General features: G+C 47.9%; 1 protein-coding gene across 1 annotated transcript; it reads right to left on the reverse strand.

The window, feature by feature from the left end:
- Positions 1-26,656: 26,656 nt before the first annotated feature.
- LOC129148260 (cyclin-Y-like protein 1) lies at positions 26,657-55,418 on the reverse strand. Its single transcript, XM_054712877.1, has 10 exons — positions 55,118-55,418; positions 49,249-49,311; positions 48,474-48,508; positions 42,704-42,801; positions 39,757-39,792; positions 37,183-37,234; positions 34,590-34,709; positions 31,426-31,592; positions 28,258-28,420; positions 26,657-26,907 (listed from the first exon to the last, which is right to left on the reverse strand). The coding sequence occupies exons 1-10, from the start codon at positions 55,416-55,418 to the stop codon at positions 26,797-26,799; spliced, it is 1,146 nt and encodes a 381-aa protein (XP_054568852.1). The 3' UTR covers positions 26,657-26,796.
- Positions 55,419-71,564: the final 16,146 nt, after the last annotated feature.

Here is a 71,564-nt window from a genome sequence, read left to right on the forward strand (position 1 = left end):
GAGCTTCCCCAAAAGGTTTTCAGACTTGGGCAGAAGCAGGGCATGTGATCGTTCACAGAGAGCAGGGGTCCACTCCTGAGATTGATCGCAGGGAACTGGGGGTCCACTCCTGCCCAAGGCCGAAACTTTCCCCAGAAACTTTAGGCCTTGGGCAGGAGCAGAGGCTGCAATCGATAGCAGGGAGCTGGGATCTGTTCCTGCGATGAATCGCATGGAGCTGGGGGTGATCCCCTGTAATCGATCGCAGGGAGCTGGCGGTCTGCTCCTGCCCAAAGCTGAAACTTCCTTGGAGGCTTTGGTCCTTTGGCAAGAGGGGAGCCTGTGATCGATAACAGATAGTGGGGTTCTGCTCTGGAGATCGATCGCAGGGAGCTGGGGGTCTGCTTCTGCCCATGGCCGAATGCTTCCCCCAGAGGCTTTTGGCCTTGTGTAGGAGCGGAGTCTGCGATCTATCACAGGGAGCTCGGGGTCCACTCTTGCGATGGATAGCAGGGAGGTGGGGGTCCGCTCCTGCCCAAGGCTGAATGCTTCCCCCAGATGATTTCGACCTTGGGGAGGAGCGGATCATGTTATCGATCGCAGAGAGCTGGAGTACACTCCTGCCCAAGTCTAAGAGCCTTCGACAAAGGCAGGTCCAGAGCCTATGATCTATTGGAGGGAGCGGGAGTCCTCTCCTGCCCAAGGCCAAAAGCTTCCCCAAAAGGCTTTCGGCCTTGGGCAGGAGCTAAGCCTGTGATCGAGCGCAGAGAGCGGGGGTCTGCTCCTGCGATTGATGGCAGGGAGCTGGGGGTCCACTCTGGCGATCGATCGCAGGGAGATGGAGGTCAGCTCTTGCGATCAATTGCAGGGAGCTGGTAGTATGCTCCTGCCCAAGGCTGAAAGCTTCCACCGGGGGCTTTTGGCCTTGGGCAGGAGCAAAGCCTGCGATTGATCGCAGGGAGCTGGGGGTCCACTCTTGCCCAAGGCCTAAACTTGCCCCGTCAGCTTTCAACCTTTGGTAGGAGCAAAGCCTATGAATGATCGCAGAGAGTGGGGGTCCGCCTCCTGTGATTGATCGCAAGGAGTTGATGGTCCGATCTTGACCATGGTCAAATGTTTACCCAGGAGGCATTTGGCCTTGGGCAGGAGCGGACCCCCAGCTCTGTGCGATCAATTGTAGGAGCGGACCCTCAGCTACCTGCGATCAATCACAGGAGCAGACCCCCAGCTCTCTGTGTTTGATCTTTGCAGTGGACTCCTGCTCCCTGCAATCGATGGCAGTCTCTGTTGCTGCCCAAGGCTGAATGCCTCTGGCGGAGGTTTTTGGCCTTGGGCAGAAACGGATCCCCAGCTCCTTGCGATCAATCCCAAGTTTCGCTCCTACCCCAGGCTGGAAGCCTCGAAAGGGGCGGAACGCTAGCTCCCTCTGATCGATAGCAGGAGTGGACCCCTGATCCCTGGGATCGATCACAGGAGTGGACACCCAGATCCCTGTGATCCATCGCAGGTGTCTTTCGGCCTTGGGCAGGAGCAGACCCCCAGCTCCCTGGGATCGAATGCAGTAGGCTTTCAGCCTTGGGCAGGAGCGGACCCCCAGTTCCCTGGGTTCGATCACAGGGGCGGAACCCCAGATCTCTATGATAGATCTCAGGCTCCCCTCCTGCCTCCATTGGAGGCTTTCGGCCTTGGGCAGGAGCAGACCCCCAGCTCCCTTGGATTGATCACAGGAGCAGACCTGCAGCTCCCTGCAATCAATCACTGGTGGCTTTTCATCTTGTGCAGGAGCTGACACCCACCTCCCTGTGATCAATCACAGGAATGGTTCCCCTCTCCCTGCAATCAATCACAGGATCCACTCCTGCCCAAAGCCAAAAGCCTCTGAGGGAGGCTTTCAGCCTTGGGCAGGAGCGGACCCCCAGCTCCCTGGGATCTATCACATGAACAGAACCCCAGCTCCCTGCAATCAATTGCAGGAGCGGATTCCCAGCTCCCTGCGATCGATCACAGGAGAGGACACCCGCTTTCTGCGATCATTCCCAGGAGCGGAGCCTGTTATCGATCGCAAGGAGCACAGGTCCATTCCTGTGATTAATCACAGGGAGTTGGGGGTCTGCTCCAGGTGACGGCTGAAAGCCTCCGGCGAACACTTTAGGCCTTGGGTAGGAGCGGAGCCCGCCTTAGATTGCAAGGAGTGGGGGTCCGCTCCTGCGATCGATCACAGGGAGCTGGGGGTCCTCTCCTGCAACCAATTGCAGGGAACTGGGAGTCTGCTGCTGCCCAAGGCCAAAAGCCTCCGCCAGAGGAAGGAGCGAAGCCTGCAATCGATCGCAGGGAGCAGGTGTCTGCTCCTGCTATTGATCACAGGGAGCTTGGGGACCACTCCTGCCCAAGGCTGAAAGCCGCCTGTGATTGATGGCAGGGAGGTGGGGATCCGCTCCTGAGGTCTATTGCATGGAGCTGTAGGTCCGCTCCTGCCCAAGGTGGAAATCCTTCGCCAGAGGCTTTTGGTGTTGTGCAGAAGCGGAGATCTCAATTGCAGGCAGCAGGGGTCCGCTCCTGCGATCAATCTCAGCGAGCTAGGGGTCTGCTCCTGCGGTTGATCACAGGGAGCTGGTAGTCCGCTCCTGCCTAAGGCTGAAAGTCTCCGCCAGAGGCTTTCAGCCTTTGGCAGGAGCAGAGCCTGTGATCGATCGCAGAGAGCTGTGGTACGATCCTGCCCAAGGACAAATGCCTCCGATGGAGACAGGAGCAGAGCCTATGATCAATTTCAGGGAGCAAGTCTGCTCCTGCCCAAGGCCGAAAGCTTCCCCAAAAGGATTTCAGCCTTGGGCAGGAGCAGAGCCTGCGATCGATATCACAGAGCGGGGGTCCGCTCCTGCGATTGATCGCAAGGAGCTAGGGGTCCGCTCCTACAATCGATTGCAAGGAGTTGGGATTCCCTCCTGCCCAAGGCCAAAAGCTTCCCCCAGAGGCTTTCGGCCTTGGGCAGGAATGAAGCCTGTGATTCATCACAGGGAGCTGTGGGTCAACTCTTGCCCTAGGCCAAAACTTCCCCTGTAGGCTTCCCGCCTTTGGCAGGAGCAGAGCCTGTGATCGAACGCAGAGAGCGAAGGTCTGCTTCTATGATTGATCACAGGAAGTTGGGGGTCTGATCTTGTCCATGGCCAAATGTTAACCCAGAAGGCTTTTGGCCTTGGGCAGGAGTGGACCCCCAGCTCCCTGCGATCAATCACAGGAGCAGACACCCAGCTCTCTGCGTTCGATCTTAGGAGGGGACTCCCGCTCCCTGCAATCCATGGCAGGCTCCAATCCTGCCCAAGGTCGAATGCCTCTGGTTTAGGATTTTGGCCTTGGGCAGAAGCGGACCCCTAGCTCCTTTCGATCAATTCCAATCTCCGCACCTGCCCAGGCTCAAATCCTCTGGCAGAGGCTTTTGGCCTTGGGCAGGAGCGGAATCCCGCTCTCTGAGATCTATCACAGGTTTTGCTCCTGCCAAAGGCCGTAAGCCTTCGGGGGAAGTTTCAGCCTTAACCTCCCTGTGATCAATCACAGGAATGGACAACCTCTCCCTGCCATTGATCACAGGCTCCGCTCCGGCCCAAGGCCCAAAGCCTCTGGGGGAAGCTTTTGGCCTTGGGCAGGAACAGATCCCCAGCTCCCTGCAATCGATCATAGAAGTGGACCCCCAGCTACTTGCAATCTATCCCAGGCAGCTTTTGGCCTTGGGCAGGAACGGACCCCAGTTCCCTGGGATTGATCAGAGGAGCGCACCCCCAGATCTCTGCGATTGATCGAAGGCTCCACTCCTGCCTCCATCAGAGGCTTTCAGCCTTGGGCAGGAGTGGACCTCCAGGTAACTGGGATTGATCACAGGATCTGACCCTAGCTCCCAGCGATCAATCACAGGAATGGACCCCCGCTCCTTGCAATCAATCACAGGCTCCGCTCCTGCAAAAAGCCGAAAGCCTCCCCCAGAGGGAGGATTTCGGCCTTGGGCAGGAGCGGACCGCCAACGCCCTGCAATCGATTGCAGGAGCTGACCCCCAGCTCCCTGCGATCGTGTCCAGGTGGCTTTCAGCCTTGGGTAGGAGCGGACCCCAATCTCCTTGCGATCGATCACAGGAGAGGACACCCACTATATGCGATCAATCGCAGGAGCAGAGCCTGTGATTGATCACAGGGAGCGCAGGTCCATTCCTGTGATTGATCACAGACAGTTGGGTGTCCGCTCCTGCCTATGGCTGAAAGCCTCCGGTGAACGCTTTAGGTCTTGGGTAGGAATGGAGCCTGCCTTTGATTTCAGGGTGTGGGGGTCCGCTCTTGCAATTGTTCGCAGGGAGCTGGGGTTCCGCTCGTACTATCGATTGCAGGGAGCTGAGGGTCGACTCTTGCCCAAGGCTGAAAGCTTCCCCCTGGAGCTTTCAGCCTTGGGCAGGAGAGAAGCCTGCAACTGATTGCAGGGAGCTGGGGTTCCGCTCGTACTATCAATTGCAGGGAGCTGAGGGTCGCTTGCCCAAGGCCAAAACTTCCCCTGTGTGCTTTCCGTGTTTGGCAGGAGCAGAGCCTGTGATCGATCCTAGAGAGCGGGTGTCCACTCCTATGATTGATCACAGGGAGTTGGGGGTCCGCATTTGCCTATGGCCAAATGTTTTCCCAGGAGACTTTTGGCCTTTGGCAGGAGCGGACCCCAGCTCCCTGCGATCGATCACAGGAGCAGACCCCCAGCTCTCTGCATTCGATTTTAGTAGCGGTCTTCCGCTCCCTGCAATCAATATTAGGCTCTGCTCCTGCCCAATGCTGAATGCCTCTGGTGGAGGCTTTTGGCCTTGGGCAGAAGCGGACCCAGGCTCCTTGCAATCAATCCCAAGCTCTGCAGCTGCCCCAGGGTGAAAGCCTCTGGCAGAGGATTTCGGCCTTGGGCAGGAGCAGAACCCTAGCTCCCTGTGATCAATCTCAGGAGTGGAACCCTGCTCCCTGAGATTGATTGCAGGCTCTGCTCCTGCCTCCAGCTGAGGCTTTCGGCCTTGGGCATGAGTGGAACCCCACTCTCTGAGATCAATCACAGGCTCCACCCCTGCCAAAGGCCGAAAGCCTTCGGGGGAAGTTTTGGCCTTGGGCCAGAGTGGACCCCCACCTCCCTGTGATCAATCACAGGAATTGACCCCAGCTCCCTGCAATCGTTCACAGCCTCCACTCCTGCCCAAGGCCCAAAGCCTCTGGGGGAAGCTTTTGCCCTTGGGCAGGAGCAGATCCCCAGCTCCCTGCAATCGATTACAGGAGTGGACCCCCAGCTCCCTGGGATTGATCACAGGAGGGCACCCCCAGATCTCTGTGATCGATTGCAGGCTCCACTCCTGCCTCCGTTGGAGGTTTTCAGCCTTGCGCAGGAACGGACTCCCAATTCACTGGGATCGATCACAGGAGCAGACCCTCAGCTCCCTGAGATCGATTGCAGGCGGCCTTTGGCCTTGGGCAGGAACTGACTCCCAGCTCCCTGAGATCAATCACAGGAATGGATCCCCACTCCCTGCAATCAATCACAGGCTCTGCTCCTGCCCAAAGCTGAAAGCCTCTGGGGGAAGCTTTCTTCCTTGGGCAGGAGCGGACCCCAGCTCCCTACAATTGATTGCAGGAGGGGACTCCCAGCTCCCTGCGATCTTGTCCTGGTTGCCTTCGGCGTTGGGTAGGAGTGGACCCCAATCTCCCTGCGATCGATCGCAGGAGAGGACACCCGCTCTCTGTGATCAATCACAGGAGCGGAGCCTGGGATCGATCGCAGGGAACGCAGGGCCATTCCTGTGATTGATCACAGGAAATTGGGGGTCCGCTCTTGCCCATGGCTGAAAGCCTCCGGCGAATGCTTTAGGCCTTGGGTAGGAGCGGAGCCTGCCTTAGATTGCAGTGAGTGGGAGTCCGCTCCCGCCATCAATCACAGAGCACTGGGTTCCTCCCTGCGATGGAGCATAGGGAACTGGGAGTCCAATTCTGCTCAAGGCCAAAAGCCTCCACAGGCGGTAGGGGCAGAGCCTGCAATCGATCGCAGGGAGTGGGTGTCCCCTCCTGCTATTGATCACAGGAGTTTGGGGTCCACTCCTGCCCAAGGCTGAAAGCGACCTGTGGTTGATGGCAGGGAGGTGCGGATCCGATCCTGTGATGGACTGCATGGAGCTGGAGGTTCACTCCTGCCCAAGGTCGAAAGCCTTCGCCCGAGGGTTTTGGCATTGGGCAAAAGCGGAGCCTTCATTCAATTTCAGCCAGCGGGGGTCCACTCCTGCGATCGTTTTAAGGGAGCTTGGAGTCTGCTCCTATAATTGATCACAGGGAGCTGGTTGTCCGCTGCTACCCAAGGCTGAATGTCTCCGCCAGAGGCTTTTGGCCTTTGGCAGGAATGGAGCCTGCGATTAATGGAAGTTTGGGGTCCGCTCCTGCCCGTGGCCGAAAAATCCCCCAAAAGGTTTCAGCCTTTGGCAAGAGCGGAGCCTGTGATCCATTGCAGAGAGCTGTGGTCTGATCCTGCCCAAGGACAAAAGCCTCCGATAGAGGCAGGAGTGGAGCCTATGATCAATTGCAGGGAGCGAGAGTCTGCTCCTGCCCAAGGCCGAAAGCTTCCCCAAAAGGTTTTCAGCCTTGGGTAGGAGTGAAGCCTGTGATTGATCACAGAGAGTGGGGGTCCGCTCCTATGATTGATCGCAGGGAGTTGGGGGTCCAATCTTGCCCATGGCCAAATGTTTACCCATGAGGCTTTTTGCCTTGGGCAGGGGGGAACCCCAGCTCCCTGCAATCAATTGCAGGAGTGGACTCTCAGCTCCCTGCGATTTTGTCCAGGTGGCCCTCGGCCTTAGGTAGGAGCGAACCCCAATCTCACTGCGATCGATCACAGGAGAGGACACCCGCTCTCTCCGATCAATCTCAGGAGCAGAGCCTGTGATCGATGTCAGGGAGCATAGGTCTATTCCTGTGATTGATCACAGGGAGTTGGGGGTCCGCTCCTGCCCACGGCTGAAAGCCTCCGGCGAACACTTTAGGCCTTGGGTAGGAGCGGAGCCTGCCTTCGATTGCACGGAGTGGGAGTCTACTCCTGCGATCGATCACAGAGCGCTGGGGGTCCTCTCCTGCAATCGATCATAGGGAACTGGGAGTCTGCTCCTGCCCAAGGCCGAAAGCCTCCACCTGAGGCAGGAGCGGAGCCTGCAATCGATCACAGGGAGTGTGTGTCCGCTCCTGCTATTGATCACTGGTAACTTGGGGTCCATTCTAGCCCAAGGCTGAAAGCCGCCTGTGATCGATGGCAGGGAGGTTGGGATCCGCTCCTGCGATCGATTCCATGGAGCTTGAGGTCTGCTAGTGCCTAAGGTCAAAAGCCTTCGTCAGAGGCTTTTGTCGTTGGGCAGAAGCGGAGCCTTTGATCAATTGCAGGCAGTGAGGGTCCGCTCCTGCGATAGATCTCTGGGAGCTGTGGGTCTGCTCCTACTGATGGCCGAATGCTTCCCCTGGAGGCTTTTGGCCTTTTGTAGGAGCAGAGCTTGCGATCCATTGCAGGGAGCTCGGGGTCCACTCCTGGGATCAATCGCAGGGAACTGGGGGCCTGCTTCTGCCCAAGGACGAAAGCTTCCCGCAGAGGATTTGGACCTGGGGGAGGAGCTGATCCTGTTATCCATTGAGAGAGCTGGACTACGCTCCTGCCAAGGCTAAGAGCCTCTGACGAAGGCAGGTGCGGAGCCTGAGATTGATGGCAGGGAGTTTGGGGTCTGCACCTGCCCATGGCCGAAAATTACCCCGGAATCTTTTGGCCTTTGGCAAGAGCGGATCCTGTGAGGGAGCAGGGGGTCCTCTACTGCGATCGATCGCAGGGAGCTGGGGTTCCGCTCCTGCCCCAAACCAAAAGCTTCCCCTGGGGTCTTTCGTCCTTGGGCAGGAGCGAAGTCTGCGATTGACCGCAAGGAGCTGGGGGTCCACTCTTGCCCAAGGCCTAAACTTCCCCTGTAGGCTTTCTGCCTTTGGCAGTAGTAGAGCCTGTGATGGATTGCAGAGAGCAGGGGTCCGCTTCTATGATTGATCTCAGGGAGTTGGGGGTCTGATCTTGCCCTTGGCCAAATATTTACCCAGGAGGCTTTAGGCCTTGGGCAGGAGCGGACTCCCAGCTCCCTGTGATCAATTGTAGGAGCGGACCCTCAGCTCTCTGCGTTCGATCTTAGGAGCGGACTCCCGCTCCCTGCATTTGATGGCAGGCTCCGCTCCTGCCTAAGACTGAATTCCTCTGTTAGAGGCTTTCGGCCTTGGGCAGGAGCGGAACACTAGCTCCCTGCAATTGATTGCAGGAGTGGACCCCTGTTCCCTGCGATTGATCACAGGCTCCGCTCCTGCCTCCAGCAGAGGCTTTCGGCCTTGGGCAGAAGCCGAACCCCGCTCTCTGAGATCGATCACAGTCTCCGCTATGGCAAAGGGCGAAAGCCTTCGGGGGAATTTTTGGCCGTAGCAGGAATGGACTCACACCTCCTTGTAATCAATTACAGGAATGGACCCCAGCTCCATACGATCTATCACAGGCTCCGCTCCTGCCAAAGGCCCAAAGCCTCTGGGGGAAGCTTTTGGCCTTGGGCATTAGCAGATCCCCAGCTCCCTGCAATCGATCATAGGAGCATGCCCCAAGCTCCCTGCGATCCATCGCAGGCAGCTTTCGGCCTTGGGCAGGAGCGGACCCCCACCTCCCTGGGATCGATCACATGAGCGGACTACCAGATCTCTGCGATCAATCGCAGGCTCCACTCCTGCCTCCGTCAGAGGCTTTCAGCCTTGGGCAGGCGCTGACCCCCAGCTCCCTGGGATTGATCACATGAGCAGACACCCAGCTTCCTGCAATCAATCGCAGGAGGAGAACCGCAGCTCCCTGCGATCGTGTCCTGGTGGTCTTTGGCCTAGGCTAGGAGCAGACCCCAATCTCCCTGCGATCGATCACAGGAGAGCACACCCGCTCTCTGCGATCAATCGCAGGAGCAGAGCCTGTGATAGAACACAGGGAGCGCAGGTCCATTCCTGTAACTGATCACAGGGAGTTGCAGGTCCGCTCCTGCCCATGGCTGAAAGCCTCTGGCGAACACTTTAGGCCTTGGGTAGGAGCGGAGCCTACCTTAGATTGCAAGGAGTGGGGGTCCATTCCTGCGATCGATCACAGAATGCTGGGGGTGCTCTCCTGAAATCGATTGCAGGGAACTGAGAGTCTGTTCCTGCCCAAGGCCGAAAGCCTCTGCCAGAGGCAGGAGCGGAGCCTTCAATTGATCACAGGGAGCAGGTGTTCGCTCCTGATATTGATCACAGGGTGCTTGGGGTCCACTCCTGCCCAAGGCTGAAAGCCGCCTGTGATCCATGGCAGGGGAATCCGCTCCTGCGATCTATTGCATGGAGCTGTAGGTCAGCTTCTGCCCAAGGTGGAGATCCTTCGCCAGAGGGTTTTGGCATTGTGCAGAAGCGGAGTCTTAGATCAATTGCAGGCAGCAGGGGTCCGCTCCTGCGGTTGATCACAGGGAGCTGGTAGTCCGCTCCTGACCATGGCTGAAAGTCTCCGCCAGAGGCTTTCGGTCTTTAGCAGGAGCAGAGCCTGCGATTGATGGCAGGGAATTTGGGGTCCGCTCCTGCCCATGGCAGATAATTCCCCCAGAATCTTTCGGCCTTTGGCAGGAGCGGAGCCTGTGATCTATCCCAGAGTGCTGGGATCTGCTCCTGCCCAAGGACAAAATCCTCCGATGGAGACAGGAGCGGAGCCTATGGTCAACTGCAGGGAGTGAGAGTCTGCTCACACCCAAGGTAGAAAGCTTCCCCAAAAGGATTTCAGCCTTGGGCAGGAGCAGAGCCTGCCATCGATAGCCCAGAGCGGGGGTCCGCTCTTGTGATTGATCGCAAGAAGCTAGGTGTCTGCTCCTACAATATTATCGCAAGGAGTTGGGATTCCATCCTGCCCAAGGCCAAAAGCTTCCCGCAGAGGCTTTCGGCCTTGGGCAGGAACGAAGCCTGTGATTCATCACAGGGAGCTTCAGGTCAACTCTTGCCCTAGGTCAAAACTCCATGTAGGCTTCCCGCTTTTGGCAGGAGCAGAGCCTGTGATTGATCGCATAGAGCGGGGGTCTGCTTCTATGATTGATCGCAGTAAGTTGGGGGTCTGATCTTGTCCATGGCCAAATGTTTACCCAGAAAGCTTTTGGCCTTGGGCAGGAGTGGACCCCCAGCTCCCTGTGATCAATCACAGGAGCAGACACCCAGCTCTCTGCGTTCGATCTTAGGAGGGGGCTCCCGCTCCCTGCAATCCATGGCAGGCTCCAATCCTACCCAAGCCTGAATGACTTTGGTGGAGGGTTTTGGCCTTGGGCAGAAGCTGACCCCCAGCTCCTTGCGATCAATCCTAAGCTCCGCACCCGCCCAGGCTCAGATCCTCTGGCAGAGGCTTTCGGCCTTGGGCAGGAGCGGAACCCTAGCTCCCTGAGTTCGATCACAGGAGGGGACCCCGCTCCCTGCAATGGATCGCAGGTTCCGCTTCTGCTTCCAACAGAGGCTTACGACCTTGGGCAGGAGCGGAACCCCGCTCTCTGAGATCAATCACAGGCTCCACTCCTGCCAAAGGCCATAAGCCTTCGTGGGAAGTTTCAGCCTTGGGCAGGACTGAACCTTAACCTCCCTGTGATCAATCACAGGAATGGACCCCCGCTCCCTGCCATCGATCACAGGCTCCGCTCTGGCCCAAGGCCCACAGCATCTGGGGGAAGCTTTTGGCCTTGGGCAGGAACAGATCCCCAGCTCCCTGCAATCAATCACAGGAGTGGACCCCCAGCTCCTTGCAATTGATCCCAGGCAGCTTTCGGCCTTGAGCAGGAACGGACCCCAGTTCCCTGGGATCGATTACAGGAGCGCACCCCCAGATCTCTGCGATCCATCGAAGGCTTCACCCGTGCCTCCATTGGAAGCTTTCAGCCTTGGGCAGGAGCAGACCTCCAGGTAAGTAGGATTGATCACAGGATCTGACCCTAGCTCCCAGCGATCAATCACAGGAATGGACCCCCACTCCTTGTAATCAATCACAGGCTCCACTCCTGCAAAAAGCCGAAAGCCTCCCCCAGAGGGAGGATTTCGGCCTTAGGCAGGAGCGGACCGCCAACGCCCTGCAATCGATTGCAGGAGCTGACCCCCAGCTCCCTGCGATCGTGTCCAGGTGGCTTTCAGCCTTGGTAGGAGCGGACCCCAATCTCCTTGCGATCGATCACAGGAGAGGACACCCACTATATGCGATCAATCTCAGGATCGGAGCCTGTGATTGATCACAGGAAGCGCAGTTCCATTCCTGTTATTGAGCACAGAGAGTTGGCTGTCCGCTCCTTCCGATGACTGAAAGCCTCTGGTGAACGCTTTAGGTCTTGGGTAGGAACGGAGCCTGCCTTTGATTTCGGGGTGTGGGGGTCGCTCTTGCAATTGATTGCAGGGAGCTGGGGTTCCGCTCTTACTATCGGTTCCAGGGAGCTGAGGGTCGACTCTTGCCCAAAGCCAAAACTTCCCCTGTGTGCTTTCCATGTTTGGCAGGAGCAGAGCTTGTGATCGATTGCAGAGAGCTAGTGCCCGCTCCTATGATTGATCGCAGGGAGTTGGGGGTCCAAATTTGCCCATGGCCAAATGTTTTCCCAGGAGACTTTTGGCCTTTGGCAGGAGCGGACCCCCAGCTCCCTGTGATCGATCATCGTTGCAGATCTTCAGCTCCCTGCGATCGATCATAGGAGCAGACCCCCAGCTCTCTGCATTCTGTCTTAGTAGTTGTCTCCCGCTCCCTGCAATCGATATTAGGCTCTGCTCCTGCCCAAGGCTGAATGCCTCTGGCGGAGGCTTTTGGCATTGGGCAGAAGCGGACCCAGGCTCCTTGCAATCAATCCCAAGCTCCGCACCTGCCCCAGGGTGAAACCCTCTGGCAGAGGATTTCGGCCTTGGGCAGGAGCGGAAACCTAGCTCCCTGAGATCAATCTCAGGAGCGGAACCCTAGCTCCCTGAGATCAATCTCAGGAGTGGAACCCCGCTCCCTGAGATCGATCGCAGGCTCTGCTCCTGCCTCCAGCTTAGGTTTTCGGCCTTGGGCATGAGTGGAACCCCACTCTCTGAGATCAATCACAGGCTCCATCCCTGCCAAAGGCCGAAAGCTTTCGGGGGAAGTTTTGGCCTTGGGCAGGAGCGGACCCCCAGCTCCCTGGGATCAATCACATGAGCGGACTACCAGATCTCTGCGATCAATCGCAGGCTCCACTCCTGCCTCCGTCAGAGGCTTTCAGCCTTGGGCAGACGCTGACCCCCTGCTCCCTGGGATTGATCACATGAGCAGACACCCAGCTTCCTGCAATCAATCGCAGGAGAAGAACCGCAGCTCCCTGCGATCGTGTCCTGGTGGTCTTTGGCCTAGGCTAGGAGCAGACCCCAATCTCCCTGCGATCGATCACAGGAGAGCACACCCGCTCTCTGCGATCAATCGCAGGAGCGGAGCCTGTGATCGATCGCAGGGAGCGCAGGTCCATTCCTGTAACTGATCACAGGGAGTTGCAGGTCCGCTCCTGCCCATGGCTGAAAGCCTCTGGCGAACACTTTAGGCCTTAGGTAGGAGCGGAGCCTGCCTTAGATTGCAAGGAGTGGGGGTCCATTCCTGCGATCGAGCACAGAATGCTGGGGGTCCTCCCCTGAGATCGATTGCAGGGAACTGAGAGTCTGTTCATGCCCAAGTCCGAAAGCCTCTGCCAGAGGCAGGAGCGGAGCCTTCAATTGATCGCAGGGAGCAGGTGTTCGCTCCTGATATTGATCACAGGGAGCTGGTAGTCCGCTCCTGACCATGGCTGAAAGTCTCCGCCAGAGGCTTTCGGTCTTTAGCAGGAGCAGAGCCTGCGATTGATGGCAGGGAATTTGGGGTCCGCTCCTGCCCATGGCAGATAATTCCCCCAGAATCTTTCGGCCTTTGGCAGGAGCGGAGCCTGTGATCTATCCCAGAGTGCTGGGATCTGCTCCTGCCCAAGGACAAAATCCTCCGATGGAGACAGGAGCGGAGCCTATGGTCAACTGCAGGGAGTGAGAGTCTGCTCACACCCAAGGTAGAAAGCTTCCCCAAAAGGATTTCAGCCTTGGGCAGGAGCAGAGCCTGCCATCGATAGCCCAGAGCGGGGGTCCGCTCTTGCGATTGATCGCAAGAAGCTAGGGGTCTGCTCCTACAATATTATCGCAAGGAGTTGGGATTCCATCCTGCCCAAGGCCAAAAGCTTCCCTCAGAGGCTTTCGGCCTTGGGCAGGAATGAAGCCTGTGATTCATCACAGGGAGCTTTGGGTCAACTCTTGCCTAAGGCCAAAACTTCCCCTGTAGGCTTCCCGCCTTTGGCAGGAGCAGAGCCTGTGATTGATCGCATAGAGCGGGGGTCTGCTTCTATGATTGATCGCAGTAAGTTGGGGGTCTGATCTTGTCCATGGCCAAATGTTTACCAGAAGGCTTTTGGCCTTGGGCAGGAGTGGACCCCCAGCTCCCTGTGATCAATCACAGGAGCAGACACCCAGCTCTCTGCGTTCGATCTTAGGAGGGGGCTCCCGCTCCCTGCAATCCATGGCAGGCTCCAATCCTACCCAAGTCTGAATGACTTTGGCGGAGGATTTTGGCCTTGGGCAGAAGCTGACCCCCAGCTCCTTGCGATCAATCCTAAGCTCCGCATCAGCCCAGGCTCAGATCCTCTGGCAGAGGCTTTTGGCCTGGGGCAGGAGCGGAACCCTAGCTCCCTGTAATCCATCGCAGGAGTGGACACTCTTTCCCAGCTATCGCTCTCAGGCTCCGTTCCTGCCTCCAGCAGAGGCTTTCGGCCTTGGGCAGGAGCAGAACCCGGCTCTCTGAGATCGATAACAGGCTTCACTCCTGCCAAAGAACGAAAGCCTTTGGGGGAAGTTACTACCTTGGGCAGAGGTAAACCCCCACCTGCTTGTGATCAATTACAGGAATGGACAACCTCTCCCCTAAACTTCCCCTGTAGGCTTTCTGCCTTTGGCAGTAGTAGAGCCTGTGATCGATTGCAGAGAGCAGGGGTCCGCTTCTATGATTGATCGCAAGGAGTTGGGGGTCCGATCTTGCCCATGGCCAAATGTTTACCCAGGAGGCTTTAGGCCTTGGGCCGGAGCGGACTCCCAGCTCCCTGTGATCAATTGTAGGAGCGGACCCTCAGCTCTCTGCGTTCGATCTTAGGAGCGGACTCCCGCTCCCTGCATTTGATGGGAGGCTTGGCTCCTGCCCAAGGACAAATGCCTCTGGTGGAGGCTTTCAGCCTTGGGCAGGAGCGGAACACTAGCTCCCTGCAATCGATTGCCGGAGTGGACCCCTGTTCCCTGCGATTGATCACAGGCTCCGCTCCTGCCTCCAGCAGAGGCTTTCGGCCTTGGGCAGAAGCCGAACCCCACTCTCTGAGATCGATCACAGTCTCCGCTATGGCAAAGGGCGAAAGCCTTCGGGGGAAGTTTAGGGCTTGGCAGGAATGGACCACCACCTCCCTGTGATCAATCACAGGAATGGACCCCAGCTCCCTGTGATCGATCAGAGGCTCCGCTCCTGCCCAAGGCCCAAAGCCTCTGTGGGAAGCTTTTGGCCTTGGGCAGGAGCAGATCCCCAGCTCCCTGCAATCGATCATTGGAGCATGCCCCCAACTCCCTGCTATCGATCGCAGGCAGCTTTCGGCCTTGGGCAGGAGCGGACCCCCACCTCCCTGGGATCGATCACATGAGCGGACTACCAGATCTCTGCGAATAATCGCAGGCTCCACTCCTGCCTCCATCAGAGGCTTTCAGCCTTGGGAAGGCGCTGACCCCCAGCTCCCTGGGATTGATCACATGAGCAGACACCCAGCTCCCTGCAATCAATCGCAGGAGGAGAACCGCAGCTCCCTGCGATCGTGTCCTGGTGGTCTTTGGCCTAGGCTAGGAGCAGACCCCAATCTCCCTGCGATCGATCACAGGAGAGCACACCCGCTCTCTGCGATCAATCGCAGGAGCGAAGCCTGTGATCGATCGCAGGGAGCGCAGGTCCATTCCTGTAATTGATCACAGGGAGTTGCGGGTCCGCTCCTGCCCATGGCTGAAAGCCTCTGGCTAACACTTTAGGCCTTAGGTAGGAGCGGAGCCTGCCTTAGATTGCAAGGAGTGGGGGTCCATTCCTGCGATCGAGCACAGAATGCTGGGGGTCCTCCCCTGAGATCGATTGCAGGGAACTGAGAGTCTGTTCATGCCCAAGTCCGAAAGCCTCTGCCAGAGGCAGGAGCGGAGCCTTCAATTGATCGCAGGGAGCAGGTGTTCGCTCCTGATATTGATCACAGGGAGCTGGTAGTCCGCTCCTGACCATGGCTGAAAGTCTCCGCCAGAGGCTTTCGGTCTTTAGCAGGAGCAGAGCCTGCGATTGATGGCAGGGAATTTGGGGTCCGCTCCTGCCCATGGCAGATAATTCCCCCAGAATCTTTCGGCCTTTGGCAGGAGCGGAGCCTGTGATCTATCCCAGAGTGCTGGGATCTGCTCCTGCCCAAGGACAAAATCCTCCAATGGAGACAGGAGCGGAGCCTATGGTCAATTGCAGGGAGTGAGAGTCTGCTCACACCCAAGGTAGAAAGCTTCCCCAAAAGGATTTCAGCCTTGGGCAGGAGCAGAGCCTGCCATCGATAGCCCAGAGCGGGGGTCCGCTCTTGTGATTGATCGCAAGAAGCTAGGTGTCTGCTCCTACAATATTATCGCAAGGAGTTGGGATTCCCTCCTGTCCAAGGCCAAAAGCTTCCCTCAGAGGCTTTCGGCCTTGGGCAGGAACAAAGCCTGTGATTCATCACAGGGAGCTTCAGGTCAACTCTTGCCCTAGGTCAAAACTCCATGTAGGCTTCCCGCTTTTGGCAGGAGCAGAGCCTGTGATTGATCGCATAGAGCGGGGGTCTGCTTCTATGATTGATCGCAGTAAGATGGGGGTCTGATCTTGCCCATGGCCAAATGTTTACCAGAAGGCTTTTGGCCTTGGGCAGGAGTGGACCCCCAGCTCCCTGTGATCAATCACAGGAGCAGACACCCAGCTCTCTGCGTTCGATCTTAGGAGGGGACTCCCGCTCCCTGCAATCCATGGCAGGCTCCAATCCTACCCAAGTCTGAATGACTTTGGCAGAGGATTTTGGCCTTGGGCAGAAGCTGACCCCCAGCTCCTTGCGATCAATCCTAAGCTCCGCACCCGCCCAGGCTCAGATCCTCTGGCAGAGGCTTTCGGCCTTGGGCAGGAGCGGAACCCTAGCTCCCTGAGTTCGATCACAGGAGGGGACCCCGCTCCCTGCAATGGATCGCAGGTTCCGCTTCTGCCTCCAACAGAGGCTTACGACCTTGGGCAGGAGCGGAACCCCGCTCTCTGAGATCAATCACAGGCTCCACTCCTGCCAAAGGCCATAAGCCTTCGTGGGAAGTTTCAGCCTTGGGCAGGACTGAACCTTAACCTCCCTGTGATCAATCACAGGAATGGACTCCCGCTCCCTGCCATCGATCACAGGCTCCGCTCTGGCCCAAGGCCCACAGCATCTGGGGGAAGCTTTTGGCCTTGGGCAGGAACAGATCCCCAGCTCCCTGCAATCAATCACAGGAGTGGACCCCCAGCTCCTTGCAATTGATCCCAGGCAGCTTTCGGCCTTGAGCAGGAACGGACCCCAGTTCCCTGGGATCGATTACAGGAGCGCACCCCCAGATCTCTGCGATCCATCGAAGGCTTCACCCGTGCCTTCATCGGAGGCTTTCAGCCTTGGGCAGGAGCAGACCTCCAGGTAAGTAGGATTGATCACAGGATCTGACCCTAGCTCCCAGCGATCAATCACAGGAATGGACCCCCACTCCTTGTAATCAATCACAGGCTCCACTCCTGCAAAAAGCCGAAAGCCTCCCCCAGAGGGAGGATTTCGGCCTTAGGCAGGAGCGGACCGCCAACGCCCTGCAATCGATTGCAGGAGCTGACCCTCAGCTCCCTGCGATCGTGTCCAGGTGGCTTTCAGCCTTGGGTAGGAGCGGACCCCAATCTCCTTGCGATCGATCACAGGAGAGGACACCCACTATATGCGATCAATCTCAGGATCGGAGCCTGTGATTGATCACAGGAAGCGCAGTTCCATTCCTGTTATTGAGCACAGAGAGTTGGGTGTCCGCTCCTGCCTATGGCTGTAAGCCTCCGGTGAACGCTTTAGGTCTTGGGTAGGAACGGAGCCTGCCTTTGATTTCGGGGTGTGGGGGTCGCTCTTGCAATTAATTGCAGGGAGCTGGGGTTCCGCTCGTACTATCGGTTGCAGGGAGCTGAGGGTCGACTCTTGCCCAAAGCCAAAACTTCCCCTGTGTGCTTTCCATGTTTGGCAGGAGCAGAGCCTGTGATCGATTGCAGAGAGCTGGTGTCCGCTCCTATGATTGATCACAGGGAGTTGGGGGTCCAAATTTGCCCATGGCCAAATGTTTTCCCAGGAGACTTTTGGCCTTTGGCAGGAGCGGACCCCCAGCTCCCTGTGATCGATCATCGTTGTGGACCTTCAGCTCCCTGCGATCGATCATAGGAGCAGACCCCCAGCTCTCTGCATTCAATCTTAGTAGTGGTCTCCTGCTCCCTGCAATCAATATTAGGCTCTGCTCCTGCCCAATGCTGAATGCCTCTGGGGGAGGCTTTTGGCATTGGGCATAAGCTGACCCAGGCTCCTTGCAATCAATCCCAAGCTCCGCACCTGCCCCAGGGTGAAACCCTCTGGCAGAGGATTTCGGCCTTGGGCAGGAGCGGACCCCCAATTCACTGGGATCTATCACAGGAACAGACCCCCAGCTCCCTGTGATCAATCTCAGGAAGCATTTGGCCTTGTGCAGGAGCTGACCCCCAGCTCCCTGTGATCAATCGCAGGAATGGATCCCCACTCCCTGCAATCAATCACAGGCTCTGCTCCTCCCCCTCTGGGGGAGGCTATCAGCCTTTGGCAGGAGCGGACTCCCTGCTCCCTGCGATCATGTCCAGGTGGCCTTCGGCGTTGGGTAGGTGTGGAGCCCAATCTCCCTGCGATTGATCACAGGAGAGGACACCCGCTCTCTGCGATCAATTGCAGGAGCGGCGCCTGGGATCGATCGCAGGGAGGGCAGGGCCATTCCTGTGATTGATCACCGGGAATTGGGTGTCCGCTCTTGCCCACGGCTGAAAGCCTCCGGCGAACGCTTTAGGCCTTGGGTAGGAGCGGAGCCTGCCTTGGATTGCAGTGAGTGGGAGTCCGCTCCCGCCATTGATCACAGAGCACTGGGGGTCCTCCCTGTGATGGAGCATAGGGAATTGGGAGTCCAATTCTGCTCAAGGCCAAAAGCCTCTGCCAGAGGCAGGAGCGGAGCCTGCAATCGATCGCAGGGAGTGGGTGTCCCCTCCTGCTATCGATCACAGGAGCTTGGGGTCCACTCCTGCCCAAGGCTGAAAGCCACCTGTGTTAGATGGCAGGGAGGTGGGGATCACCTCCTGTGATGGACTGCATGGAGCTGGAGGTTCACTCCTGCCCAAGGTCGAAAGCCTTCGCCCGAGGGTTTTGGCGTTGGGCAAAAGCGGAGCCTTCATTCAATTTCAGCCAGCGGGGGTCCACTCCTGCGATCGTTTTAAGGGAGCTTGGAGTCTGCTCCTATAATTGATCACAGGGAGCTGGTTGTCCGCTGCTACCCAAGGCTGAATGTCTCCGCCAGAGGCTTTTGGCCTTTGGCAGGAATGGAGCCTGCGATTAATGGAAGTTTGGGGTCCGCTCCTGCCCGTGGCCGAAAAATCCCCCCAAATGTTTCAGCCTTTGGCAAGAGCGGAGCCTGTGATCCATTGCAGAGAGCTGTGGTCCCATCTGCCCAAGGACAAAAGCCTCCGATAGAGGCAGGAGTGGAGCCTATGATCAATTGCATAGAGGAGAGTCTTCTCCTGTCCAAGGCCGAAAGCTTCCCCAAAAGGTTTTCAGCCTTGGGTAGGAGTGAAGCCTGTGATTGATCACAGAGAGTTGGGGTCCGCTCCTGCGATTGATCGCAGGGAGCTGGGGTCCACTCTGGCGATCCAACGCAGGGAGGTGGAGGTCAGCTCCTGTGATCAATCGCAGGGAGCTCGGGGTCTGCTCCTGCCCAAAACCGAAAGCTTCCCCCGGGGGCTTTCGGTCTCGGGCAGCAGCTAAGCCTGTGATTGATCACAGGAAGCTGGGGGTCCACTCTTGCCCAAGGCCGAAACTTCTCTTGTCGGCTTTCCGCCTCTGGCAGGAGAAGAGCCTGTGATCCATCGCAGAAAGCAGGGGTCCGCTCCTATGATTGATCGCAGAGAGTTGGGGGTCCAATCTTGCCCATGGTCAAATGTTTACCCATGAGGCTTTTTGCCTTGGGCAGGAGCGAACCCCAGCTCCCTGCAATCGATTGCAGGAGCGGACTCCCAGCTCCCTGCGATTGTGTCCAGGTGGCCCTCTGCCTTGGGTAAGAGCGAACCCCAATCTCCCTGCGATCCTTCGCAGGAGAGGACACCCGCTCTCTGTGATCAATAGCAGGAGCAGAGCCTGTGATCAATCGCAGGGAGCGCAGGTCCATTCCTGTGATTGATCACAGGGAGTTGGGGGTCCACTCCTGCTCAAGGCTGAAAGCCACCTGTGATCAATGGCAGGGAGGTGGGGATCCGCTCCTGCGATCGATTCCATGGAGCTTGAGGTCTGCTAGTGCCCAAGTTCAAAAGCCTTCCTCAGAGGCTTTTGGCATTGGGCAGGTGCAGAGCCTAAGATCAATTGCAGGCAGCAGGGGTCCGCTCCTGTGATTGATCTCAGGGAGCTGGGGGTCTGCTCCTGCGATTGATCACAGAGACTGGTAGTCTGCCCTACCCAAGGCTGAAAGTTTTCAACAGTGATTTTTGGCCTTTGGCAGGAGCAGAGCCTGCGAATGAAGGCAGGGAGTTTGGGGTCCACTCCTGCCTATGGCGGAAAATTCCCCTAGAAGCTTTCAGCCTTTGGCAAGAGCGAAGCCTGTGATCGATCGCAGAGAGCTGGAGTCTGCTCCTGCCCAAGAATAAAAGCCTCCGATGGAGGTAGGAGCGGAACCCACGATCTATTGCAGGGAGCGAGAGTCTGCTCCTGCCCAAGGCTGAAAGCTTCATCAAAAGGCTTTAATCCTTGGGCAGGAGCGAAGCCTGTGATCTATCACAGAGAGCAGGGGTCTGCTTCTGCGATAGATCGCAGGGTGCTGGTAGTCCGGTCCTGCCCAAGGCTGAAAGTATCCGCCAGAGGCTTTCAGCCTTGGGCAAGAGCGGACACCCATCTCCCTGCGATCAATTGAAGGAGCATACACTCAGCTCTATGCGATTGATCACAGAAGCAGACCCCCAGCTCTCTGTGTTCGATCGTAGGAGCGGACTCCAGCTCCCTGCATTCGATGGAAGGAGCGGAACCCTAGCTCCCTGCAATGGATCGCAGGAGTGGACACCCTTTCCCTGCTATCGATCGTAGGCTCCGTTCCTGCCTCCAGCAGAGGCTTTCGGCCTTGGGCAGGAGCAGATCCCCAGCTCCCTGCAATCGATCACAGGAGCGGACTCTCAGCTCCCTGCGATGGATCACAGGAGTGCACCCCCAGCTCCCTGCAATCGACTGCAGGTGGCTTTTGGCCTTGGGCAGGAGCGGACCCCCAGCTTCCTGGGATCGATCATAGGGGCAGAACCCCAGGTCCCTGCGATTGATCGAAGGTGGCATTTGGCCTTTTGCAGGAGCTGAACCCCAGCTCCCTGTGATCAATCACAGCTCCAATCCTGCCCAAAGCGGAAAGCCTCTGGGGAAGGCTTTGAGCCTTGGGTAGGAGCGGAACCCCAGCTCCCTGATCGATTGCAGGAGCGGACTGCCAGCTCCCTGCGATCATGTCTAGGTGGCCATCACCCTGGGGTAGGAGCGGACCCCAATCTCTCTGTGATCAATTGCAGGAGAGGACACCTGCTCTCTGCGATCAATCACAGAAGTGGAACCTATGATCGATTGTAGCAACGCAGGTCCATTCCTGTGATTGATTACAGGGAGTTGGGGGTCCGCTCCTGTCCACAGCTGAAAGCCTCCAGAGAAAGCTTTAGGCCTTGGATAAGAGCGGAGACTGCCTTCGATTGCACGGAGTGGGGGTCCGCTCCTGCGATCGTTCACAGAGCGCTGGGGGTCCTCTCCTGCGATCGAGCATAGGGAACTGGGAGTCCACTCCTGCCCAAGGTCAAAAGCCTCCGCCGCAGGCAGGAGCTGAGCCTGCAATCGATCGCAGGGAGAGGGTGTCCGCTCCTGTTATTGATCACAGGCAGCTTGGGTTCCACTCCTGTCCAAGGCTGAAAGCCACCTGTGATTGATTCCAGGGAGTATCCGCTCCTGTGATCGATTGCATGGAGCTGTAGGTCCGCTCCTGCCCAAGGTCGAAAGCCTTCGCCAGAGGCTTTTGGCGTTGTGCGTAAGCGGAGCCTTCGATCAATTGCAGGCAGTGGGGGTCCGTTCCTGCGATCGATCTCAGGGAGCTGGGGGTCTGCTCTTTAATCAATCGCAGGGAGCTGGTAGTCCGCTATTGTCCACGGCTGCAAGTCTCCACCAGAGGCTTTCGGCCTTGGGCAGGAGGAGAGCCTGCAACTGATGGCAGGGAGTTTGGGGTCCGCTCCTGCCCATGGCCGAAAACTCCCCAGAAGCTTTCGGCCTTTGGCAAGAGTGGAGCCTGTGATCGATCGCAGAGAGCTGGGGTCCGCTCCTGTGATCGATTTCAGGGAGCTGGGGGTCTGCTCCTGTGATCTATTGCAGGGAGCTGGGGGTCATCTCCTGTGATCTATCGCAGGGAGGTGGCAGTCTGCTCCTGTCCAAGGCTGAAAGCCTCTGCCAGAGGCTTTCCTTGGAAGGAGCAGGAGCAGAGCCTGCCTGCGATCGATTGCAGGGAGCGGGAGTGTGCTCCTGCCCAAGGCCAAAACTTCCCCAACAGGCATTACGCCTTGGGCAGGAGAGAATGCTGCAATTGAGGGCAGGGAGCCGGGATTTGTTCTGCGATCGATTGCAGGGAGCTGGGGTCCGCTCCTGTACAAGGCAGAAAGCCTCCACCAGAAGCTTTAGGCCTTGGGCAAGAGAGGAGCCTGTGATCGATCACAGGGAGCTGGGGTCCGCTCCTGCCCAAGGCAGAATCTTCCCCTGGAGGCTTTGGGCCTTTGGCAAGAGTGGGGCCTGTGATTTATCGTAGATAGCGGGGTTCTGCTCCTGAAATTGATCGCAGGGAGCTGGGGGTGCGCTCCTACCAATGGCCGAATGCTTCCCCTGGAGGCTTTTGGCCTTGTGTAGGAGCAGAGCTTGCGATCCATTGCAGGGAGCTCGGGGTCCGCTCCTGTGATCAATCGCAGGGAGCTGGGGGCCTGCTTCTGCCCAAAGCCGAAAGCTCCCCCCAGAGGATTTTGACCTGGGGGAGGAGCTGATCCTGTTATCCATTGAGAGAGCTGGAGTACGCTCCTGCTCAAGGCTAAGAGTCTCTGACAAAGGCAGGTGCGGAGCCTGAGATTGATGGCAGGGAGTTTGGGGTCCGCACCTGCCCATGGCCGAAAATTACCCCGGAATCTTTTGGCCTTTGGCAAGAGCGGATCCTGTGAGGGAGCAGGGGGTCCTCTACTGCGATCGATCGCAGGGAGCTGGGGTTCCGCTCCTGCCCCAAACCAAAAGCTTTCCCTGGAGTCTTTCGTCCTTGGGCAGGAGCGAAGCCTGTGATTGATCGCAGGGAGCTGGGGGTCCACTCTTGCCCAAGGCCTAAACTTCCCCTGTAGGCTTTCCGCCTTTAGCAGGATTAGAACCTGTGATGGATTGCAGAGAGCAGGGGGTCCACTTCTATGATTGATCGCAAGGAGTTGGGGGTCCGATCTTGCCCATGGCCAAATATTTACCCAGGAGGTTTTAGGCCTTGGGCAGGAGCGGACTCCCAGCTCCCTGTGATCAATTGTAGGAGCGGACGGACCATCAGCACTCTGCGTTTGATCTTAGGAACGGACTCCCGCTCCCTGCATTTGATGGCAGGCTTGGCTCCTGCCCAAGACCAAATGTCTCTGGCGGAGGCTTTCGGCCTTGGGCAGGAGTGGAACACTAGCTCCCTGCAATTGATTGTAGGAGTGGACCCCCTTCCCTGCGATTGATCACAGGCTCCGCTCCTGCCTCCAGCAGAGGCTTTCAGCCTTGAGCAGAAGCCGAACCCCGCTCTCTGAGATCGATCACAGTCTCCGCTATGGCAAAGGGCGAAAGCCTTTCAGGGGAATTTTTGGCCTTGGCAGGATGGACCACCACCTCCCTGTGATCAATCACAGGAATGGACCCCAGCTCCCTGCGATTGATCACAGGCTCCGCTCCTGCCCAAGGCCCAAAGCCTCTGGGGGAAGCGTTGGGCCTTGGGCAGGAGCAGATCCCCAGCTCCCTGCAATCGATCACAGGAGTATGCCCCCAGCTCCCTGTGATCAATCGCAGGCGGCTTTCGGCCTTTGGCAGGAGCTGACCCCCATCTCCCTGTGATCAATTACAGGAGAGGACCCCCGCTCTCTGTGATCGATCGCAGCTTCATCTGCTGCCTCCACAGGAGGCTTTCGGCCTTGGGCAGGAGCGGACCCCCACCTCCCTGGGATCGATATCATGAGTGGACTACCAGATCTCTATGATCAATCGCAGGTTCCACTCCTGCCTCCGTCAGAGGCTTTTAGCCTTGGGCAGGAGCTGACCCCCAGCTCCCTGGAATTGATCACATGAGCAGACACCCAGCTCCCTGCAGTCAATCGCAGGAGCATAACCCCAGCTCCCTGCGATCGTGTCCTGGTGGTCTTTGGCCTTGGCTAGGAGCAGACCCCAATCTCCCTGCGATCGATCGCAGGAGAGGACCCCCGCTCTCTGCGATCAATCGCAGGAGCGGAGCCTGTGATTGATCGCAGGGAGCGCAGGTTCATTCCTATGATTGATCACAGGGAGTTGGGGGTCCGCTCCTGCCCACCACTGAAAGCCTCCAACGCTTTAGGCCTTGGGTAGGAGCGGAGCCTGCCTTCGATTGCAGGGAGTGGGGGGTCCTTGGCAGGGATCGATCACAGAGCGCTGGGGTCCTCTCCTGCGATCAATTGTATGGAGCTGGGAGTCCTCTCCTGCCCAAGGCCAAAAGCCTTAGCCGGAGGCAGGAGCAGAGCCTGCAATCGATCACAGGGAGTGGGTGTCTCCTCCTGCTATTGATCACAGGGCACTTGGGGTCCACTCCTGCCCAAGGCTGAAAGCCACCTGTGATTGATGGCAGGGAGGTGGGGATCCGCTCCTGCCCAAGGTCGAAAGCCTTTGCCAGAGGCTTTTGGCGTTGCGCAGAAACGGAGCCTTTGATTAATTGCAGGTAGCAGGGGTGCACTCCTGTGATCAATCTCAGGGAGCTAGGGGTCCTTTGGGCCTTGGGTAGGAGAGGAGCCTGCAATCCATCACAGGGAGTGGCGGTCTGCTCCTGCCCAAGGCCGAAAGCCTCCACCAGACTCAAAAGCAGAGCCTGCGATAGATCTCAGGGAGCTGGGGGTCTGCTCCTGCTGAAGGCTGAAAGGTTCCGCAGGAGGTAGGAGCAGAGCCTGCCAGGGATTGCAGGGAGCGGGTGTCTGCTTCTGCGATGGATCGCATGGAGCTGGGGGTTCACTCCTGTCCAAGGCCAAAAGATTCCCCCTGAGGATTTCGGCTTGGGAGCGGAGCATGCAATTCATTGCTGGGAGCTGGGGGTCCACTCCTGCCCAAGGCAGAAAACTTACCCCGGAGGATTTCGATCTTGGGCAGGTGCAGATCCTGTGATCGATCGCAGAGAGCTGGGGTCCGCTCATGCAATTGATCGCAGAGAGCTGGCATCCGCTTCTGCCCACAGCCGAAAGCTTTCGGCCCTGGGGGCAGGAGCGGAGCCTGCGATCGATCGCAGATATTGGGGGTCCGCTCCTGGTATTGATCGCAGGGAGCTGGGAGTCTGCAAACTTAATATATTATGAAGCCTTTTAACCTATCACTGTGGAACTTACAGCACTGTCCACAGTACCTATGCAGTACATACTAAGATACTAATAGAAAAAGTTACAATAAAAGATCTAACTATCTCCTTACTTTTTAATATAGAGACTGGCTTTAAGCACCTAATCTTTACAAAAAATTTTAATTACTTCAACTATTCCTGCCAACATTTTGATAACTTAATGAAATATTAAATATGCTTACATGCAACCCAGTAAAACCTGGAAAATATTTATATCCAATATTACTGACACTTTTAACTGTCATCCTAGTGAATATTTTCTACTCACTTCCTTCTACTGTATTATCAACTCTTAACATGTTAAATTGAAAGGTTATGCTTGAAAAGTCTCAAGAAGGAACACCATAAAACTGTTCAAAGTTTAAAAATTCTTCCTTGCTAATGTGCTATTAGAATTGGCCATTGTAACTGCAGAGGAAGGAGAGAAAATGCTGACATCACAGACTCATTTTAACTCAAAAAGGCAATAGTGCATCACATTCAGTCCTACAGGGAAAGCAAGATATAGATCACAAACAATGAAAATTTACTTTCTAGAAATTGTTTGTCTAATTTCTTTAAAAACAATTTCTAGACATGATAGCTAACGGCATGCATTATAGGTAGAGTAAGTCACTTATTCAATATAAGCCCTTGGAACTATCTGCTAGCAAGGAGGTCCTGGAAAGTAATACAGAACAGCCACCCTTTGTATCCAACTTCTGTACCACCAGAAATCTCCACTTTACTAGTTCATTGTGGCAGTTTTAAGGCCAGTTACACAAGAATTTTCAAAGGCTAAAGAGCACAGAACATATGATTTTTATAATGAGAATAGTTGTTATTTAGTTTCTTTGAAAGAGCAACCTTCACCCTGGCCAGATGGCTCAGTGGATTGGAGTGTCTTCCCAGCCACCAAAGGTCCAGGATTCTGTGACCAGTCAGGGCACGTACCCAGGTGCCAGGTTTGATTCCCAGTCTCAGACACTGGATGGGAGGCAACCGATAGATATTTCTCTCATATCCATGTTTCTCTCCATTTCTTTCCTTCTCCCTTCCTTTCCTTCTAACGTCAATTAAAAAAAAAAGAAATCTACAAAGTCACAAAAACTGAAATGAAAACTCACAATTAAAATTACGTTGAAGTAATTAATATACAGTAACAATGTCCAAAAGGTTCAGGAGGAAAAGAAACAGCACATAATGAGGGGGAAAAAGTACCCATTTTGCTCTAGAAAGCAATAAAAAATATTTAAGGAATGTTCTATTGTAAAAAAATCAATTTCCCACATTATTAAAGTAAACATTAAAGCATTTGAAACTATACTAGTAGTATACAGAAATAGGTACTTTAAACTTTTAAATGAGAGTACCAAAGCTCAAAAGAAAATGTCAAGTGGGAGGTTAACTAGAACTTTTTAAAAGTTTAACAGAGACATTTTCTTTTTATCCAAAAATGTAAACAAAATTAAACAAATTAATATCATCTGATAATTAAAATAAAAGGGAAATGAAAAATACTAAGGCTCATAAATTAAGCACAGACTAAAAATGGTCCTCATAAGGTTTGAAACCCTACTTTTTTTTTTTTAAGAGGAAATATTAAACTTGCTGGAACAAAAAAAATTATATTTCAACAGTCGTTGTTTTGGTAAGTGAGAAACTCATTATGTCAATACCCTTAAATCTCCCTTAAAAGGAAATAACTTAGCTGGGATTGGAGCAGGAGCGGTAATTCTTCTCCAGTCCTTGCAGATGAGGGGCTCATCATGTCACAGCCCTCATTCCTCCTTAAGATAAGATGGCATTGGCATGTTGCACATTAGTAAGGTTATCACAGCTGCCAGACTTTTTTATGGCCACTTTGCACAGGTTTATGTTCTCACAATATTTGGAAATGGCCTAGGAGGAGAAATGAGATAGAGCACAGGGACATTCAAAATAAGAGTTGCAGCCTTCACAGAGAAAGCCACACATTCCCACTTCTTTACATGGATTATAGGTACTGCTTCTCCGGAGAGCTGTGGTCTACACTCCTATTTTATGTTCATTCACAAAGTTAAGTAGTTCAGGGACTCTGATTAGATTGACAGAGCAAAGGGGAACTTAGAATGTTTTAAAGTTTGGGTTTTTTCAAAGATGTCAAAGGTGTGACAGTCTCCTAACAATAATACCATCTGTTGTCTGTACACTTGGTTCCTTAAATATAATAAATACTAGTGGCCCGGTGCACAAAATTTGTGCACGGGGGGGGGGGGTGGGGAGGTGTCCCTCATCCCGGCCTGTACTCTCTCCAATCTGGGACTCCTCGGGCGATGTCGGACCCTAAACCAGCAGTCAGACATCCCTCTCGCAATCCAGGACCGCTGGCTCCTAACCGCTCACCTGCCTGCCTTCCTGTTGCCCCTAACCACTCTGCCTGCCAGCCTGCTCACCCCAACTTCCCCCCACTGCCAGCCTGATAGTCCCCAACTGCCCCCCCTGCTAGCCTGCTCACCCCCAACTGCCCCCCATGCTGGCCTGATAGCCCCCAACATCCCTGCCACCCCCCTGCCAGCCTGATCATCCCTAACCGCCTCTGCCTCAGCCCCACCACCATGGCTTTGTCCAGAAGGATGTCCGGAAGGTCTCCCTGTCTAATTAGCATACTACTTTTTTATTAGTATAGATACAGTTGGGAAAAGTCATTGTTTACTCAGCTATTTACATTCTATCCAATCTTCATTAGTTAGAATTTACTCTAAGCAAATTTTAATGAGGCAGGCAAGTTCTGAATTTTACTGAAATATAGAGAAGGTCTAGTGATTGAAGCACCATAATTAAGGTAGGAGCACATCTTATTCTAAAGGACCATTAAAGTACCACAGAAACTGTCCATTTCAGTTGTAATTTTGTGGTATACTCCCCAGAATTTATAAGCCATAAATATTACTTTGTTGCATATACTTTACAATTGCCATTAAAAACCCATATACTTTCTACACCCAGTGTTTGCAAAAAAATCATCAAAGTTTAAAATTGATTTAAATTATTTTGAATCATGGTCACAGAAAAGATAATTTTTATAATATGGGATTCTTATACACACCATAAAAAATACCGCTAATATGATGTGAAAGAGTTAATAAGTCTTATTCAATGTTCTAGTTAAAACAGCTTTTCATTTTCCTAATACTACATAATATGATTTACCCACAGATATTGGCTTTTGTGTCTGGCAGCAAACCCCACTTTGTGAATCCACAGACTTACCTCTAGGTTCAGTGCTCTTTCTTTTTGAAGAGGAGCAAGTGCAATAGGCAGTCCATGGTCACTTGCTAAAGACCGAAGGTCAAAATAGTATTGGGCATAGACACTGGCAGAAACATAAAGATGAAACCGCAGTAGACATATGTACTGCCTTTCCAACTCATTTCTGGGGAAAAGGAAAACACAAAACCACCAGAGGGCAATTTTAGTCAACTTGGTTCTCTTCAAAATTGTCATCTAAGCTACTAGGTTGGCTCTGAGTTTAGTTTTGAAACAAATAAAGGCTACCCAGCTGGGCTAATACACTAATGTTCAAACAGGCAAACAAGGTTCAACAATTCGCGGTCCCTTTTGCCTCCCAGGACTTTGAGTTTGGGGCACAGGGAAGGAGGTTATGTCTCTTGTGCACAACTGCTGTTGGGTAGGGGCTCGATTATCAGAGTCCCGTTAGTGTAGCTATAGGTTGATTCTCCTTGCTCACTCACAGGGCCCCACTCTAGTGTTCAGATGGAAGGAATGATGTATGCTGTTTCTTAGCCCTGAAGAACTTGCAGACATTTCCATCAGGCTGATAACAGGAAGGGGATTAGTAAAGTAGAGATGTGACAACAAAAGGATTGGGCACATCACCGCAGCAACAAACGGGTCCATTCAGAGCCACCACTATTATCTCTGAGGGGAAAACTCTTGGAAAATTATCAGACACCAAAAAATAAATTGAGGAAGAGACAAATAAATGGAAACATATACAATGCTCATGGTCAGGAGGCAATAACACCTTTAAAATGTCCATACTACCTCAAATAATCTATTTCAACCAAATTCCTATCAAGATGCCAATGCCATCTTTTACAGAAGTAGAAAAAATAATCCAAAGTTTTATACAGACCCACAAAAGACTCTAAACAGTCACAGCAGTTGAGAGAAAAACTAAACAGGTTGGAGGTATCACACTACCTGCTATCAAACTCTACTACAAGGCTATAGTAATCAAAAGAGCATGGTACTAGCATAAAAACAAACATAGATCAATGGAACAAAATAGAAAGCCCAGAAATAACCCCATACCTATATGGTTAATTACTATTTGACAAAAGAGGAGACTTGATTCAATGGTATAAAGATAGTCTATTAAATAAATGATGTTGGGTAAATTGGACAGATACATTCAAAAAATGAAGTTAGACCACTTCTTACACCACATACAAAAATAGACTCAAAATGGATTATTAACTTAAATGTAAGATTCAAAACCATAAAAATCCTAGAAAAAAACATAGGCACTAAAATCTGGAATATTTCTCTTAGTATTTTGCTGATAGATTACCCTGTGCAAGCGAAATAAAATAAAAAAGAAAGAAATCGGACTACATCAAACTAATAATTTTAGTATAGCAAAAGAAAACATCAACAAAATAAAAAGACAACCCACTGATGGGAAAATGTATTTGACAATGATATATCTAATAAGGGTTTAATATTCAAAATTTATAAAAAACATATATAACTCAACACCTTATAAAAAACATATACAGCCCAACACCAAAAATACAATCTAATTAAAAAATGGACAGAGAGCCTGAACAGACACTTCTCCAAAGAGAGCATACAGATGGCTGATATACATGAAAAGATGCTTAACATCACTGTTCATCAGTGAGATGCAAATTAAAACCACAATGAGATATGCTCACACCTGTTAGAATGGCTATCATCAATAAATCAACAAACAGCAAGTGTTGATAAGGATGTGGAGAAAAGGGAACCCTCGTGCACTTTTGGTGGCAATGTATACTGGTGCAGACACTGTGGAAAATAGTATGGAAGTTCCTCAAAACTTAAAAATGGAACTGCCTTATGACTCAGTGATTCTACCCTAAGTATATATCCGAAGAAAACCAAGACACTAATTTGAAAGAATATATGCACCCTATGTTCACTGCAGTATTATTTACAATCCTCAAGCTGTAGAAGCAACTCAAATGCCCATTAACTGATGAATGGATAAAAAAGCAGTGGAATATCATTACTCATCTATAAAAAAGAATGAAATCCTGCCATTTGCGAGAGAACAGATGGTCCTAGAGGGTATTATGTTGGTGAAATAAGTCAATCAGAGAAATACAAATAACATATGATTTCACTAGAAAGCAATATAAATGAACAAAAACAGAAGCAGACTCATAGGTAAAGGGAACATTTTGATGGTTGTCAGAGGAGAAGAGGTTTGGGGGGCTGGGTGAAGAAGGTGAAGAAATTGAGAAGTACAGATTGGCAATTACAATGCAGTTATGGGGATATAAATTATGCCATAGGAAAGAGAGTCAGTAATACTGTGATATTTATGCATGGTGTCAGGTCAGTACTAAAAATATTGTGGAAAACACTTTGCAAAGCACATGGTTTTTTAACCATTATGCTGTACACCTGAGACTAATATAAAATAACTATAGGCCCAGTGCACAGATTTGTGTTCTTTCGCAATCCGGGACCCCTTGGGGGATGTCAGAGAGCCAGTTTTGGCCCGATCCCGGCAGGCCAGGCCCAGGGACCCCACTGGTGCACGAATCTGTGCATTGGGCCTCTAGTATGCATATAAGATCTTTGGTTAATCCCTTCCCGCCCTCCCCTCTACCCCCTTGTTTCTGAGATTCATGAGTCTGTTCCATGTTTCCATGCCTATGGTTTTCGCTCCTGCATTAAGCGTCTTCCCCCTGGTGGTCAGTGCATGTCATAACTACTGGCTGGTCAGCCGATCCCTTAGGCTTTTATATATAGATATTGAATGTAAAGTCTTATTGAAAATAAATGAAATTTTTAAAAGGGGGAAATAAAAGACCTAAACTGGTAGACAGCGTTAAGGAAGCCATGAAGGTATTTACATTACTGTTGTTTTTGGATGTGAGCTTCTACAAAGTTTGCTACCAGAGAAATATACCAAATTATCACACAGATTATTACAATAATAACACATGAAGGCATACTAATTAATGAGGAGGAGTATGAAATGTTTATAGCAAATGTGGATAGAAAAATATATGTAATTTTATGCCTAGTTCAGTCCTCTGCACAATGTAACCTTTCTAAGTATTTCTTATTTTATAAATTTTATGGGGACAAATAAGGTATTCGAAAATGGTTAGAAACTTCATCAAAACCTTTCAAACTCACAAGTCCTTGACTGTAATGCCCCTTAGCAATCGGGTGAAGTGAGAATTCCATATAGCCAGATCATGCAGATATTTGTAGGCCTGAATAATTGCTTCCAAAACAATGCGTTTCCAGTTAAATGGGCAAAGATCGATTTCAGCATAAATTAAAAGTCTTTCTATGTAAACCTGCAAAGTAGAACACTGGTCTTTGATTATAGTTCAGTTTAAGTGCTGTGATAAGAACTTTCAGGAATGACAGATTTCATCAGTTTTTGACATGCCTTTTATTCTTAGGTTCTAGAGAGACTGCTTGGCCAGCAAAAGCCAGAGGCCAAGAAACAGTTGCAAATCAGACACTTTTATTGCCTACTTTCCAGGTGAATTTACAGCCTGATCACCAAAGAGTCTCTGGTCCAACTCTTGGCCCCAGTCAGGACTTCTCTCTCTCTCTCTCTCTCTCTCTCTCTCTCTCTCTCTCTCTCTCTCTCTCTCTCTCTCTCTCTCTCTATTTTTTTCCTCTCCTCCCCTCTTTTTTCTACTTTCTCTGAAAAATCAATGGAAAACATATCCTCTGGTAAGGATTAAAAAAAAAAAAATTAGCCGAAACCGGTTTGGCTCAGTGGATAGAGCGTCGGCCTGCAGACTGAAAGGTCCCAGGTTCGATTTCGGTCAAGGGCATGTACCTTGGTTGCGGGCGCATCCCCAGTAGGAGGTATGCAGGAGGCAGCTGATCGATGTTTCTCTATCATTGATGTTTCTAACTCTCTATCCCTCTCTCTTCCTCTCTGTGAAAAATCAATAAAATATAAAAAAAAAATTAAAGACAGCTCCCCAGTGGCTGCTGTGTGGTACAGCAGGACAGGCAGTGCAAACAGGTGTGTCTGAGGCAGGTCTCTACAACTGTCAAGTATTCCTGGACTTAGTGCCTTTGTAAGAAACACACATGCACATCAAAGGTAGTCCTTTTATGTCTCCTAAGCCTCACATCTCCATCATGATTCTGTGAAATCCATCTCTGTCTTACACAACCTGAAGCTTAGTCAGTTCTGTTGGTTTCAGGTGGTAGCAGAGCTGCCAGTCTCTATCTCCCTGGTTCTCCTCTAAATCTGCCAGGTAGCTTGTGAGGTCTCATGATTTCTTCACATGTATTACATTTCTATTCTACAAAGAACTGGGTGAAGGTAACAGCTAAGCAAAGATTATAGAGGCAAGCTGTGATTTGTTGTTACGTCAAAGGGTTCTTTGAAGAAGAGTATGTTGACTATCTCAGGTTATCAGATAATCTCAGATGTACAACTCACATTAGCCAAAGGTCTTCAAACCCAGCTGTATTTTAGAAAGCAAACGGTTATTGAACATTATGTGTTATTAGTGAAAGTTTGCACCAATCTCCCAAAGCTAAATGCTCTCAGATATCCTATGAATGAACCTCCTTACAAGGTTCAATGGTCAACTTTCTGGGAATAAATAGATACATATACAACATTGGAAATCACTCAACTTCCTGCAATCTTTACTGTAGACTTGGTATGTGCCATTAATCATTCATTTATACCACTTGCCCTCTGGTGTCATTGGAATTGAGATTTCTCTTCTCACTGAAACTCTTCTAGCAGTGAACTCAATCCCATCCCACTTCTGAAGAACACCTCCCACAATTACCTCTTTTTGAACACTTCCCTGTGGCCCAGACACTCTCCCCAATATGAATGTCTTTATATGGTACCCATCCCACCCGCCACAACCCCTAGGATGCTTCCTCTCTGTTTCCTCACAGTGAATGCCCTGATGCTGCTTCTCATCTCCCACTCTCCCCTTCACCCTCTGTAGTCTGCCCCCGGCACTGTCACTAGACTGAAACTACTACTGCTAAGGTCTTCGGTGCATTTGCACATACAAACCAGAGCTCTTCACCGCAGCTCCTCACTCCTCACACATTCCCTAATGTCATGTGGGCACTGCCATTTGCCTAGGTGCTTGGCCAAAGACTTCCAATTGAGTTAACCTGCTGCAATCTGTGAGCAATTCTTGTTCTCTCTGCCTGTCAATGGTAGTCAGATCGCTTTCTAGTCTATTTCACTTCCCACCTGTGTCACTGTTATTGCCTCCTGATTTCTCACTCTCCACTCAGACTCCCAGCTACAGTCTTTCTCCCCAAAGCAGCCAGGATAGACTTTTTAATCAAGAGCACTTCCCCACCCTGCTCAACTCTGCCAAAGGGTTTCCACCAAACAAATAAAAATGTCACTTCCTCCCATGGCCTGCAAGCTGAAAGGCCCAATCAGATGGCATGTGCCCTCCTGGCCCTCATGCCCTACCTTCTTTTCCTCATTTGACACTCTGACCACACTGGCCATACCTCACTCTTACTCAAATACCAAGTATAAGTTCCCGTCTCTGAATCTGGCACTTGTTTCATCTGCACATACACCAGAGCTCCTCATCTTCCTCAGTTCAGTCAGGTCAGTGTTCAGATGTCCTCTCTTTACAGAGGCTCTTTCTGATCACCTCTCTAAAGTAGCTGACCTAAGTACTCTTCCCTCACACCAAGCAGGAGACTTTACCCTTTAGGATTGCCTGAGGCAGGAGTGATACAATCCCCATTCCTTCTCACTAGAATGGACCACTCATTCCAAATGATACTCTTTCCACAGGAATCCTGGATGAATGACACAAAGGTCCTTACACAGCTGTAGCTGAGCAGGCAACTAGCAACGCCCTTTCAGGTCCTACTGGCACTAGAATCCTGGCAACATCACAGGAGTCACAAGAGGACAGCAAGGACGGATGAACACCCATCATCCCAGGAACAGCGAAGTTAGGGCTCTAGTTCTCAGTCAGGACACACATTACAACTGCCCGGGGAATGCAGCCTGGGACTCAGCTTAGCCCTACCCTGAACCTGTCTCTCCCTGGGGCCCAGAAGGTTCTGTTATTGCCCCCGTCCTGCCCCATCAGCACACCTTGTAAGTGTGCCTGTGTGCACTGCCTGCGCCTATGTCTCCTGAGGTCCGGAAGGAGAAATTGGAAATCTCGCTCTCCTGCTGCCTTTAATAGCAACCTTTTTGTGGTGAGAAAAGCAAGGGCATTTTTAATCATAGTGATTATTAAGCTGAAATGTGTGAACTTTACTTCCTTTTATAGGTTTCCCTTAATAAAGTTCTGAAAGAAGAACTATCTTACCAAAGTTGTTATTGCATATCCTGCTGTTACCTTATAGGCAAAGAAAAAAGGTCGAATAAATCTGTAAATTGATTCGGGATCGGGATTATGATGAAAGGATTCCTCAGGAACCTTTTCTTCCTGAAAGGAAGTACCCATTGAAGAAAAATATTAAGTACTTTTGTAACAGCCCTGTTCCACTTATGCCCATGTGCTAATTAAAATAATTTTTATTGGGTAACATGTATTTTAGCCTTTTAAATAAAATAATGGGACCTTAAAAACAATAGTGATTGAAAAATGACGCTCATTAAAGATACAGGCACAACCTCAGAATATTTATATATTCCTTTCCACCTTCCCCCTCTAACATTCTGTCTAATTGTGAACTATTTTTAGGCTCCAAGGACTTGTTGGTCATCATGTCACAGTTCTCTGCAATCAACTTTGAGAATGTAACCATCGGGCTCTAAGGCTGTGCTGTGTGTACAATGCTCACCAGCCACATATTGTTATAGAGCAAATCTGAAGACATTTGAAAATTTTTGTCATTCTAATTAATTCAATATTTAAATAGCTGTTTAATTTTCTCCTAGAGATCTTGATATATCTACTAGGTTTATGTACAAATATTCATATTGTTTGATGCTATTGAAAATTTTCTTTTAAAAATATAAATTTTTGTTTTTTGGGTATGTTGACCCACTTTAGTTCACTAATTATACAAAGCTGAAACTCAGTTCTTACTGACATATCCTATATAATAAAAGGGTAATATGCAAATTTATGCAAATTTACTGAATGGTGGAACTACCACTCGCTATGATGTGCACTGACCACCAAGGAGCAGAGCCTCAACACAGGAGCTGCCCTTGGTGGTCAGTGTGCTCCCACAGGGGGGAGGGGGGGGATGCTGCTCAGCCAGAAGCCAGGATGATGGCTGGCGAGCTCAGCGGCTGTGGCAGGAGCCTCCCCTGCCTCCACAGCAGCACTAAGGATGTAAGCCATCAGTCAGACATCCCCCGTGGGCTCCCAGACTGCAAAAGGGCAGGGGCCCGGCTTAGGGGCCTCCCCACCCCCAGTACATGAATGTCATCCACCGGGGCCTCTAGTTTCTTATGTAACACTAGAGGCCCTGTGCACAAAATTCGAATTTGTGCACTGGGGCGGGGGGTGGCCCTCAGTCAAGCCTGTGCCTTCTTGTAATCTGGGACCCCTCGGGTAGGGTCCCTAGGCTTGGCTGATGATCAGAGCATATCAGAGCTTTCCTTCCCCCGGCTGCAGGCAGCTGGTTGTGCCCCGCCGCTGCCAGTGCTTGCCATCAGTACAGCACTGCCACCCCCTACCCCACCACCAGTCACCTCACTCTGTGGGTGACAGGTGTGGGGTGGGATCATTGGCTGGCTTGGAATTTCCCTCTGCGGGGCGATAACTGGCTGGCCCTGCACATCCGTCACCACATCGCTAGTCAGTGGGCTGGGCCTCCCTCTGTGGGTTGATCAATTGTGGTGCCCCAGATTGATCACCCCGCAGAGGGAGGCCCTGCTCACCCACCGCAGTGCTGTCTGTGGGGGTAGCCTGGGCCTTCCTCTTTAGGGCGATTGGGTGTGGGGCTCTGCCCACCCACCTGGGGCTCTGCGAATGGTCTGTGCCTCCGCCATTGGGGCGATTGTGGAGCCGACCCACCGGATTGATCGCCCCGCCAGCCAGCATGGGTCTCCCTCTTTGGGGCAATTGATCACCTCGCAGCAGGTAGCCTGGGCCTCCCTCTGCAGGGCGATCGTGGAGTGATTGCGGGGGCCCTGACCAATTGCATTGCACCCACCTTGGCTGGCCTGGCGCCAGTGCGTGTCACAGTGTGGTCATTCAGAAGGTAGTCTGGGAGGTCATTCGGCTGTTCAGTTGTTTGGTCTATTTGCATATTACCCTTTTATTATTATAGACTAAAGGCCTGATGCACGGATTTGTGCTCAAGTGGGATCCCTCGGCCTTGCCTATGGGGATCAGGCCAAAACCAGCTCTCCGATATCCCTCAAGGGCTCCTGGAGTGCAAAAGGGCACAGGTCGGGCTGAGAGACCACTCATCCCCAGTATACGAGTGTTGTGCATTGGGCCTCTAGATTCTTATGTAACACTAAAGGCCTGGTGCACAGATTTGTGTACAGGTGGGGTCCCTCGGTCTGGCCTGCAGGGATCAGGCTGAAACCAGCTCTCTGACATCCCCCAAAGAGTCCCAGATTGCAGGAGGGAAGTTCTCAGGTTACGCACCCTGGAATCGGGCTCCCTCCTCTCTGGTTCTGGATGCATCACCTGAGGACCACAGCTGCCAAGTCACAGCAGCTCCCCAGCTCCTGTGTTGAGCATCTGCCCCCTGATGGTCAGTGCGCATCATAGTTACCGGTTGGATGGTCGCTTATGCTTTTATATATATTGATTCCTTTTGCAAAATAATTAGATACAACATGGGGTGGGGAAGAAAACTTAAAGGAAGGTAACGTTAACTCCAAGCTGGAGAGAGTAATTTTCTACTAGTGATTAATTTCAAAGCAAATCAGCATGGAATAAACACAAGTGTCTGAGAGAAAGAGACAACCTTAATACAACTGGCACTTACTGTGACAGGATGGAGTCTCTCATCAAAAATGTCCTTAGATCTATTTGAATCTCTAGAAAATAAGAACGTGATTTTAAAAAGTAATCCAGAAATTGTTGTATTAGCAACACATCTGTTGGGAGTAGAGAGAATTTTGGTGGGAGCTTAACCTTCAACAAAGAAAGTCCTTCTACAAATTCTTCTCTTAGATCCTGTAGGAATTTTATGACCTCTTTTTACTCAACACATAGAATTCTGTGAAACCTTTTCTATAAGGACCTGCCAGAGCTGCCTTTATAAGCATTGACCCTCCCTAATAGGCAATGCTAGTCAACCAGATCAATTGCCACTCCTCTAACCTTTCATTGAAAGACCCAGGAATATTTTATAAAGCAGTAGTGATGGGCAATCCTTCATGTGAAAATGAGATCCCTGTTTTTTCACTGTTTTTTTTTTTCTCTAACTAGTTTCCTATACTATATTCTTATTATATATTTCTTCTTGATTCTTTACAATAGTCTGAATTTAAAATTTGCCTTTGTATTTTTAAAGTAACCATTCTATTTATTTGAGAAAAAAAAATGGAATGGCTGCCTCCTATACATGCTGAACTGTGGATGGAACCAGAAACCTAGCTATGTGGCCTTACAGAATTGAACCTACAGCCTAGGTATGTGCTGCCCTAACTTGGAATCAAACCTACCACCTTTTGGTGTACAGGACAATGCTCCAACATTTAATGCCAAAATTTAATGGCAAACCATGGCTCGAGAGCCACATGCGGCTCTTTGGCCCCTTGATTGTGGCTCGGCGTTGGAACCACTTCTTCAAAATAGACTCGCCCAGGCCGAAAACCGACTTCTGTGCATGGGCCACGAAGTTTCAATTGCACTGTACATGCGCGCTCGCACGTGCTATTTTGTGGAAGAGCAACACTCAAGGGGCCAAAGAGCCGCACGTGGCTCGTGAGCCGCAGTTTGCTGACCACGGCACTAGACCATTTTCAGGAGAATCATGAGGCCAAAACTGTTTGTATAGAAATATTAAGGCATAGTCTGCATTTACACTGACATTTGCAATGACTGCATAAAAGCAAAAGTCAGTAAAACTGGTTTCTGAGCAAGAATCAAGGCAGAGATCCCACCCTATACTAGTAGTCATTCTACTCTTCACTGCCACTTGTTGACAAGAAATCTGCTTTACTTAAGCACATCTTTGATAAAGCAATGACAATGAATACTGTTATTAAAAACTGAATCTTCTTTTTATACTCTACAATAAGGGGAAGTATGCATTAAGCACTCCTGCATACTGAAATGTGCTTGTGTTAAGGAAAAGCACTTGGAATTAGTTGTGAGCTGAATGCCCTACTGCTTTCAGAGAATAATATTTTTATTTGATAATACAAGTGTCATTCTCTCAAGACTGAAAAGTGAGCCTGTCACTTCCAGAAAAATAACTTATACATTTCTTCCCAATTGCACAGTTCCAGCTATCAAGCTAAAAATCAAGATTGGGGAAAACTTGTGCCCTTTTTGTGACCTAACAGCTTTTCAATACCTAAAGGTTTTTCTGGAAAGACTGCTGGTTATATGATGCTAACTAACAAAAGTGAGTTTTGATACCGTATAAAGAAATGGAACTGATACTTTCCAAATGACCAATGCATAATGTTATTATGAAATTACTTACAATGTAAGAGATTCATTTAGCATAGAATATGTATGCATGGGTACTAATTTAACAGAGACCTTAGTACAAGTTCAAGGACAGGATTTAAAACCATTGTAACTAATTTAAGGAGACAGCTTCTGTGGACTTCTGGTACAGTATCAAAGAATATCCAAAATTATCTGAAGGCTTAAAAAATACAAACTTTTCTAGCCATAAAGATACATGAGGCTGGGGCTTCATATTGTTTATTCAAAACAAATTATTGAGATGACTGAGGTAATCACAAAGGATTGAAGACAGGGTGTACATGAGAATCAGCTGTCTTCTGTTGAAGCAGACATAAAGAGATTTGCCAAATGTAAATAAGTGACACAATTTCCATTCGACCAATTTATTGTAGAAAGTGATTCTCTTTTACAAAGAATTATGTTAATGCTATAGCTCGCTATCAGGGGTGTTTCTGTCTTCCAGGAAACATTCAGCCATGGTAGAGACATTTTTTGTTGTCACAATGGGGCCTGGGGGGAGGGTGCTACTGGCATCTAGTGAGGAGAGGCCAGAAATGTTGCTAAACATCCTGTAAAGCACAAGGCAATCCCCCACAACAAAGAAGTATCCTGCTCAAAATGTCAACAGTGCTTTAAAAACTATGTTTTAGCATACAAGGGACTTATTTTTAAATTCTCAATTTTAATTTCTAATCCAGTAAATATTAATATAGCCCACATCAGCAAATGTTCTTTAGAATCCTCAATAACTTAAACATTAGAAGTCCTAAGACAAAAAAAAAAAAGGTTCGCTTCAAAAATGTAATAAAAGCACTATAGCCTACTCCAATAATATCTATAGTTAAAACCTAACGCTAACGTTATATCTTGTAAGTTTATTAGCTAGAATAACAGGACTGATTTTAAAACTCACCTGTTCTTTATGTGGTAATATATTGCTAGTGCCAGGCTGTGGAGAAAAGGAAAAGTAACAATTGACTTTATGTCAGGTCTAAAGACAAGTTTTAAAAGGGTTGTGGTGGGGGAAGACCATCCCATATGCCTAGTAGCCATGAGACCTCATTCAAAACAGTATCTCCTAAGCACTTTTTGCCTTGTTGCAGTTCTTTGTCGGTTAGTAAAATTAGGAAAACCAAAATGCGAAGGAATATGCTGTTAGAAGACATGTTTTGGGTGATTATTACAACATATAAGTTATTACACTCTTGCCCTATCATTTGCCTTTCTACTCATATATCCTTTCATCCTGTACAAGTAATACCTACTTGTACACATGCTTAAATTTAAGCCATATAGTTTTTCCACCTGCCCACCTATTTTCCTTCATTCCCCTAAAGTTAAATAAAATGCTCTATACCAAACTGAATCATTTAAGGTCACTTTTACATAATTGTTAAGAAAATTTAATGGCAAATATAAGAATACAATGGAGTAAAATTATACACAGTGTAGTATTAAAAACATTTATTTCCAAATTAGTTTAAATACAATTTTAATGAGCAGATGTAAGTGCTCAGATACTGTGTAAGTTACATTATCCCTATGTTATTCCCAGATGCTGTGTAACATGAAACAAAGGGGTGCTGTAGATTAAGTTATATGCTTTTTCTCTTTGCCCCAAATGTCAAAAATGAAGCTCCAAATAATTGAGGAAAAGCAAATCTGAATTTTATAACTAGGTTATAGAATATTAGCAGTTGTAGAAAGGCCTGTAGCATTGTTAGCATCAAAGATGGGCACTTCTATAGTGCTTCAAACAGTTTCATCTTCAAAATGATTTTAAAATCATAGAATTTGAAGCATATAAGGTGAAAGAAACTAATGAACTTGTGATGATATTTAATTCAACAACCCATTTTACAGAGAAGATAATCAAGGCTTAAAACTGACTTCCTCAAGGTCCCACCAAGAGTGAGAAGCAGTTCTCCTTCTCCCACCCTCTAACCAGGCAATGTGGTTCCCAAGCTTGGCTGTGCATTGGGATCATCAGAGGAGTTTTACAAACTGCCTTCTACCACCTTGAGTTGATCTGATTCATCTGGCATTGGGTATGACCTGGGGTTGTTCTGAAAGCTTCTCAGGTGATGGCAAAGTGCAGCAAAGTTTGAGGACACATGAATTAGGATTAAAATAAAAATAATCCCAGATTCTTTTCTCTATATAAAGATTCCTTCTATCCTTCCTCAGCTTATCAGAAGGCTTGTGAGAGTAAGAGAGTGTGTTGGGAAAGAAGTAATGGAATGCATGTGTATAGAGACACATTTAGATAAAAGTTGCGTAAGTGATTATAATAAGGCTCACCCATCCCATTGAGAACAATGCACTACTACCCCACAATAAACATTTTTTCAAAACCATTCCTAAAAGCCAATGAGCTCTATTAAAATTCTCACTAAACTTTTATTTTATCAATAGTAAATGTACTGAATGATCATTTTCAAAACTCGATAAGAGCAAATGAAAACTTACTGTACTTCCAAAAACTAGACAATTTTGGAGGAAAAAAGTATATATTCAAAACGATTCTTGAATTATATACTGTAACATCAGAATCATCTAACTCAAAAGAAGCTATGGAACACAGCTAGAGTGGACTGGTTTTCTACTCCCAGATTTAGTGGTCAGACTGAAGAAAAAGACTCAGTGATTGTGAGACAGGTGTCAAAACTCAGGACTTTAGAGAGAGATGGGCTCAATTTTTGCAGAAAATCAATTTGATCTCAACTGTTGTTATGAGAGAAGAAACTTCCATTATGATTGTAAACTGGCTGTTTTTAATTAACGTAGAAGTTACTGAGAATTTAATTAGCAAAAAAGGTGGTACAATATAGACAAAATTAAGTTTATAAATAAATTATGTTTTAGGACTGAAAAATAAAATTAGAAATGAGGATTTTATTATTTTCAGGTAGCATTTCCCAAACTGTGTTCTGGAAAGTCAACCCTCACATCCCAGGGAGACACTGATAATGATCCTTGGACCATCCCAATGGAATTCAGGAAGCTCTACATCCAAGTTTGGTTTTATTTTTCTTTTAAATAAGCTTGAAGGTTTCAGATTAGGGTGTTTTTTTAAAGTCTCCAATTGTGGACTATGAACTCACAGAAATTAATGAAGTTTTCATAATCATGACACTGTTATGTTTGCTTAAACGTAAACCTGGCTGTGACTAGGTTTTCAAAACTTTACCTCTCTCATGATTTTCTGCTTTGATTTTGTTATATATGGATCGATATAGTGTCTTGAATATGCATTTATATATCTATACCTTTTATATAACTACATTTAATACATCTATGAAATTAAAAGCTCAGCTGAACAAGTTTAAGCCACAAAGAAATTATCTTGAAAAGTTGTTCCTTAAGACTGGTTTGATGCATTTTTCCTGGAAGGAGAGTGCATTTCAATACAGATATGGTGCAGGAATAAAGAAAGCACGATGGGGGAAATCTGACACAATCCAATGAGCTGTAAATGCAGATGCACTCTGGTGCCAGTAGGGGACAAGCTGCCCCTCCTTCCTAGAGCAGCTTCCAGGGCAGTCAGTACACATGGTTCCAGGCCCATTTCTCATGAAGAAATACTTTATTCCAGAAACATTCTGTAAAACGCGCTTCTTCTCTCATTGTGTTCAACAATGAGTCTCAGAAGCAGTAATGCCTCAAGTAAAGATAAATACTTTTGGGGGGATTTTTTAATTGTTAAGTGGGTTTCCCTTCTTCCATCCACTCTGAGATTAAAATGGAAGTGGAAATCAATATATAATTGACACCAGTTTTTTAACCTGAGCACTGAAAAGGACAATCAAATGAAAGTACCTATGGGCAGGATAAGGGGTCTGTCCCCTATTTGTACTCACCACTGCACAGCGATTCTCAGATCAGGCTGAGAAATCGAGTAGTCAACATATACAGTAGCACATGAGCTGTACTTTTCCCTAAGGTGACCAGGAGATACCTGAAGGGGAAGGGGAATAGAAGAAAATATGACAGTAAGTTAAACCTATAAAAGTATGTTTTTCCTTGGCTAAAATGTCAAACAATTAAGCATTACAATTGTTCTCATACTCTATGAACTACTTTAGTGCAATACCATGTGCAACTCTACGGTAAACCCATTACATGCTCTAACTTCCAACAATGAGAATTGAGGAGGGGATCATAAAATGCTGCCCTTGACAGACTACCTATAATCCAACTTGGCATACACATATGATAAATTCCCTTTATAATAATGTAAAACATTTAAAATAAGATTTCAGTGTTTTTTCCTTAAAAAATAAAAACTGCTGAGATTTCTATTTCTGCTAGTTATTTTCTACATTAAGACATACTGCCATCCTACATAATAAAAAGGTAATATGCAAATTGCATCACTCCGCTACTCCCATGATTGGGCTGGCTGGAGGCGTGGGGGGCGGGACTCAGGGTGGCCGATTGGCTCCGACCCCCGCTCCTCCCGCCTGCCTAAACGGCCGGCGCTGCGGAAGGACCCATGGGGCCAGCAGAAGACGCTGGTGGCGGAACTCGGGGTGGCCGATTGCGTGGCTGCTGGCACCAGTTTTCCGCCAGCAGCAGTTTTCCTCTGGCCACCCGCTGATGGGAGCGCCTCCCGATTGGAGTTCCTCTCGGGGTGGCTGATCGTGCTGGCTGGAGGCGCTCTGATCGGCGGGTGGCCAGAGGAAAACTGCTGCTGGCGGAAAACTGGTGCCGGCAGCCAGGTGAAGGAAAAGTCTATTGCACGAAACTTCGTGCAACGGGCTTCTAGTTTATAATATTGAAGCAAGAGCACCTTATTGACGCCCACGAAGCCAATAATAAATGTTGGTTCAGGAGGCAGGGTGACAAAACACATGTGTCTGAGGCAGAGGTGTGTGTGTGCAGGGCTGGCCTGTAGCTCATAAGTTAAGGGACAAGAGGTCTTCTGGGCCTCAGTTTCCTTCCCTTGAGAATTAAAAAGTATTGTTTTAAGATTCTCTCACATCCAAAAACACATCAAACAACTCTGAGAATTTAACTCTCTCTTCATGTTGAAATAAGACTATTATTACATTACTCAAAAGAGAACCTCAGATAATATGGAACTTTATATGATATTACAAATTCTACTAGAGGCCTGGTACACAAATTCATGCACAGGTGGGAGTCCCTTGGCCTGGTCACTGATCGGGGCCGATTGGGGCCGTCTTACCCAGTCCTGATCCGGGCTGATCAGGGCCAGCCAGCCAGGGGGAGGGACTATGGGAGGTTCGCTGTGGGAGTGCAATGACCACGAGGGGGCAGCTCCTTCATTGAGTGTTTGCCCTCTGGTGGTCAGTATGCATCATAGCGACCGACTGTTGGGTCATTCGGCCACTTAGGCTTTTATATCTATAGATTCCCTAAGCTACATGATACTTATCAGGACCCTGCCTCACTCAGCTGCTCTCTCTGACTACAAGGCCTTTTTCTTCCACCTTTTCTCAGCAAGGTTAACCCCACTTCCCATCTACTTCCAGGGTACCTCTGCCAGCAGCCACACTACAGAACTTCTCCATTTCTCTACTTTTACACACCCGAGTTACTACTTGTTACATGTTATCAACTGCTTCCAGGGCATCCCCCTCATAAAAAGTGAGCTTCTCTAGGGAAGGCAGGACTTTCCCTCCTCTTCTACCTCCAACTGCTGAGCACAGAATCTGGGGCAAATTAGGAGTTCAACAAGTGTTTGACCAATTATCTAAAATCAATTGCAACTGGAAGGTAAATCCTACTACAGATACAATTAGAATTTACCTGCAGTAGTGTCAGATTTATGACAATAACTTTTTGAGACCCGCTAGAGAATAAATTATCTTTAAAACACTAGAAATACTCATGTCTTTTAGAAGTATTCATTGATTTGTTAAGAGCCCAACAATACAGCAATAATCAAATACGGAAATAGCCAAAACTATGTTGGGAAAATCCACTTAGAGTAAAACCAAAACCCAATTTTAGTCACTGTAAATAGTTGAAAGTAATAGTAGTATTCTTTAATATCATAGAATACCAACAATTTTAATATACTTCATTTTGTTAGTGGCAAAATGGCACATTTTGTTAGTGGCAAAATGAATATAATAGAATCAGGGACATAGAAAGGGTTTGGACTGACAATTCTCAGGGGAAAGGGGGTGTGAGGGGTGAGGGAAGAGATTGGACAAAAATCTTACACCGATGGATGAAGACAGTGGCGGCGGGTAAGGGCATGGGGTGGGGTGGGGAATCAGGTGGAGAGGAGCTATGGGGGAAAAAAAAGAGGAACACATGTAATAATCTGAACAATAAATATTTATTAAAAAAAACACAGAATTATAAAATGTTGGTGGCCCTAGCCAGTTTGTCTCAGTGGATAGAGCACCGGCCTGCAGACTGAAGGGTCCCGGGCTCAATTCTGGTTAAGGGCACATGCCCAGGTTGCAGGCTCGATCCCCAGTAGAGGTGGTGCAGGAAGCAGCCGATCAATGATTATCTCTTATCATTGACGTTTCTATCTCTTTCTGAAATCAATTAAAACTAAAAAACAAAAAAACAAGCAAAAAAACCAAACGTCTTGGCGAACAAACTCAAGGAAATCCCCAGGAAGCAGAAAAAGACAAAATGGGAAATAAGAGGGGGAAATATTTAGAGATTTTTCCAGGAATACTAGTCTAAGAGTTCCAACTTCTGAGTAATAGGAATATTAGGAAAAAAGAAGGAATAAAGAATGTATAAAAGAAACAAAAATATTCCCTGAAAGTAGATAAGACCTGGAGTCTTGATGGCCACAATAAAATGAAAAGGTTCATACCAAAACATAACATGAAACTTCAGAATCCCAGGAATAGGTAAGCTTCTAAACATTTCCAGAGAAGAAAGGGTGGGGAAAATTACTAAAGTTGCAAATATATAATGTATCATACATTACCAATATATTTAAGAGTAACAATGTAATGAGAAAATAGTAGAAATGTATTTAGAACTGCAAAAATTTATTTCAACCTATAATTATCTGCTTTATTAATAAGTAGGAGGCATTTCAGAAAGGCTAGATCTCTAAACAATTTCTGCCCATGTATCCTTTCCCAGGAAAAAGTTCTTGGGTGAAAAAAAGGAGAATAACAATACAGAGGAAAACATAAACACGGGACAAAGATTTTCAACCAGTGTACCACACAGCACACTGGTGTGTGGCAAGAATATTTACAAAATGCAATACCTAATAAAGTTTTTTTAAAAAAAGAAAAAGAAAAAAAATGCAATACCTGAGTATTTGGGCAGGGGCACTGACCTTTTCCCTTACATTGTCAAATAACAAAATGACAACAGCCAATACCACAATAGATGTCAAAAGTGAATGAATGACAATTATACTTTTTTTTTAGATCGGTAAAAAATATATTTTTTGGTGTGTCACAGAATTTTAGTCATTAGTTTATGCATGCCATGAGATGAAAAAGGTTGAAAATTGCTGACCTAAGAAACCAGGGATCCAACACAAGAGTGTGTGAGATCCCAGATGACTTTAAAGGAATATGCTTAAAAGCAGGCACAGAACAGGCCTTTGGAGAACAAGGGTATAGCAGAGGAGGATAACAAAAGGCTAGGAAGATGGCTTCCAATAAGAAATGGAACAAATGTGTTTAGTACATGGAAAATATTTTTGACAGGCATGTGACAAATGTCACAGCATGTTCAGAAAAAAAGAAAAGAAGTGATTACACTAAAAAAATTAATTCCACACACATAAAAATGAAATCTTACTAGGTATTATGTTAATGTAGCATAAATGTAGTGATTTGTCTAATAGTCATCTTTCTCTGCCAAGTTACTAGGTTGTTAGATATAAAGCAGTTATTTCTGAAATGAGAAAGACCAGCCTACTTGCTGCATTTGGCTAAGTGAGACATGTTGATGAGAAAGAGGGGTTTGGATTGTCCTGGAGAAGTGTAGCAGTGCTCAAATTTCAGTAATATAGGGGGTCCCAAAAATGAATACACATTTTAACAGCTGATAACTCAATTTTCTTTTTTCTTTCTTTCTTTACAAACCCTTGTGTAGAAGGCTGACTTTCAATAGATTGTAGCTAGGGAGCTGCTCTGCAAAGTACGAAACCCCAACCCAGAAGCAGGTAGTCTATGAATGGTTTAGCACCAGGTTCCCCACGAATGTGCAATGCGTGAAGGGCATGGGGGTGGCCCCCTTTCCGGCCCCACCCCGTTTCCCAGGACAAAGGGCTCTCTGCACCGGACCCAGTCCCAAAGCATGGCGGAGCGTGCCTCGCCACCTCAGCGAGGCGGTTGGGCTTGATGGCCCACTGGCAGGGACTGCGGGGAACCCGCTATCTGAGGCCAACCGAGGCTCCCCGGTGCTGCCATATCGTTCCGCCTGGGCGGGATTCTGACTTAGAGGCGTTCAGTCATAATCCCACAGATGGTAGCTTTGCCCCATCGGCTCCTCAGCCAAGCACATACACCAAATGTCTGAACCTGCGGTGATAACTCAATTTTTACTCCTTTTCAGGTTTAACTGATTCAAATTAATAGGTAAAGCCAGCGTATACTTTGAACAAAGAAAACTTACTTTAAACTCTGACTAGACATTTTTTAATGGGGAGATATAAAACTGGCAATAGGTGACAAATTGAGGGCACACAATTATCGACTAAAATAATTAATTCTTGACATTTGCAATTCTATTGCTTTGTTTTGCCAGCAGTGCCTGGACCAGAATGGTCATCAGTTGGAAAACAGGTACTGACAAAATTTATTCACTTCTGTAGAGTCTTTCAAATTTTGAAAATGAACTATCCTACCTAATAAAAGACTAATATGCAAAATGACCGAATGGTGGAATGGCCGGTTGCTATGATGTGCACTGACCACAAGGGGGCAGATGCTCAATGCAGGAGCTGCCCCCTGGTGGTCAGTGCATGCCCACAATGGGAGTGCAGCTTGGCTGCTCCAGCAGTGGGCCTATGCCCACAGGCCACACCCCCACCAGTGCATGAATCTCGTGCACAGGGCCTCTAGTAAGCTAATAAACACCAACATAATCATGCAGAGTGCATATACATTTTTTGATCAAAAGAATGAAGGGTATACAAGCAAAAGGCACCGCCAGATAACTAGATGGCTCAACAGTAACAAATATTTGCATAGTCATGATAACAGAAACACTGATTCTAATTTACTAAAAACCATGATACATGTTGGGAGAATAGAAGAAAGGAAATAAGACCACCCTGCAGAGAGGAAGCTAAGCTTTCAGCTGCTACAATTAGTCAATAGATAACACAAAAATTGCCTTAGCTATTATCTTGTTGTTAATTTTGTTAAAAAACAAAATTAAAAGTTAAGGCAAAAAATTAAGGCAGATTTTTATACCACAACCATGTTACTGACATTTAACTTAAAGGTCAGAACCCCTTTAAAAAATGACCATTACTAAGCCAAAAACTTTCCTGAATATGTAAACTCGTTAATTAAGATAACATAAGTGATTAAGAAAATCTTCCAAAAAAGGTTCCTGCTAATGATACCTGGTTCATAATAGATTTCTAACAATTATGGCAGGCAATTTTTAATTCAAATTACTATTTCTTACATAACTTTTCAACTATTTACTTACATGGTAGAAATAGTTGTTCTTTCTCTTTCCTCCCACTAAGAATAAAAAGAATTAACTGATCAATAATGATACAAATGCCATAGAAAAAACAGAAGTTACTGATTACCTGAAAGATTACTAATATACAAAACTGGAGGCACACACTCCTTAGGACTGCAGAGAGGGGCACAGGATAGCATTTTCTTTACTGTCTCACCCTCTCTCTACCGGTGAGCAGCCCATGGCTCTGGAAGAAACTGAGACATACAGCAATCCTAACCAAAATGATCAGCTCCAGACAGTCATGTACACATGCCATGAAAATGCATGTTAAACCCCCCACTTTTTATTGACCTGCATGGATTCAAATAAAATGGACCCTTCCCTGCCTATACTTCTGCTGTCACAATCAACTGAAAGACTCGATCCGTGTGCCTTTTAAAGCAAGTAAACTTGACTGAACATAATGTTAAGGAAAATAAGCAGGCAAGCAGAAGCGTTAAAATCCTACAGTTCTGAGTTCTTATCCTAAAACAAACAGGACACAGGAAATGGACATTGTTGCACATGCTCCTGCTAAGCTTCTGGGGAACCCAAGAGGGCTCTGTTCCTCTGATGTACCCTGGTAGCATTACATAGAGCGAGAGAGTTTGAATAGCTTCAAATTCTAATGTGAGATAGCATCCTTTGCTTGAGCACTATGTAAGATCACAAATTCAATCCTCATATATAAACAACTGAAATGTTTTTATTTGTTCAAACAAAAACCTGTGACCTAAATTCTATCTTGACTTACCAATCATTTGACATTTCTTCAGGAAAATTGTGCCAGCCCTTGGATGGTCAGAAGGGATTAAACCTGAAGCCCAGAAAAAGGCATACAATTTTGTTGAGTAGAAAAATTCATAATTTAAAAAATAGCTATACATCAATTTATATCACTTACTGTTGGGAAGTCTTTTTAAGTAATAGTAATAAGCCAATTTTAATTTTAGTAAAGGCAATGATATAAAAATTCTACTAGGAAAATTCAAAATTGCAGAATTTTGCTATACATGTGCAGTAAAACCAGGCTATGTCTTAGACTTTATTTTTTAACTTGGACCTAAATAATCTATGAATTATGTATGTGTTTCCCCATGTCTACTTATCAATTAGAAATGGTCACTCTCTTTCGTGCTAATATTACCAACACATTTCAGAAAGTGTCAAGAAACAAGTTAAACTGTGGCCAATTATTGTCAACTACCTGCTCATATATCAAATATGCCCAAATCACATGAGCTGTATTTGGCAAATGTTCTTTACTATTAGGCTAATTCTCACTCCATTCACAAAATGAACTTATTTAGTTAGCTGTGGCTTACTTGGGGCTATTCATCGTGGCACACTTAAAAGAATAGTATAAAAGCTCAATGCTTTAATCTACAGGGAACCTTTCATGACAGTGACTTTTTATACTTTCATCAAAGTGATTTTTTTTCAATCTTTATTGTTCAAAGTATTACAGATGTCCCCTATTTTCCACAATTGTCCCCTTCTAGCCCACCCCCAGGCCTGCACCACCCTATTGTCTGTGTCCATGGGTTATGCATATGTGCACACAAGTCTTTGCTTGATCTATTCCCACCCACCCACCCACTCCAGCCTTCCCTCTGAGATTCATCAGCTGTTTCATATTTCTGTGTCTCTGGATCAATTTTGTTCATCAGTGTGTTGTTGTTGTTTTAGACATAGATGGAGTGGTAGTTGTTGCTTCTGAGTTGTATACAACAATTTCAAATGGAAATAATCAAGACTGGAGCAAGTTAAATAGACACACTTTGTGGAGAGTTTATAATATATAGGCTGCATTCTAAATAGCTTTGTATGCATCACCAAATTGAATTGGGCACATCTATCATCTGCATGTCAGCCTTTCCTGTTCAGCAGCTGGTTTCACAGTTGGTTCACATCTCTAAGTCTCGGTTTTTTCATCAGCAATAGGAGAATATACACAGGACTTGTTTGCAGTTAGAAGGACCAAATGGGCTATACATGGGAGTGAGTTGTAAATCTTGAAAGAACCATATAAAGGTCCTATTTTGGTCTCGCATCCAATACTACCCATCTACTAACTGGTTTATAAAATCACTCAGACAGAGGCATACTTTACAGCACCAAACAGAGTGAACAGAAATTTCACAGGTTCTCATTTGTTTTGTGTTTAAAGGTACAATTAATTAATTCACATAATTTATTCACTTTTTCACACTGTTTTAATATTCTGAACAGGGAGTACTTTTCAGTTATAAAGGCATATCCATCATCCAGGTGAATCCCTGGGCTTAATTATTCTAATTTTTAAAGAAATTAAAAGCTCATCTAGAGTTTAAATAGAATACGAGCTATGATGTTTTTTCTCTATGAAATAATTAAATAATCACTGCCATTTAAATGGAAAAAAATGGGCCAAAGGGGCTTTAACATCTTTGTAAATGTATGTTTTCTACTTCACAAATCACTCTTCATTAGCTACATTGTTACCCAGAATTATTTTAAACCAAGTACCATATCTTCTCTCTTCTCCCTCTCTCCTCCCACTTCTCCACTCCCCAAGCTCCTCTTCAGGCATCTGGTCTTTAGAACTTTTATCTCAACATTCTTACAGTTAAACAGGAATCTACTGGCAGTAGGAGAGACGATGAAGACAAACATTCTTGTGCACAATTTTACATCTTAACTGCCAAGACTTTATGTTACAAATTAAAGTCTACATGTATGTGTTTTTCTTTGGAAACTTTTGACCAACATTCTTGTGAACAACCCATCCCTCCTTGAGAACAAGCGATATGACAGGGAAGTCTGTTAGGTCACTGAAGTAAGACAGAGGGAAATTTGTGTCAACGTGGACATATGAATCAGAACTCCCTGGGTCCTCCTGTATGTAAAAACCAAACAAACAACTATTCTCTGTAGGTCTGGCAGTGATGTTTCACATCATTTGAGAAATTTTGAGTTCCCTCTCCCACCATTTCCTTCTGTGTTCAAATTACAGTTGGAAGGAGTAAACAGCTTCTATCCAGGCAACTGAAAACAGCCTACGCAAGAACACATATAGGTTCTATGTCAGTTATTGATTTTGAGTTTACATAACAAACCCTAAAATCTTTGCAGCTGAACTGTCCAGAGTATCAACCATCTTAACAGGTGGGAGCAAGGGTATCACTGGGCCCTACCTCATTCCTACACTACGTACCATAAAGCTCGATAAGGATAGGGAGATGGGATGGAAACTCTGCAGTTGGGATGTTCAAGTTTTCATTGAAAAAAGGAGAACATATACCCAGAATTCTTCCTGGAGTCCCAGGAGACATTAAACAGAACCATGAACAGGAAGGGACAACAGGCGGGTCTCAGGCTGAGCTGGGTATAGAAGAAAGAACTGGACATCTGGGTAGTGCACAGGGAAAGGAAGTGGCCAGACACGACAGGGAGAAAGAAAGGTTCGGGATACCAGAAAGAAGGCAAGACGGCGTCTGAGGTGGTGCTCATCTAGAGCATCCTGGGGTCAGCAGGGGCCAGAGGTGTAACTGACAGCACTGAGCACCTGCCACCTCCTTACCTTTGGGCATTTGCAGGTCACTGAGGCGCAGCACAGGGTGGCATTTGCAGAACACCAAACCCACGTCCTTATGTTCCCGGGCAGCTCGAGTCACCTCACAGACATAAGACTCAGGGTATGGATTCACCCACTCCAAGCTCCGGCCCACTTTGGGGCTGGCATTGGGCTTCAGGCAGCGGCAGGTGAGTTTGTTCCCCATGAGGAACCTCTACTCCTCGCTGCTGTCACTGCCTTCGCTCAACAGTCCCCCCAACCCACCCTCTCCCCCCAAAATGGCCAACCCCGCCCCTGCTGCCCCCCGCCCCCCCACACAGCTGTCAGCCGCTGCCGCGTCCACTGAGGTGACCGGTCGGTGAGGACAGCCGGCAGTCTCACTCAGTTCAAAGGCGTGCTGATCAGGCAACTGCTGAGAATCACAACCACTGCAAGAAGAGAGCACAGCCGAAGCTCCACCGCCTGCCACAGCGCTTCTCAACTGAAGGCAGGGCTCCTGGCCGGCCCCAGCCAACCAGAGCACATTCTGTGGTCACCTGGTTACGAGGGACCAATCACGGCAGAGTTCCCTCCGCGTGCCCGCCTGGCAGAGAAGGCAGCGGGTCAGAATGGGGCCCTCCCTGCCCTGCAGCCCTCCACCCCTTTCCCAGCGCACACGTGTGGCCCAGTCTCGGGTTCCTTACAGAATTTCCTCAGCACAGTCAAATGCTGTCAGGAGGGCAGGAAACCTACAAATGCCCATGGCGGTGGCAACTGGGTGAAGAAGTGAATACATTTTTCAATTACTGTACACGTTTTGGAGAAGAATAGAAAAAAAATCAAGAAGAAAAAGACGTATACAATAATTACAAAATGTACAAACGTTTACAAACCCTTCAATCAAATAGATTCCCCCCCCACACACACACACACAGAAAGGACCAGAGGGAATGTTCTCCTTTATTAAAAGGATAGCAGGAGAGAAAGGTCACCTCAAAAAATCAGGGAAGCAGAGATTATTAACATTCAACAGTATAAGAGACATAAGTATGTTTTGGTGACAAGAATGAGTAATATTTTAAAATGTGGAGACCACAGTGGAATGGGAAATGATCTGATGAACTTCAGTGCTTTTTTTTTTAAATAGCATCCAGTTAAATCCGTAGGACCTGGATATAACTAGTTGCTATCCTATATAATAAAAAATTAATATGCAGATTGACCATCACTCCAACACACACCATTACCCCATGTGGACACAAGATAGCCACAACAAGATGGCCACTACAAGATGGCCAGCAGGGGAGGGCAGTTGGGAGGCACCAGGCCAGCAGGTGAGGGCAGTTGAGAGGGACCAGGCCTGCAAGGGAGGGCAGTTGGAGGCGATCAACCCTGCAGGGCAGGGCAGTGAGGGGTGACCAGGCTGGCAGAGGAGGAAAGTGGGGGGCAAACAGGCTGGCAGGGGAGCAGTTAGGCATCAGTCAGGCTGGCAGCGGAGTGGTTAGGGGGTGATCAGGCTGGCAGGCATAAGCAGTTAGGGGCAATCAGGAAGGCAGGCAGGCGAGCAGTTTAGGCAGATCCCACTGGGATCAGGCCTAAATGGGCCGTCAGACATCCCTCCAGCGGTACCAGATTAGAGAGGGTGCAGGCTGGGCTGAGGGACACCCCCCCCCTCCATGCACAAATTTCATGCACTGGGCCTCTAGTTAATAATATTGTTGTCTAAAGTCCTAGGAATGCCATTAGACAGCAGTTTGATGACTCTTGTAAGCTTGAGACAACACTGAAGATGATGTGGTAAAACAGTGCCCGCACTTAACAAGAGACACACCCAACAAAAACCAGACTTCCTCTACCAGACATTTAAGGTTTTCCCTCCGGGCCCAGTCACCCAGGAAAACGTGCTCCTTCTGTGGACTCTGCCCCTCCTCCCGCCCTCCCCTCCTCCCGCCCTCCCCTCCTTGGAGGGACAAGAAGAAAGCCCCTTAGAGCGGGTGTACACCTGTCCCAGGGCACCAGGCAGCCCACTCTCTGGACCCCCTTCCATTTGTTCAGCAGGGCCCCCCACACTGCCGCCAGACCTCAGGGAGCCAGGGCCCTGCCTCACTGTCAGACATCCTGTCCCCGGGTGTCTGCTGGCTTCTCCCCGCAGGGCAGGCTCCATGGATGCCTGCGGACACAGACACAGACCCAGAAGGAAGGAGCTGCCTCCCGCCTTCCATCTCTGCACCTCCATCCGGGAGAGGGGGACCTATGGAATCCGCGTGTGGGCGGGAGAAAGGGGCACATCCGCGTCTGCCAGACTCCTCCTGTCCTGCACAGGACCCCGCAGAGCCCCGCAGGAAGCGCCCAGCCACAGCCAAGGGGGCGGCAGCGGGGCCCCTGCCCCCGCCCCGCGACCACGCCCGCCCGGAGCCCCCGCCTGACGCCTTCGCTGAATTCCGAACCCGCACAGACCAGAGGCCCTGAGCCAGGACCCACTTCCTCACTGTGGACTCGGTCAACCCGCTCTGGTCTCCCCGCAGCACCAGGCCGACCGGGCAGGGTCCCCGTGACACCCCTCAGGGCCCCCCGAAGTCCCAGCACCCCACGGAAGCCGGCGAGTGATGGCTGGGGGCCTGGGCGGCCTCGGGGAGCCTGGCGGGCAGGCGGGGACGCTGCTGTGCTGAGCTGGAGGGCAGGTGAGCCCCACCTGGTGGGCGAGCCCCGCCCCGTGTCCTCAGGGCTGAGCTGGGGGTCCCCTCTCCTCTGAAGAGCCCGCTCCCGTGTCCTGAGGACGGAGACCCGGGCGGCCTGGTCCTCTGTCCCTGTGGGTTGGACCAGCTTTCCCTCTGAGGTTGGCAGATGTGTGAGGCCCTGGGCACCCAGAGCGGGTCTACTTAGCCCTCCAAATACCGTTTTCCAGGCGCGAATTCTCAGCCATGAACACCTGCCGCACGCTGCATGGCCCTTGCCTGCGGTTTCTCTGCCCTCCCCGCTGACCTGTCCGCCAGATTGGCTCCAGCCCGCCACACCACACACGCCATTTCCCCCTCCCCACAGCGGCCCAGGCAGGGCCCGGCGCCCGGCCCCGAGAGCCCCCGCTGACCAGCTCTCTCTGCGGTCTCCCTGGTCTGTGCCCGGAAAGTGTCCTGTAGACGCACCCTCCGTGGCTCTCTAGCTGCCGGGGGTGTGGGGAGGCCGCGTGCAGCTGGGCATGCGCTCTGGACGTCCAGGGCACACGCTCTCCACGCTGGGGGCACGCGCTCTGACGCACGGGACGTGCACTCTGATACACGGGGCACGCGCTCTGATGCACGGGACGTGTACTCTGACGCATGGGGCACGCACTCTGACACACGGGACGTGCACTCTGACGCATGGGGCACGTGCTCTGACGCACGGGGCATGTGAGCTGATGCCCTGGGCACGTGCTCGTGCCTTCCTGGCCAGTGGCTGCGGGAGTGGAGCTCTGTGGTCAGGAGGCTGGTGCACGTGGTGACGCCCTGTTGGCCCTGTACGCCCTTTGCTCCGGGCTGAAGGCTCCTGGGTGTGGCCGTGACCCCCTGCCCTGCGGGGACCTGCAGGTAAGCAGAGCCGCAGGGGAGCTCCCCCCACAAGTGCGGGGGGAGGGACAAAGATGTCACCTCAGGCGCCCCTGTGAGTTTCTTTCTCCCGTTTGTCAGAAGCCATGGCTCGGTGGCCCCTCGGGAGTGAGGCTGTCTGTCCACAGGAGTGATGTCTGTGCAGGTCGGGTGTGCTGGGAGGGGAGGGGAGGCTGGTCCTGCACTACTTATCTTGAGGCACCAGGTGGTGGACCTGCTACGGGGCCCGGGGAGACCATGGGACCTGCATCTGCGGGTGCACCGACTTGGAGAACCTGGGCACATGGGGCACCTGGGCAGGGGTGTGCCCTGATCTCACAGAGGCCACCTTTCCTTTCCAGCCCCCAGTGTGCAGGCCTGTTCCCTGGAGGAAACTGGATTCCTGCTGTGGGGGCTGGGGGGGTGAGGGTGGGAGGGTGTGTGTGGTGGCTCAGGCCTCCCTCCTGACCCAGCTTCTCCCTCCTGCCCACAGACCCACCTCTCGACCTGTTCCCACCTTCACAGTGCCTCCATAGGCGCACACAGATACACAGTAGATCTGTAACTGGGTTAGACCTGCCACCCAGAACAGTCAGGACGGGTTAGCATTAGGACATCCTCACTGTTGGGATAGGCACTGCCCACGACCTGTGTACCGACCTGCGTACCGCTATTTGCACCACCTCTTTATCCTGCTGCACCAGGAACTGCAGTGTCAAACCCACCCGGGTCCTGGCAGGGCCAAGGATATCACTGCTCACTGAGCATGCCTTCAGCACACCTGGCCTGGGCCCAGACAGTGTCCTTACCTGGATGGCAGTATCCCTTCTTCCCATCCGGTGTCTGTTTTGAGAAGGTGATTATTTCACTCAAGAGGTTCATTGAAATAATCAGAGCTGCTTAGTCATTCCCACGGAAGAGCAACCCCCGTGTCGGGCTCTGCAGAGCATCTGGCACACCTCACAGTCCTTGGTGGGTCAAAGATGGGATAAATCACGGAGCCTTAAGTACAGCTGCCAGTGCTGCAAATGATTGCCTTGCTGGAGCATTCGGAGAGCAGGGTCTACAGCAACAATCCTCTGAATCTCATACTTGTTAAAAAGGGTAAAGATTCAGATGACACAGTTCAGAAACCATGAATGACCCGGATAAAACGTCCACTGCACGCTGCTTCTTGGTCGCTTCTTTGGGGAAAACTCTACCTTTACCAGCTGCCCAGCTTCTCTTCCTGACCTGGAAAGTCACATGTTCACCTGCCAGAAATGGGAAGCTCTTGGGAGCCATCAAACGTATTGAAAGCATTGTAGTTCCTGCTTGACCCTGCTGGCTGTGTGACCACCAGGGAGTGCCCAACATCTCTGAGACGGTTTCTTTCTGCTTACATCAAGTGATTAAACAAAACTTTGTCCTGCCAGTGTAGCTCAGTGGTTTAGCATCATCCCAGGAACGAGGAGTTCGTCTGTTTGATTCCAGTTGAGGCACATGCCTGGGTTGTGGACAGTCCCCAGTGTGGGGCATGTAGGAGGCAGCTGATCAGTGATGTTCCTCTCTCATCAATGTTTCTATCTATCCCTCTCCCCTCCTCTCTCTCTAAAAATCAATAAAAACAAAACAAAAACTTATCCCTGGAATCCTGCACATCCCTTTGCTATTGCTGATTGTGAACAACCAGCATGCCTCTGGCACTCAGTTTTCAAATCTCAAAGATATACACACAGAGGATGCTCCGAGGTCAGGGTTCAAAAGGATTCATATAAAACAGCCTACGGTGAAGGAGCCATCTTCCTGTCATGTTTCTGGAAATTTACTGGGATAGACTTGGGAAATTATAATCTAGATAGAATCTTTTGCAAATCTTGCTTCTGAGATGTTGCCGCCAACTTTCATAATTTTGTCTCCTCTATCCTCCGTACCCTCACTCCAACATACATCTGAGAGAATACACACACACACACACACACACACACACACACACACACATATGACACATACATATCTTACATTTTCCCACAATATGCAGCTCACATGTGGGAAATCACCAGGCATTAGTGCACAGGTTCCAATTTCCTATTAAATGAAATTGGGGATGGAATTTATTATATTAACTAAACCAATTTCCATGTGATGACAGTGAAAATTCTGTCTGGCAGCCTGGCTGTCTTTGTGGCGGCAGCATTCCTTCACCAGGCACATCCTGGCTGCCCCTGCGAGAGCACTCCCAATCAAGAAGGTGCGGTTGCATGGCAGTGTCACCGTGCTCTGTGCTGCCAGCTGTGGAATGGGAGCTCCAAGCTGGGGAACAGCTTTGGACCCCCTCACGCCTATTAATGACCTGCATCAGAATGGGATGCTTTCTTTGTCATTTTATTTAGTTTTCCGTAGAGCCAGATTCAAGTTTTGTTCATAAAATCATGACGGTGATAAATGAAGGGGGCACTATAAACCCTCCAAAGCATATAGATTGTAGGCTAGGAACACAACAGCAGGTTTTGCTTATGGAAGGAAATATGTCAACTCTCTAGGTTACAGATTTTTAAACATGTATTTGCTTAATGAAAAGTTGGTACAAGTGTGTGTGTAAAACTCACAGGGTACAAATGGTATAAGGGTACAGTGGAAACCTAAAACTGGTCTCCAGCTCACAAACCTCTGTCAATCGGCAACTAAGGTTATCGATCCTTGTGTGTCCCATGACTTATTTTACAGTGAAGGAAAATAGCACTCAGACCAGCAAAGCGATTAATCAAGCCACACCACTGGTTACTTGCTGTAGCTAGACCACTGGCCCAGGACCTGGCCTCCCCCAACCTAACACATTCTCCCCCATCGTCCATGGCTGTCCACAGGCCCCAGGTGAACTAGAGACATTCTTTTCTTAAAATACAAACTACAACTTTAATAAAACAGAAGGCCGAGGAGAACCTTCAGACACAGTGCTTTCACTTGGATGGATGTTCAATACAGGACACTGGAGATTAGTTCTGAAAGAGATATATAGGAAATCCATTTCAATGGCCTCAGCTTATAGATGAGGAGACTGAGGTTCCAACAAGGAAATAATTTTCCAGCACATTAACGCTGACGGGACCTGTTTGTGTGAACTCCAAGCAGTGCTTCTGACTTTGCAGAGGCGGTCTGGGTTCTTTGGTCATCTCTTGGTCTGCCTGGCTATGTCTGGGCATTATGGCTAAGTTAGAATGGAAAATGCAGGAGCTCACTGATTTCCAAAATGGTTTTATCTATAGGAAGTTGTGAGGACATTTCTAGCTAGAAGATTTGGCATTGAGTGTCTGGAAACCTTGAACTGAGACTGATGTTCGAAAGCAGTAACTCCCACTTGGCTCCTGGAGAAAAGCCTTTCCCGCACCAGCTGACAGTGAGTTCTTAACCGGTCATTACTAAAATGTGCACCAACTTAGTAATCCACACATTAAACCTATATGTTTGTGTTAACTAATGTCACCCCAATAAAATTTAATTGAAAAAAAAGAAATAAATAAAAAACTACCAATAAAAAATAAATAAATAAAAGTTGTACCTTTTATTTTTAAAATAAAGGTGGGAAACGGGTTGCTAGGTATTTGGACATCTTTTGCCTTGTTAGTAGAGCAAGTTATGGGCTTTGGAAAAATAAAGCAATCATGAATCAAGCTTTGAAGAAAAGCTATGTAGTAACAAGTTTCCTCATATCTTTCTAATTTGGGTTGTATTAGACAATGTGATTATAGAGAACAAGAGGAAGATTGACAGTAAGGTGAAAGTTTGAGTAGTGACCCTCCTCCCCTGGTCGGGAAAGATGCTAAGCTTCAAAATGTCCCTGCCTGTGCTACCTCTACAGCCCTTTCTATTTTAAAACTGACAGCCAACTTGGGAGGCAGGAATTCTTACCACACTTTCATTCTAAAGATTATTATAATGAAACTAGAGGCCCGGTGCACAAAATTTGTGCACTATGTGTATGTGTTTGGTGGGGGTGGGATGTCCCTCAGCCCAGACTTCACCCTCTCCAATCTGGGACCCTTTGGAGGATGTCCGACTGCCGGTTTAGGACCAATCCCAAACCAGCAGTTAGACATCCTGTCAGGGCTAGCCTGATGGTTGAACCGGGCTGAGGTAGGGAGGTGGGATTTGAGAAAAGAAAGACAGGACAGTGTGATTCGGGAGGTCCACGGACTCTCGAGAATCTCTGGCGACTTTTATTAGTAATACAGTGCTTTTTAAACATAAGACACTAAGCAGGGAATCACTCACAAGGAAAACATTCTTTTGTTTCTCTAAAATCACTACTGGAGGGATAAGTTGAAGGACAGGTTTCTTGTTACAATAAATCTCACTAACTGGAATACATATTTCTTGGCAAACCATGAAAGTAGCTCTTATCCTACTGATAGCAGTCATATAAACAAACCCTGGGAAAGCTTTGTAGGCAGGGGCTTCTCTCGTTATACTGATTAGTTGCCATCTAAACAGGCCTGGGAAATCTGTGTGGGTAGGGTGCCAGCCTTGCTAGCCCCTACAGGTGCAAGGACCGTGTCATCTTACATCCCGCTCCCCACAACATCCCTCTCACAATTCGGGACTGCTGGCTCCCAACCGCTCACCTGCCTGCCAGCCTGATTATCCCCTAACCACTCCTCCGCCATCCTGATTGACGCCTAACAACTCCTCTGCCTGCCTGATTGCCCCCAACTGCCCTCCCCTGCTGGTCCAATTGCCCCAGCTGCCCTCCCCTGCTGGCCTGGTTGCCCCTAACTGCCCTCCCTCCTCTGCAGGCCTGGTCGTCCCCAACTTCCCTCCCCTGCTGACCATTTTGTGGCGGCCATCTTGTGACCACATGGGGGCAGCCATCTTTGACCACATGGGGGTGGCCTTCTTGTGCGAGGGTGTGGGGGTCAATTTGCATATTACCTCTTTATTATATAGGACAGTAACATTGTAAGGTATTGTGTCACTACCTCTCTCATTTTCCTGTGTCTTGGGTATGTCTAGTAATGAACATTGAGGCAATAATTACAATGAGGTATTCTCAGCAGTTCTCCACCCTGGGTATTATTTTTGCATTGTCCAATTAATCAACAAATAATTATCAAATGCTTATTATATGCCAGGGTATGTTCTAAGTATAGGTGACTTGAAGGTGAATAAGATAGTCCATATCCCTGCCTTCATGGTGCCTACAGTGTTTTAGGGGAGATGGGCAAGAAATGGTTAAACACAGTAACAGGTGAAATGATTATAGATTGTCAAAGGAGCCCAGAAGAAAATCTGCAGGTTTATGATAAAGAATAACAGAGTGACTCACCTGAATGAGGGAGGACCTCTTTGTGGAAGTGATGAAGCTGAGCCCTGAAGGATTACAAGGAACCAGTGCTGTGAGAAGGAGGGGCAGAATGATCCAGGCAAGGGGAAGGGCGGGTGCAAAGGCCCTGGCCTTGAGTGTGGCATGCCAGACAGAAGCAGGGAGGCTCCTATGGCTGCAACATAGTGAGAAGAGCCAGAGAGAAAGGAAGAGCTAGGGAGTGCCTAGAGGCTGGGTCAGCTGATTGGAGTCTACCCTGGTGTAATGAAGCCATTGGTGTTGGAGCAGGAATGGGGAGCAGTTTCTGTGTGATGCACTCTGTAACCACCCTAGTTGCCATTGAGGTTATTGGCTGAAGATGGAGCTGAATATAAGGAGGAGGCCCTGTCCCCCAGGGACCGCAGCATGCACCAGCCTCACTGTCTTGGACCACACTCTCTGATAAGAGCAGGCTGCTGTGTGGCACTTCTCACAGGTGCAGTTTGAGCCTTCCCAGAGCCCATTCAAATGGTTGGCATTTGAGTAATGAATACCAGAATTGCTGTGTCCAGTATAGCAAGGCATGTCAGAGACCTTTCTGAAATGCAAATCAGCTTGTCTCTCTCCCCTGGTTAAACCCTTCATTGTTGCTGGATAAAGCACACGCTGCCTAGCATGGATGCAAAACCTTTTACACGTGGCTTTGTGACCATTTTTGCTCTTAGCTGAACCACTCCTGCCCCTCATCGTAATCTCCTGTCTCCTGAGCACATTATGTGGTTTCTGTGCCTCAATGTTTCTTTCTGCCTCTTCCTTGCAAAATAACAAACATATGATGTAGCAATATCTTTACCGATATAGCTCCTAGGGCAATGGAAACTAAGGAGAAAATAAACAAATGGGATTACATCAAAATAAAAGCTTCTGCACAGCAAAAGAAACCATCAACAACACAAAAAGAAAGCCCACTGCATGAGAGAACATATTTGCTAATGTTACCTCTGATAAGTGTTTAATCTCCAACATTTACAGGGTACTCATACAACTTAACAAAAGGAATATAAACAATCCAACCAAAAAATGAGCAAAGGACATACATAGGCACTTTTCACAAGAGGACATACAGAAGTCCAAGAGACATATGAAAACATGCTCAAAGTTACTAATAATCCAAAAGATGCAAATCAACATGACAATGAGGTACCATCTCACACCTGTCAGAATGGCTATCATCAACAAACGACAAGTGCTGGAGAGGATTTGGAGAAAAAGGAACCATCATGCACTGCTGGTGGGAATGCAGACTGGTGCAGCCACTGTGAAAAACAGTATGGAGTTTCCTCAAAAAGTTAAAAATGGAACTCCCATTGACCCAGTAATCTCCACTTCTAGGAATATATCCCAAGAAAATAGAAACACGAATCAGAAAGTTTATATGCACCCCTATGTTTATAGCAGCACTATTTACAATAACTAAGATTTGGAAACAGCCTAAGTGCCCATCAATAGATGAGTGGCTTAAAAAGCAGTGGTACACCTACACAATGGAATACTACACTGCTGTAAAAAAAAAGAAGGAATTATTACCATTTGCAACAGCATGGCTGGAACTGGAGAGCATTATGCTAAGCGAAATAAGCCAGAGAAAGGTAAATATCACATGATCTCACTCATTTGTGGAATATAATGAACAATATATTTCTATGTACAATATGTCATCTGAGAAGAATGATAGTTTTCTTTCTTTCCAATTTGGATGCCTTTTATTTTTTCTTCTTTTCTGATTGCTATGGCTAGTACTTCCAGTACTGTATCAACAGGAATGGTGAGAGTGGGCACCCCTGACTTATTCCTGTTCTTAAGGTAAATGGTTTTAGTTTTTGCCCATTGAGTATGAATATTTTTGGCATAGTCTGAGGAAGATTGGTTAATTTTTTCTTGGAATGTTTGGTAAAACTCCCCTGTGAAGCCATCCCGACTAGGGCTTTTATTTGCTGGAAGTTTTTTTTTTAATTACTGCTTCAATTTCATCAGTAGTTATCAGTCTATTCAGAGATTTTTATTCTTCCTGATACAGTTTTGGAAGATTGTATTTTTCTAGGAATATGTCCATTTTGTTTAGGTTGTCCATTTTGTTGGAACATTTCTTGGCCATCTATTATGCAAATAGTTCCTTTCATGTTGTCCTACAGCTCCTTTAAGCTGTCTTCTAGTTTTTAAATTATTTGTTGGTGTGTTTGTTTGTTTTTAGGTTCTCTGAGTGATTTTTTTCTACCTTCTCTTCTAATTCACTGATCTGATCCTTGGCTTCCCCTAATCTGCTGGGTATTTCTTCCACTCTGCTCTATATTAGTGCTATGTCATTCTTCACATATCAAAGCCTGCCCCTGACACCTGGGCTGATATGAAGGCCAAGCTGATAAAATGTCCAGCCTTATTGGGGAAGCATGTTCCCAGGGTGTGGCTCTGCCTATCACCCTGAGTTCAGCAGAAGATAATTAAAGAAATGCCCATGTGTCTTCCCAGGCGCTGTCTACAAAATTTTATTTTATTGTTTAAAGTATTACACATAGTAGTACATATATCTCCTATTTTTTCTTCCATTGAACTTCCCCATCCTCCCCTACCCCTTCTCGCATGCCCTCATCCAACCCCTCCCAGTGTCTTATGTCCATTGGTTGTGCATATATGCATGCATATAAGTACTTTGGTTGATCTCTTACCCCCTTCCCAACACTTCCCAGCCTTCCCACTGTAATTTAAGAGTCTGTTCGATGCTTTACTGTCTCTGTATCTATCTTTTTGTTCACCTTAACTAATAATAGACAAACATATAAATTGACCGTACCTCCCCTACACCCGCCAGGAGAGAATGTGCAAATTAGAAGGACAAAGATGGCAGCCGCCCAGCTGCGCCAGGTGTGGAGTGTCTGGGCGGGGAAGGATGCCGGCTATGAGAGGGAGGGCGGGGGGTGAGGGGAATCTACAGGAGCAGCACTCTGGCCCTGCAGTGAAGATGAAGACTGCAGATTCAGAGTCTGCAGCAAAGATGAAGAAGGCAGACTCTGGCCTGAGTCTGCAGCGAAGACGGCAGACTCTGGCCCGAGTCTGCAGTGAAGACAAAGAAGGCAGACTCTGGCTGGAGTCTGCAGGAAAGAAGAAGAAGGCAGACTGGCCAGAGTCTGCAGCAAAGGCAGCAGACTCCAGTCAGAGCAAAGGCCTGGGTCCTTGGTGCTGGAGGACAACTGGTGCTGGAAGCCAGGGGAAGGAAGGCCTATTGCACGAATCTCTTCATGCAACAGGCCTCTAGTCAGGTTATAATGTTCTTTATTTTTCCATAAATGAGTGAGAGCATGTGGCACTTTTCTTTCATTGCCTGGCTTATTTCACTTAGCATAATGTTCTCCAGTTCCATCCATGCTGCTACAAATGGTAAGAATTCCTTCTTTTTTATAGCAGTGTAGTGTTCCATTGTGTATATATACCATAGTTTTCTAATCCACTCATCTGCTGATGGGCAATTTAGGCTGTTTCCAAATCTTAGCTATGGTGAATTGTGCTGCTATGAACATAGGGGTGCATATATCCTTTCTGATTGGTGTTTCTAGTTTCTTGGGATACATTCCTAGAAGTGGGATCACTGGGTCAAATGGGAGTTACATTTTTAGTTTTTTGAAGAAACTCCATACTGTTCTCCATAGGGGCTGCATCAGTCTGCATTCCCACCAGCAGTGCACAAGGGTTCCTTTTTCTTCACATCCTTGGCAGTACTTATCATTTGATTTGTTGATGATAGCCATTCTGACAGGTGTGAGATGGTACCACATTGTTTTCATTTGCATCTCTCAGATAATTAGTGACTTTGAGTATGTTTTCATATATCTCTTGACCTTCCGTCTGTCTTCTTCAGAAAAGTATCTATTTAGGTCCATTGCCCATTTTTTTATTGGATCATTTGAGTTCCTTTTATTGAGTTGTATGAGTTCCCTGTAAATGTTGGAGATTAAACCCTTATCAGTGATAACATTTGCAAATATGTTTTCCCATACAGTGGGATTTCTTGTTGTTTTGTTGATGGTTTCTTTTGCTGTGAAGAAGCTTTTTATTTTGATGTAATCCCATTTGTTAATTTTCTCTTTAGTTTCCATTGCCCTAGGAGCGGTATCGATGAAGAAATTGCTTCGGCATATGTCTGAGATTTTGCTGCCTGTGGATTCCTCTAGTATTTTTATGGTTCCCTGTCTTATGTTTAAGTCCTTTACTCATTTTGAGTTTATTTGTGTGTATGGTGTTAAGTTGGTGGTCTAGTTTCATTTTTTTTGCATGTATCTGTCCAATTTTCCCAACACTATTTACTGAAGAGACTATCTTAACTCCATTGTATGTTCATGCCTCCTTTGTCAAATATTAATTGAGCATAATGGTTTGGGTCGATATCTGGATTCTCTATTCTATTCCATTGGTCTATATGTCTATTCTTGTGCCAGTACCAGGCTGTTTTGAGAACAGTGGCTTTGTAATACAGCTTGAAATCTGATATTGAGACCCCACCTACTTTGTTCTTCTTTCTCAGGATTGCTGCGGCTATCCGGGGTCTTTTTTTATTCCAGATGAATTTTTGGAGAGTTCTTTCTAGGTCTGTGAAATATGCTGTTGGTATTTAAATGGGGAGTGCATTGAATATATAGATTGCTTTGGGTAGTATGGACATTTTAATGATGTTGATTCTACCAATCCATGAACATGGTATGTTCTTCCATCTATTTATGTCTTCCTCTATCTCTTTTTTCAGTGTCCTGTAGTTTCCTGCATATAGGTCTTTTACCTCCTTGGTTAAGTTTATTCCTAGGTATCTTAATTTCTTTTGGTGAGATGATAAGTGGGATTGCGTTTTTAGTCTCTATAAGTTCACTATTGGTGTATAGAAATGCTATAGATTTCTTGGCGTTAATTTTGTATCCTATATTGCCAAATTCATTTATTAAGTCTAATAGCTTTTGATAGAGTCTTTGGGGTTTTTTTATGTACAATATCATGTCATCTGCGAATAGGAACAGTTTTAATTTTTATTTTTTAATTTGGATGCCTTTTATGTTTTCTTCTTGTGTAATTGCAACGGTTAATACTTCCAGTACTACGTCGAACAGGAGTGGTGAGAGTGGGCATCCCAGTCTTGTTCCTGTTCTTAGGGGAAATGGTTTTAGTTTTTGCCCATTGAGTATGATGTTGGCTGTGGGTTTATCATATGTGGCTTCTATTCCCACCTTGCTGAGAGTTTTCATCAAGAAAGGGTATTGGATTTTGTCAATGCTTTTTCTGCATCAATTGATATGACTATGTGATTTTTATCTCTCAGTTTGTTTATGTGATGTGTCACATTTATTGATTTGCGGATATTGTACCATCCTTGCATCCGTGGGATAAAGCCTACTTGGTCATGGTGTATGATCTTTCTGATGTACTGCTGGATCTGATATGCTAGAATTTTGTTGAAGATTTTGGCATCTATGTTCATGAGGGATATCAGCCTGTAATTCTCTTTCATTGTGTTGTCTTTATCTGGCTTTGGTATTAGGGTGATGCAAGCTTCATAGAAGGAGCTTCAAAGTGTTCCTTCCTCTTGAATTTTTTTGAGTAATCTGAGGAAGATAGGTTTTAGTTCTTCCTTGAATGTTTGGTAAAACTCCACTGTGAAGCCATCTGTCTCCGGGCTTTTGTTTTCCAGAAGCTTTTTGATGACTGCTTCAATTTCTTCCATAGTTCTTGGCCTACTGAGATTTTTAGATTCTTCTTGATTGAGTTTTGGAAGGTTGTATTTTTCTAGGAATATGTCCATTTCTTCCAGGTTGTCCAGTTTGTTGGAATAGAGTTGTTCATAGTAATTTTTAACAATCCTTTGTATTTCTATGGGGTCTGTTGTTATTTCTTTTCTTTCATTTCTGATTTTGTTTATTTGGGTCCTCTCTCTTTGCTTCTTGGTGAGCCTGGCTAGAGGTTCATTAATCTTATTTATCCTTTCAAAGAGCCAGCTCTTGGTTCTTTTGATCTTTTGTATTGTTTTTTTTTTGGTCTCTATGTCTTTTACCTCCACTCTGATCTTTATTATTTCCTTCCTTCTGCTTACACTGGGCTTCTCTTGTTGCTCTCTTTCTAACTCTTTGAGTTGTAGGGTAGGTAATACCATTGTGTCTTGTTTTTTGCAGTAGGCTTGTAGAGCTATGAACTTCCCTCTCAAGACTACTTTCACTCTTTCCCATATATTTTGGATTGTTGTGTTTTCATTATTGTTTGTTGCCATGATGCTTTTTATTTCTTCGTTGATCTCTCTGGTAACCCAGTCATTGTTTAACCATTTGCAATTGCTTGCTTTTTTCTCGAGCTGCTACCGATGCTAACTGTGTCGAGTCACACTCAACATCCGAGTGCAAAAGGTTAATAGCATGCTATTTACTCTCCATATGTTTGATTTTTTTATTTTTTATTGTAGTTGATTTTCAGTTTTATGCCATTGTGATCTGAGATGCTTGATATGATTTCTGTCTTCTTGAATTTGAAAAGACTTTGCCTGTGACCCAATATATGGTCTGTCTTTGAAAATGACCCATGTGAACTTGAGAAGAGTGTATATTCTTTGGCTTTGGGGTGAAATCTTCTGAAGATGTCAATTAATTCCATCTGATCTAGTGAGTCATTTAGGATTGATGTTGCTTTGCTGATTTTGTTTAGAGGATTTGTCCAATGGTGAGAGTGGGGTATTAAAGTCCCCTACTATGATTGTATTGCTCTCAATCTCTCCCTTGATATCCTCCAGAAGTTTTTTTTTTTTTTTAATGTATTTGGATACTCCTGTATTGGGTGCATATATGTTTACCAGAGTTATTTCTTCTTGTTGGATTTCTCCCTTTAGTATTATGAAGTGGCCTTCCTTATCTCTTGTTACGTCCTTTACTTTTAGATCTAATTTGTCAGATATAAGTATTGCTACTCCAGCTTTTTTTTCATTTCCATTCGCCTGAAAAACCTTTTTTCATCCCTTCACCCTTAGTCTATGTGTGTCTTTTTTTTCTGAGGTGGTTTTCCTTGTAGACAGAAAATATATGGGTCATGTTTTCTTACCCACTCAGTTACCCTATGTCTTTTGATTGTGGCATTTAATCCATTTACATTTAAAGTTATTATTGATAAGTACTTATTTGTCGCCACTTTTATTCTTTACCACTGTGTTCCAGCTTTGCTTCCTATTTCTTCTTTTTACAACAGACCCTTTAGCATTTCTTGCATTGCTGGTTTGGTGGTAATAAACTCCCTTAGTCCTTTTTTTGTCTGTGAAGCTCCTGATTTCACCTTCATTTTTGATTGATTGCCTTGCTGGGTACAGTATTCTTGGATTAAGACCCTTCCTTTGCATGACTTTTTATATTTCATACCATTCCCTTCTTGCCTGATGTGTTTCTTTTGAGAAATCATTCGCTGGTCTAATGGGAGATCATTTGTAGGTAACTTTCTGTTCCTTTCTGGCCTCTTTAAGATTCTTACTCTGTCATTGTTTTTTTGCCAAGCCTATCTAATAAAAGAGTAATATGCAAATTAACCATCATTCCACTACACCCACAAGCCATGCCCACCAGCCAATCAGGAGTAAGTATGCAAATTAACCCAACCAATATGGCTGCAGCCAGGGAGAGAGCAGGAGGGAGGCTTGGGTTTCCCCGGTGATGGAGGAAACCAAGATTTCTGCACACCCTGGCTGGCCAGCCCTCCGCTTAAGGCTACAAAATTTCAATTATAGAAGAGAAATAAACCTCAATAGAAATGGCAGCAGCCATGGAGCTGGAAAGAGCAGGAGGCTAGGTTTGCTCCCTGTGATGGAGGAAGCTAAACTTTCCACACATCCTGGCCAGCCCAGGCCTCTGTTTAAGGCTACAAAGTTTCAATTATAGAAGATAAATAAACCCCAACAGAAATGTCTGCCACCACAGAGTGAGCAGGAGGCTTGGCTCTGCTCCAGGCTACAAAGTTTCAGTTATCCTATCTAATAAAATAGTAATATGCAGATTGACCATCACTCCAACACAATATGGCTGCCCCCATGTGGTCAAAGATCCTGCCCCCATGTGGATACACTATGGCCACCACAAGATGGCCAGCAGGGGAGGGCAGTTGGGAGGGACCAGGCCTGCAAGGGAGGGCAGTTGGGGGCAATCAAACCTGCAGGGGTGGGCAGTTAGGGGTGACCAGGTTGGTAGAGGAGGGAAGTGGGGGGCAAATAGGTTGGTAGGGGAGCAGTTAGACATCAATCAGGCTGGCATGGGAGTGCTTAGGGGGTGATCACGCTGCCTGGCAGAAGTGGTTAGGGGCAATCAGGAAGGAAGGCAGGCGAGCATTTGGGAGCCAGCAGTCCTGGATTGTGAGAGGGATCCCAGATTCGAGAGGGTGCAGGTTGGTCTGAGGGACAACACCCCCCCACCCCCCCATGCATTAATTTCATGCACTGGGCCTCTGGTTTAATTATAATGTGCCTTGTCATCAGTCTTTTGGGGTTCATTTTGTTTGGGACTCTGTGAGCTTCTTGGATTTGTGTGAATTTTTTCTTCCCTATATCAGGGAAGTTTTCTGTCATTACAGTGAAGGAAGCAGGTGTGAGTGTAGTGAAGCTCAAATTTAAACATGTACATAAGTGTTACTGAAAATATCAAACACTAACTTGTAAGTTAATAAGTTTGTCTATGATTGAAAACATAGCGAGTTTGTATGCACAAAACATTTTAACAAAAACCCATACGAACTAATAACACTCATTTGTTTAAAAAAAATCCCAAGAGATATTAATGACTAGGACATGGAATCAAGAGTCAGTGCCACTCATTACATCTGACCCTGGCCCCCAGCCTCAGAAGAGCTCAGGTACTGCCTGAGCTCTGCCCCTAATTCACCATGTGAGCTGAGAGATGGCACTTGAACCCTTTCAGCATCTACTTCTTTTTTTTTTTTTTTTAATGAGGGTGGTAGGCTACCCAATCCCTTCCAGGCCGAATTGTCTAGGACCCTCTGTGTTCATTAACCATGGTGCACGTATACTAGGTTGGAACTTTCCGGGGAGCCCAGGATTGAAGTGTAGGCAGATCTGAAATGTCAGATGGTCAAAATATAGGAACACTTGTAGGAAATGTTTGTTCATGGGTAGACAACAGGAAATCATTCCAAAGCTGGAGGATCAGTCCAATGGCAGAGAACAAGTTGAGAATGCTGTAAGGAGGTCAGTGCAGAATCCAAGGTCCACTATGGAATGGAAAAGAAAACCCATGATGTCAAGAATTCTGGTAGGTCTTAGATGTGAGGGGCTTTTAACCATTCTCTGTATCTTAGAAGAGCCCCTACCACATAGAGGTGCTTAGAAAACACTTGTTGAGTGAATATGTGTATCTAGGTTGTCAATCCAGGTGGAAGTCAGGCCTGGAATCACTGAAGATCCAGAAGCCAGCGTCTGCCTAGTTTAGGAGCTGAGCTCTGGTCAGTGGGAACAGGAGGACTGGGTCGGAGTAGGATAAAGCTAGAGGGAATCTTTAGAGATCTTTCTAGCCCCTGTCTGAGTTTCAGGGACATCAGTCCTATGTAGCATTACTATGTACCAGGCACTTCTCCTTATAGTCATCCTTGCCAGAGAGGATGGTTGCATGGTGTGGGAAACCGTGAGAGGCAATCAGGTAAACAATCCAGTAACCTTGTTTTCCCCGCTTTGCTGGGGCCTTTGCTTCACATATTTAGGTTTGATACTAAGCAGGCTTGAAGAGGAAGTAGCACTGTGGTAGGGTCAAGAGTGCAATAGGTTCTCAATAACAGGAACAAGGATAGGGAAATTGGCGGAGTGAGAAGTTTAAAGTGTACTTGGGATTCTGCTAAGGTGGAAAAAACATGCTGCCCGGGCAATGACCTTTATGCTTGCACAAGCTGTTTCTGCTTATAAAAAGGGCTGAGAAAATAAACTCGGGGCTGCAGTCTTGAACTGTCGGTCCTCCCGGTAACTACTGTGTCTGTGTTCTTTAATCCTCACCCCCCTTTTCAGGTACCGTTCAACTGCAGTGCCGGCAGGCTCCGGCAGCATGGGGTGCCAAGAAGAGCATTCACACAATGACAGCAGGTACCAAGCTGGTGTTAAGAAGGCAAAGTAGAAGGTGGCAAGGACTATAGGCTCTAGAATCAGCAGAGAAACCTGGGTTGAATGGGTAGTAGAGGTGATAGAGAGGGCGGCACCACCATCTCCTAAAGTTTGGCCTGAGTTATTATTGCATTTCAGAAGATTGGAGAATGAACTCACATAATAACCCATCGTTATGTATAAAATAGGACTATATGTATTCTATATGCATTTAAAATGAGTTCTATAAGACAGTGATAGCTGAATAAAACTGGAAAATAAAATTAAAATGGGTTAAGCTATTTGCTAAATATGATGAGAAAGAATAATTTTAAGGCTTGGTTTTCCCCATGATTATGCTGTACTAGCTATCCGGGGGTATTCCTGGGGATCCCATTTCATTATGGTATCCTTTATTTTGTAAGTTGGGGTAAATTTTCCCCCTGCCATTTTCCTTGACTTAGTTGGGGCGCCTCATTCTCTTCTGTGTCCTGTTAGTCCACCCAGCACAATGTCTTAGGGTTGTTTTAGAATCTCCTTTTAGATACAATTAGTAGCT

This window comes from Eptesicus fuscus, chromosome 24, assembly GCF_027574615.1.
Source record: "Eptesicus fuscus isolate TK198812 chromosome 24, DD_ASM_mEF_20220401, whole genome shotgun sequence".
Classification (NCBI taxonomy): domain Eukaryota; kingdom Metazoa; phylum Chordata; class Mammalia; order Chiroptera; family Vespertilionidae; genus Eptesicus; species Eptesicus fuscus.

Excerpts from the sequence above, each read along its gene's own strand:
- LOC129148260 (XM_054712877.1), bottom strand. The coding sequence starts at position 55,418 with ATGCCCCGTGCGTCAGAGCACGTGCCCCATGCGTCAGAGTGCACGTCC. Across the intron at positions 39,793-42,703 it reads CTGAGAATCGCTGTGCAGTG|CCTGGCACTAGCAATATATT; the intron begins GTGAGTACAAAT and ends TTTTCTCCACAG. Across the intron at positions 34,710-37,182 it reads AGAGACTCCATCCTGTCACA|GAAGAAAAGGTTCCTGAGGA; the intron begins GTAAGTGCCAGT and ends ACTTCCTTTCAG.